At 34.3% G+C, this 72,089-nt stretch overlaps 4 protein-coding genes and 1 long non-coding RNA gene across 13 annotated transcripts; 3 read left to right on the forward strand and 2 right to left on the reverse strand.

Annotated features, from left to right (window-relative positions):
• Positions 1-3,322: 3,322 nt before the first annotated feature.
• Positions 3,323-4,971, forward strand: LOC114580598. Its single transcript, XR_003702062.1, has 2 exons — positions 3,323-3,914; positions 4,569-4,971. It is a non-coding gene; the product is annotated as an uncharacterized LOC114580598 (long non-coding RNA).
• Positions 4,972-11,470: 6,499 nt separating this feature from the next.
• Positions 11,471-15,035, forward strand: LOC110113793 (ATP synthase delta chain, chloroplastic-like). Of its 3 annotated transcripts, XR_003702063.1 has the most exons (3): positions 11,471-11,707; positions 13,451-14,234; positions 14,829-15,035. XR_003702063.1 is itself a non-coding variant. In XM_020846489.2 (2 exons), the coding sequence occupies exon 2, from the start codon at positions 13,451-13,453 to the stop codon at positions 14,111-14,113; it is 663 nt and encodes a 220-aa protein (XP_020702148.1). In that variant the 5' UTR covers positions 11,472-11,707; the 3' UTR covers positions 14,114-14,334. The 3 variants fall into 3 exon arrangements, 2 of the variants coding, with proteins under 2 accessions (XP_020702148.1, XP_028554451.1); XM_020846489.2 differs by lacking the exon at positions 14,829-15,035 and having other exon boundaries at positions 11,472-11,707; positions 13,451-14,334; XM_028698618.1 differs by lacking the exons at positions 11,471-11,707; positions 14,829-15,035 and adding an exon at positions 11,725-12,500 and having other exon boundaries at positions 13,451-14,334.
• A 3,966-nt stretch (positions 15,036-19,001) lies between these two features.
• Positions 19,002-23,717, forward strand: LOC110113784. Of its 2 annotated transcripts, none has more exons than XM_020846479.2 (9): positions 19,002-19,261; positions 19,330-19,492; positions 19,564-19,656; positions 19,877-20,004; positions 20,083-20,179; positions 21,215-21,292; positions 21,376-21,601; positions 22,447-22,670; positions 23,552-23,717. In XM_020846479.2, the coding sequence occupies exons 1-9, from the start codon at positions 19,035-19,037 to the stop codon at positions 23,558-23,560; spliced, it is 1,245 nt and encodes a 414-aa protein (XP_020702138.1). In that variant the 5' UTR covers positions 19,002-19,034; the 3' UTR covers positions 23,561-23,717. The 2 variants fall into 2 exon arrangements, with proteins under 2 accessions (XP_020702138.1, XP_020702137.1); XM_020846478.2 differs by lacking the exon at positions 23,552-23,717 and adding an exon at positions 23,097-23,317 and having other exon boundaries at positions 19,003-19,261.
• Positions 22,454-36,002, reverse strand: LOC110113786 (GEM-like protein 2). Of its 3 annotated transcripts, none has more exons than XM_020846482.2 (6): positions 35,579-36,002; positions 34,877-34,978; positions 26,866-27,140; positions 23,398-23,609; positions 23,053-23,105; positions 22,454-22,648 (listed from the first exon to the last, which is right to left on the reverse strand). In XM_020846482.2, the coding sequence occupies exons 1-4, from the start codon at positions 35,769-35,771 to the stop codon at positions 23,412-23,414; spliced, it is 768 nt and encodes a 255-aa protein (XP_020702141.1). In that variant the 5' UTR covers positions 35,772-36,002; the 3' UTR covers positions 22,454-22,648; positions 23,053-23,105; positions 23,398-23,411. The 3 variants fall into 3 exon arrangements, with proteins under 3 accessions (XP_020702141.1, XP_020702139.1, XP_020702140.1); XM_020846480.2 differs by having other exon boundaries at positions 35,576-36,002; XM_020846481.2 differs by lacking the exon at positions 23,053-23,105 and having other exon boundaries at positions 35,576-36,002.
• Positions 36,003-47,417: 11,415 nt separating this feature from the next.
• Positions 47,418-67,633, reverse strand: LOC110113783 (protein-L-isoaspartate O-methyltransferase 1-like). 4 transcript variants are annotated; one of them, XM_020846473.2, is made up of 5 exons: positions 67,448-67,633; positions 66,651-66,728; positions 65,316-65,586; positions 57,666-57,827; positions 47,418-47,844 (listed from the first exon to the last, which is right to left on the reverse strand). In XM_020846473.2, the coding sequence occupies exons 1-5, from the start codon at positions 67,619-67,621 to the stop codon at positions 47,597-47,599; spliced, it is 933 nt and encodes a 310-aa protein (XP_020702132.1). In that variant the 5' UTR covers positions 67,622-67,633; the 3' UTR covers positions 47,418-47,596. The 4 variants fall into 4 exon arrangements, with proteins under 4 accessions (XP_020702132.1, XP_028554452.1, XP_020702134.1 ...); XM_028698619.1 differs by having other exon boundaries at positions 67,404-67,520; XM_020846475.2 differs by lacking the exon at positions 66,651-66,728.
• Positions 67,634-72,089: the final 4,456 nt, after the last annotated feature.

Below are 72,089 nucleotides of genomic sequence, written 5' to 3' on the forward strand. Positions count from 1 at the left end.
TTGGTTGATTGTATAACTAGAAGTTGTATGTAAATTTTGAGGATAAAATTTTTATTAGGATGGGAGAATTGTAAAACCTGGAAAATACAAATTTTACGCATCACACACTTTTCGATGCATCGCGACGAGATTTAAGTGAAATTTTCAAAGTTTTCAGAATATGACAAAAATAATTTTATAAATTCTACACAAGATTTTGAGTATTTTGATATATATAATATATATATCTAATTTTGCTTAATTTAGAAGTTTTATTATACGTAAAATACCCTTAATAAAATTTAAGGCAAATTAAGGCTTGTAAGGGCATTTAAGTAATTTGAACTATCCCTAATTCCCTAAATCATGAAGAGGTTGAAGCCTCTTCATTTGTGGCGTGACTTTTGATCTGCCAAACTGAAGGGGAGAGGGCGGAAGTACGGGAGCCGATAGGAAGAGGCTCCGGCGGCAGATTTGGGCGGCCAAGCTTGATGAAAAATATAGAATAGACTAAGTGAAGGCTAAGGTATGTATTAGAATTACTATTTATCCTTTTTTCTCAAAGATTTTTGGACAAGAAGGATCTAGGGTTTGACAAAAACTTAATATTTCTTTAAGAAATCAATAGGAAAGGATAGGGAAGATATTTTAACTACAAAAACAATGTTTTCCCCAAATTATTATTGAGTTGGAAATTAGGGTTTTTCCCTAAAGTTTGAAATTTTGAAAGTGATTTTAAGAACATAGTTCCTAAGGGTCCTAAGACAGTTTCTAAGGGAATAAATTAGGTTTTTCTCACAAAATGATATTGTTCTAATTTTTAAAATTAATAAATCCAAAAATAAAAATTACTTAAAATTAAATTAAGTTAGGGTAAATGGTTAATTTGGATAAAATATATAATTATACTAAAATATGAATTTTTTTGAATATATACATGCTTTATGTGTTGAATTAGAGAGAGAAAGGGAAAGAGCGAACTTAGAATGGTTTAAAAAGAGAAGAAGAATTTTAATTTAAATTTATTTTGTAAATTTTTTAAGGAGAAATTATTTTCTTATAGGTGTTATTTATGGTGACCTCTAAGGAAGGATGAGTAGCAAAGAGAATAAATTTCCTAATTTCTAGTGAGTACTCATGGTTCTTTATTACAGTGATACCTTTATTTCTCTCTAGTTATATAGGTTTTGAAAGTCCGAGCATATTTATGAAATTTTTATGGTTATTTTAGATCATAATTATATTATTCTTATCCTATGATTGATCATGCGATTTATATGTTATACTTCATGGCATTATCACATTAAATTCATATGTTATACAAATGAGATGATATAATTATTATAGAATACTTGTATGTGGATGTTGAATTAATGGAGCTCACCCTCTTATGGTACTAGCTAAGGATGTTGTACTCATGCATGTTAAAATGATAAAGGTTATGAAAAAGGAAATGGTAAAGGAGTACCTTTATGGTACTAGATGGTGGCTCCTATAACGGTTGTACTATATATGAAATGAGAATTTTATGAATATTAATATGATGAATGTAAAATGAATATAAAAAATGAATATAAAGAATATATATTTATGATTTATGTGTATGTTTAATGTTATGTTTATGGAAATAAATTTTATGATATATTTTAATAAAATGTGACATCTAGCATATTACTCATTCTACCTTAAATTACTGTAGTTTAGAATCATATTTTACTTACTAAGTATTGTCTTACTGTTAGATTGTTAAAATTTTTTAAACATAATTATTTTAATCTTAATGAGTATAAGGGGTGGAAACGAGTATCGTAGGAGAGGCCCGCCTAAAGAAAGGTAACTATTTGAATCTTAATGACTTTATGTTTATGTGTTTTCAAATTAAATGTTTTTAGTGGCTCCTTTAAATGCTATGATGATAGATTTAGATATTGGATAGTTTAGTCTATCGTCTGACCTCCGTTCCCGCCTCGCCTATGCGAGCTTACAGGGCCGGATCGTGGCAATCTGTTACTTAATATAATTATTCTGTTTATCAAACAATCACTTAATAGTCTATATAATTAACAACAAGTTAAAATTAACTTTAATTTCATGTTTTATATTATAATTAAATAATTTTTCATTTTTCAAGGCAACAAAACTTTGGAGGCCACCTTCCCTTAATTTCTTATTTTATATAGCACCTTATTATGATGGGTCATCATGGGGTTCTATTCTCCAGAAGATGGCCTTCTTTTAGCTGATTCTCTTGACTCGCAATAAGTTATAGAGAGCAAGAAAGACTTCTTCCACCTCATCATTTAGCATTGAAATCTTTAGTGGCTTAGATTTTCCACATTCATCGTCGAGTGGATAAAGCATATTAATGGGCATTATTACTGATTTTTCCTCATGATCTTTATTTTTCTTCTTTCTTCCTCATTGTCAATGCAAAGCCACACAAGATCTCTTTCAAACATGTTAACACATCCAGTACAGTTATAATTCGTTGAAGTTTATCACTTTGATTCTCTACAAAAAATTTTGGACTATTTTGAGATTGTCATTATGGTTCTCAAGGTTAGTCATTATTTTTGTCATAACTTTCAACTTAAATGAACTTTGAGATAGCTCTCCCATACATGCCTCAAATGGAGTTCTAATCATCTTCATATATGTTTCACAATCAATGCGAGGGAGTGTGACGAGGAGAATGACCGGCCTACACAGTGCCATGCGTGGTAAGCTCAAAGTGTTATGACAGTTGCTAAAGGATGCAACGACATACGTGAAAAGCTCGAGTCTTGATGTTGCATAAAACTACTAAAATATTATCTGTTTGTGAAATAGATTGCGTCGATGTGTTTAGACCATCTAAAATTTCATAAAAGCATCATTCATGCCTGACTTGAACAAACAACGATGAAAACACTGGTCTAATGACATAACATTGCGTAAAAATTTTCTGAATGTCATTCATTCACAAAACGTACTTCACTGTACGTTCAGGTCATTGAATTTACCTAAGAAGGACTTCTCTTGATCTATTTAAGCTAATACGGTTGAAAATATGGGGATGTAATGCAAAGTAGTGTTTGAGAAACATAATTCACCGACGCATCAAAAATTTTAAAATAACCTAGAAATGATAGTTGTATTGCTTAGGTCGTCGCACAAGTCATAACATGAAATTTTCCCATGCATGAGGCGATGACATCAAAATTGAGGCACACATGAAATGAGAAATTACATGATGGGTCGATTTGCATTTTAATACTATGTTAATGAATTAATTAAAAAATCAAATAAATAAATAAATATACATTTTAATAAATACATATACATACTTATAGGACACTCTATCTGACGTTTAGAACTTTTATGCGTGTTCGGAATTCTAATTACCGCCTTGCATTGAATTCATGATCAAAGGACAAATTTTCTCTTACAACGATCTCGATTAAAAAAGGAGCTTTAAATTAGAGCAAATTTCTCCTAAGATCATTCATTCCATGCAAGGTGATAATTAGAATCACTAACACGCATAAAAGTTCCAAAACCACCTACCAAAAAGAAACTTTCTTGCCAAATCCTCAATCTCTCAACCAACTATGAATAACCCAAATCCCAGAATCTCACCAGGGCAAGCTCCCAATCCCGACCCCTCAACACCAGCATCAATATCAGTAGGGCCTTTACTTACTATAGATTTCCCCCAATCCTACTGAGGAAGAGCTGAGGCACACACAATATCAGCGTGGAAATTGGGAAAGAGACAACGTTATGGTCAAAGCCTTTAGAATATTCTTCTTTCTGTTTATATTTTTCTGCTTATGTGGTTTGAGAGGAACAATGGAAGATAAAATGGATGCTAAAGCTTAAGGAGTTCAGTCGCCACTATTTCTTCCAAATTAAGGTGTTACGGTCGGATATCACTGGACACGGGCTATGATGTAGTAAGTATTCTAAGTTAACCACTTTTTATAGCACATAATGTAACGGATGAAGAATGATGATTTTGAAAGATGATCCCAAACAGTTTAGATAATGAATATGATAATATTGACATTAATACTTATATGAAAATGAAAAGCAACCCAAAAGTACAAAAGAAGAGCAGTCATATACCTAAATTTTCTTTGAAAACACACTAAACTCCATCCTAAGTCTTATTTCAAATATTCTTAAGAGTTTATGCTTTCATGCTACTCCCTTCGGGAGAAAAAACTGATTGTCTATTTTCTACCAAATTAACTTTTTTTCAAAGCTTCATGGCCCATTAATGGACATTTGAGATGCGTCTAGGGCACTTTGTGGAGGACCATTGGTCCATTACGTCAGCTTTTCAGACTCTATTTGTTTTTATTAATCACTGTTGTTATCACTACCTCTCAAATTGAGAAGTTTTTCCAAATATATAGAAATGAGCATTGTTGAGAGAGTTCCTGATGATATTCTCTAGTTGGCCTTGTGTAGTAGAAAATTGATGTTACTTATGTAGCAACTATCAAAATGGCACCATTTTCCTCTCCTCCATTCAATGACAAACTCAACTACGACTATTTGCTCTTTAGCCTTGCACTTGTCTCCATCTTACTCCTCATTATCAGTGCTATTACAATGGGTTGCTGCACTTGGCTTCGACGCCAACTCTTCACAGTGTGCGACTTACTCGACCATGAGCCAAATACTTTAGAAATGCGGTGTTGGATTCCAACGTTCATATATCACAAGAATGAAGTGGGGGTTAAGGGAGAGGAAGAGGAAGCTGCACTAGAGTGCATGATTTGTCTGTCACCATTTGATGAAGGAGAGGAGATTAATTAGGCAATTGCCATCATGCAAACACTTGTTTCATGCAACTTGTTTTGACTTGTGGCTCAACTCACATAGCAACTGTCCAATTTGTTGTAGCATTTTATCACTAACTCTCAAATAAGAAGAGTATATTTTCTTATTTTATTTACATGTATTATTAAACTTGTCATAACATTCATAGAGTTTTTCTTATAATTACAATAGCACTTAAAATTGAATTATTTTCACAATTAATATTCAAAAGTTTCATTTACAATACTATTATTTGAGTCTTAAATTTTAAGAATTAGTTAAAAAGTAAAATAAATTTAAAATATATCTCTAAATAATTTACAACACATCAAATAATTTATTTTTTTATTAATTTAAATTTATTAAAATTAGACATATTCCAAATTTACTCTTTTTACCTATTATAAATAAGGTGGATTCCAACATAAATATTATTTCTACTACAAAAGTGAGAAGCTTTGAAATTTTTAAAGAATCACCCTGAGGAACATTGTTTGCATCAGAGAATCCCTAGTGCACACCATGTTACAAAAAAGATCATCCAGGGGGCATAAAAAGGAGAAAGCTAGCTGATTAGGTGTATGAAAATTATATAGCTGCATTTCCTAATCTCTTAGCTAGCTTCTGATTTTCTTCTATTGGTTGCATCAACCAACCTCTCTATACATAATTTGGCTTCACCAACTTCTTGATAATTTTGGCATAACCATCACTTCTCCCATGCCTCATGTTGCGGGTAAGAGCATTCACCGTGGTAGAGATATGGAGAATTTAACATCGTAGTTTTGTACAAAGATCCAATATGTACATATATAAGAGAGAGGAGTAAAATAATCATAAGAGACACCCAATTTTTTATATAGAAAATCCAAGAAAAGAAAAAACCATGGGGCCTAGCCTAGTTGAAATGACTTCACTAGTGCTTATCATTGATAACAAATGGGGCCCTTCCTTAGGCATAATATTAAAAATATTTATTATATAAAGCACATCAAATGGTTGAAGTTGGCATAATTCAATGGCATGAGATTTGTTCATCGTTGGCATGTTTTTTTGATCGGAAGGATCATAGTCGAGCGGCGGTAGTTGGAGGCTAGACTGTAGTTGGGCAACGGTGGTCAGATTATTATAGTCAAGTGATAGAGATCGGAGGGACCTTAATCTAAAGATGGTGGTAGAAGAGACCATAGTCGGGTGATGAAGGTCAGAGGAACTATAGTTAGGCATATGTGATTGGAGGGACCGAGGTCAACGGGATTGCATTTGAGCGATGGAGATTGGTGGGACCCTAGTTGGGTGACGTAGGTCAAAGGGATCGTAGTTGGGGAATAGAGATTTGATGAATTGTAGTCAGGAGATTGAGGATGGTGGGACTTTAGTTGAGCAACAGTGGTCAGGGGGACCATAGTTAGACAATGGTGTTTAGTAGGACTACAGTTAGGTGACTGAGATTAGAGATGTCGTATCTGGGTGATGGAGTTTGGTGGGAGCATAGTCGGGTGATGGAGGTCAGAAGGACCGTATTCAGGTGATGGTGGTAAGAGGAATTATATTTAGGAGAAGGAGGTTGGAAAGGCCATAGTTAGGCAACTATGGTCGAAGTGACTGTAGTTGGCCAATTGAGATTGGAGAAATTATAGTTGGATGATAGGGTCAGTGGAATCTTTTTTGGGTGATAGTGGTTGGAGGGACTATAATTAGGAGATTGAGGTCAAAGGGGTTGTAATTAAGTGACAATTGCTAGCTAGATTGTAGTCGAAGGGATCTTAGTTAGACAACAGTAATTGAAGGGATCATATTAGAGCAATGATGATTGGAGGAATCTTAGTTTGACAACCTCTCTTTGAGATCTATGCTTCGTTTGGGACAGTTTTTTACCACTGCTTTTAAAAAATTTTCACCAAACAACATCAAAATTGTGAAGATGACCATTACAACAATCAAGGACAAATTTTCATTTACCTTAACTGTTGAAAAAAAAAAGTAAACCCTAATTTAAAAATAGAGAGAAAAAAATAAAAAATAAGAAAGAAGAATAACATATTAAAACATGAGAATTTTAAATAAGCTAGCCCTATTATAGGGGACATATGATAAGAGGCCCTAGTGTGCTCTAGGAATCAAATAGATGAAGATATACCAAGGAACTTAGAGTTAACAAACATGAACTTAGATTGCAAGAATATTCTCCATTCCCAACCATGAAAAGCAAAATAATAAAAAGCTAGATGCAAATGCAAAAAATTGAACAAAACTTAAAATAGAAGGGGGAAATACTTATTGAAGTTATACTAGAATTCATTTAAGACATAGAAGTAGCAAACTAGATAGTACTTCTGCAGAGCTGCAATCGAGATCTATGCTTTGGGACAAAAAAGACCATAAGAGATCTTGTGACATCAATTTTAGGTCAGAAAATTACCAAAATTGCCCATTAAAAGAGCGATTTGGGTAATAATAGGTAATCACCCATTAAACGGCTATGCATAGTTTAAAATTTTTTAAAACAAAGCTTAATCAACTAATTACGTATATAATCATGCATAGTCTTAAAAATTTCCCCCTTTTAATTGGGCGACTGTTAGTTCCTCATAAGGAAGCTAGTCAGCCATTAAATGGGCGATTGTCCGCTGAGTCAGCAACCACTTGCCTAATTAAAGGGAGCTAATTTTTTACATTTATGTATATATATAATAGAAATTATTAAGAAGGTAATTTTAAAAAAAATTCTCCTAGAGATATACAATATTATCAAAATCTAAATGCTTTTTTATATAAGCTGAAAGTATAAACTATGATGACTTGTTCCTAGAATAAAATGTTAAAGAGAACTCAAATCAGTGAATTTTGCTGCATCAATTAATTTTTTTTTTTTTTTTTTTTGTCATGTGGAAGTCTGGAACTGCATCAATAAATAGCAAAGGAAAAAAATAAATTAGATTTTGTTTGAGATGACTTTCTTACTGCTTCTTAAAGCAGTTTTTTTAGAAAACTGTTTAAAAAGCAGTAAGAAAGCCGTTTCAAATGAAGCCTTAATTTGACTCACTCTCAGCTTTGGGACCTCTTATCATATAATAAAGATTATGACCGGGAAATAAGATGCATGCATGTTGATGTTTTTATGATGAATATAGCATTGGCAAGCTGAGTTATAACTATGATTTAATATGCCAGGTAAGAAAAGAAGGGGATAACTAATTTTTTCTTAATTATGTTGAAAATAAGAATATTGCAAATGTATTGAAAGAATTGTTGACCTGTAATTAAAAAGAAAAAAAATATATCAAAGTCACTCGTAATTGTCCTGCACCGAACGTTGCACGTCGTTCGCACGTCTCCCATGCCCTCCCCACGACTGGCTTGTGTCGTTAAAAGGGGGAAGAAACAAGGCCTTCAGCCTCCCTCTCTCTCAATCTCTCTATGTGCTCTTTCCGTTCTCCCGCTCGCGTCCTTCTTCAGCTTCTTCGTAGCTGATCGACCTAGCTCCGTCAATGATATTCCTTTTCCTGTGGGAAAGGAAGTTACAGCACTCAGATCGGAAGCGACCACGGGAGTTTGCAGCTAAGAAGGTAGCTTTCTCCATTTCGGGCCCTTCTTTGATGCCTTCGTCGCTGTTCGACTCCGCCCCTTTGACGACTTTCCCTTCCTGCTAGATCAGAAGTTACGACATTTTAGGCGAAAGCAACAAAGGGGGCTCACTGACTGTGAGGGAAGCTCTCCTTATCGACTACCTCCTCTGACTAAGTAGAACAGAGACCACGATGTCCCGGGACGACGGAACCATGGGATCTTGATTGGGTCCATCATCCATTCCCCCACCATCCGCTTTAAGTGCAAGATGGTGAAATTTCCAATTTTAAATATAAAACCTTCAAACTTTCAATATACAATGTGTGTGATGCTACTATATATATGTCAAATAATACATATTCCCTACATATCTGATTGACAAATAGCCTTAATCGAAAGTTCTCTCTTGTTACCAGGAGGGGTAATTAACTGTAGGGTCTTGCGCCTATAGGAAACCAGAACTCAAATCATAAAGTCTTCGCAAAATGAGTGTGAAATCTCTGGGTAGTATCCTATCTACAAACTCATCTGCCTTTCAAAAGTTTTCCCGAAACTTAATTCCGTTAAAACTCTCCCGAAGAAAAAGCAAAGGGTGGAGGTCGAGGCCAAATTTTTGGAGCTCACAAGAACATTAAAGTTGCTTTGTTGATTACACTACAAGTGCAATAGCTTTTTTTCTAAGGAATGTAGAGTAATATGATAGTGTGTTTGAAATAATAGTTAATTGATAGTGGTTGACGACGGGCAGTGACAGTTGGTGGAAGCTAGTGCGGGCAGTGGTGGGCAGTGGCCAGTGGTGACGGTGGCTGACATCACTTTACACAAGTTGTGTATCTCTAAATTGAATATTTTGAGATGAAAAAAATCCTTGAGAATTGAATTATGTGAGAACTATGCAAAAAAAAAAAAAAAAAAAAAAAGGGATTTAGGCTTCATTTTGGACAACTTTCTTACTGCTTTATAAAGTTTTTTTTTTTTTGCACAATTTTTTTAAGCTTTAAATTTTTTATTAAAAAATTGTATTAAAATTAGTAAGAAAACTGTCTCAAACGAAGCTTTAGATTTCATTTGGTACAGCTTTCTTACTACTTTATAAGTAGCTTTCTCGCACAAAATTTTTTGAAGAAGAAAACTTTGTGCTAAATAATTATTTTATAAAGCAGTAAAAAAATGACGCAACATGCTCAAAAAGTTATTTGAAGCTCAGTTCGATAAGAGCTCATTTATGATTCTTTAATTAACTAATCAAATAAGCTTGATTATTTTTATAAATACTTAATTGATACATGAACAAACTTGAATAATTTAGTGTTTGATTCATTTATGATCATGAAAAACATCATTTAAAGTTTACGAATAAATTTGTTAAGATGCTCGAGTAAGACTCGATAAACTTTAATATGTGATTATATGAGAGTAATATTCTTTTTATATCATATTCCCTTTTGTTCATGAAAACAAGATATTTATTTAGATTTATTAGTTCATATAATTCTAATTAATCTTACTTTTAAGCTCAATAGATTGCTCATTAATAAGCTCGATAAGACTTATTCATTAACTAACAAGCTAGTTGATAGTATCACTCGATAACAACCTTAATAAGGCTCAAACCAAGCTCGAATGACTATAAACTTAAATAAAATCAAGATTGAATACTACTACAAATATTTGGATTGAGTTCGCGCGAGCTTGATCCCGAGCAAGATTTTGGCAAATGAGTTCAAGCTCAAGTAAGCTCGACTCTATTTCCTTACAAACCTAATCAAAATAAGGGCAATCAACCTATTTTTTCAAAGGAGCATCAAAGGCTTGCCACAAGTGTTATAAATATAGGAAGTCTCTCCTCAAATCAAATATGTACTAATGGGGACAATTAATCCATTTTTAAGAGAAGGATTAGAACCTAAACATAGGGATTATAAATATCAATTACCTCTCATCAGGTCTAATTAATTTAAATGATGGTAGTACCTATTTTTCAAAGAAAGACTAAAGCGTTGATAGATGATTATCCAAAATGTGTGGAGGATTTTCTACAATTCCTTAAGAAATTTAATATTGTTTTTCAAAAAATTTAAATAGATAATGATCCAAAATCATAGAATAAGAGAGATTTTTAAATTAAAATTTTATTTTAAGGAAATAGTCACAAAGTGCATGCTTTATAATGTGGGTATCAATTCGGGTCAACGAGTCGGGTTCGGGTCCAACCCGAGTTGACCCGGGCATAAACAGGTTGACTCGAACCCGACCCGTTTAGCTAAACGGGTCAGGATATACAACCCGGACCCGACCCGTGCGGGTTACCGGGCTGACCTGACCCGACCCGCGAACCCTAACTGGACTTAATGGGATTTAAAAAAATTAAGTTACACGGCATCGGTTGGATGTACTATTTTTCTTATACGTATGTGTATTATAACCCCATTGATTGGATTATTTTTTTGGTTAGTTTATGGAAAATATAGGCGTATATCTTAATATGTATTATTTTTTTCAAAGAAGTTTTATAATAAAAATAAATTTTATTAAAATTTAATTACACAAAATTGATTATTTGTATGTTTAAAAAATTTAACGGAGTTCAAATAATTTCATAGCCATCGTTTAGAACAATTTTACATCATTATTTTTTCTTTAATTTCAAAAAAAAATTTATAAACTGGTTAACCGGGTCGACCCGCGAGTTATCGAGTCAACCTGAACCCAACCTGTTTAACAAACGGGTTGACCCGAACTTTAAATTAAAATTTTATTTAAGGAAATAGTCACATGTATGCTTTATAATTTTTACTTTTTCACCATTTCAAATATCTCACTATATTTAGCATTTTTATAGAATTATTTAAATTGAATTAGATTTCATAATTTTTTACTTTTCATAAAATTTCACTTAACGCCATAATTTAAAATTCTATTATATATAATAATATATTGACTGCGAGTAAAAAAATAATTTTTTTCTAGCACATAATAATATAAAGTAATTGTCTCCATTAAAAATTTATTATAATTAATTTGTGGCGCGTGACCCTCGACGTTTCCTTCCAGCAAAGTGGATAGGGAGGGTGGGGGAGCGAGTTCAGTTGAGATGGGTATTTTGCGGCCATGAGAGCCCTCTGCAGATCCTCTCGAAACTTAGTCATTTATTAGCGTTATCTGTTAGTCTTATCCTCTTTTATCAGTTCTCTCAATATATATGTGGCTTTCCCATCTCTGCAATTTCTAAGCGCTCTCAAGGCCCTGCCTCATTCTATCCATATCTCTCTCTCTTCCCAGCCTCCTGTGCTCTGCAGGACTCCAGGAGTTCAGCTGCTGAAGAGCAATCTGTTTCTGTAATTTGCAGGTGATCTCTCTCTCTCGTTTATTTCTGGTTATGTTTCAAGCTCACTTTTTTTCAATTTTTGAAACGTAAAGAGACAAACTGAGATAGAGAGAGAGTGTGTAAGTAACATTTAATGGTAATTTGATTGTTGAAGATTCAAATTGTTTCTGCCTTCAATATTATATGCAAAATAGACAAGAAGTTTTTCAGAACGGCAAATTAATGTTTTTTAAATCCCTTTTGTTTGGTATTTAACGTTCTATTAGGGCAAAACTTTTCTTGTAATGGGAAGTTTTTAAAGAAATGGTCTTTGAATCTATGTTTAAACTAAGTTTATGCTTTTTAATTTAGTTGTCGCATACATAGAATTTATTTGTGATAAATTTTTGTAGTTGGTAGGAAATTTTTTATGAGTGATAGCTTAGTTGATAAAGATTTTGGAAGTTGTTGTCTAAGATCGAATCCTTGCTGCATCAAATTTATTGTAAAGATTTACTCTCACATAAAGCTAAACTTCAATAGAAATGGCCACCTGATTGTATCAGTAGTTAGGGATTTCGCTCGCTTTTGAAAGGATGTAAGATCTAAGTCATCTGATCATTAATATTTCGCTCAATTTTTATTTTTTGGGAAATTAGAGGCGGCGCCCGAACACACACAACACATATGCGAGACTCGAACTCAGGACCTCTTAGTTGGGAGATAAACTCCCAACCAACAAACCAATGAGAGCTACGCGTTCGCTCAATATTCTAAAGAAGACTCTTGTAGATTTCTTTTTTTGTTGGATGCTATTTCGAGATTTTCCTTTTGTGTGAGTAATTTATTATAAAACTGTTGTGCTTCTTACATCATTGTAAGCTTCAAGCTGAAACAATCCACATTTCAAGTATTTGGTGGTTGTTAAGTTTACATCATTACCTACAACATAATTAAATGTCCAAATGGTAGTGCTGTTGTGGAGGAGAAAGTCAGAGATGAGTGTTTGAGTTTGATTTTTAATTAGCTGCTTATTTTGTAGGTGTGGACTTTGAAGGAGAAAGGGAGAAATGGAGCAAAGAAAAGATTTTTGTCATATTGGGCTTAGTTGTGAAAATAACATGAAAAAATTAGTTTTAAATTGTCAATTTGATGACATTATGAACTTTTTTTTTTTCTCTTTTGATACAAAATTATAGTGCAAAGTACTCAGATTTACAGCCCCCTTTAGTCCATTGGGTGGGGGCTTACGCTCTAATTTAGGCTTTGTTTGGAACGGTTTTTTTACTGCTTCTTAAAACAGCTTTTTAGTACAAAAGTTGAAATTTTTGTACTTGAAAGATACTTTAAGAAGTAGCAAAAAAGTCATCCCAAAAGAAGCTTTAGGCTTTCAAACAAGAGGTCATGAGTTTGAGATCTTGCATATGCTTATGTGTTGATTTACTAAGTCTTAAAAAAAAGAGACGGTAGCTCATCAATTTGCCTGATTTTCCTTACTACTTATCTTCTAAGCAATTAATTGATTCCATTAAAATTTAGAACTTCTATCCTCTAGCTTTGCTTCACTGAACATGAATTAAAATTCAGAAATTTCTTCAGAAAGCTGCAACTTAGCTTCTTCTACATTTCCAATTTTTGATATAGTGGTTGCCTATTTATTCTCTTAAACTGAATCACTTGCATTAGCTAAAACAAACACTTATCAAAAGTTTGTTTCATATATTGAAACTAACATAGAAGTATTGCTTATTCTTCTTACTAACTGAAACTTGAACTAAATTCCAGATGAGCATCCTAAACAATTGTGCAACCTGCGGTGGGCAGCCCTGCTTCCCTCTAAAAGGAACAGGAATTCAGGAATCAAATCAAAATTATCCAAAATCTCTTCCATTGCATGGAACCCATGCGAAGAAACCATTACAGCCAAATTCTACAATAAATAGAACTTCACCAACCATGACAATCAATGGAGAAGCTGCTTCTTTACCAGAGGAATTCATTAGTAAATTTCCAGATGCAAGTTTTATGAGCAAGAAACAAGGAATTGAAGAGCTTTCTCAGCTTCTCACTAAGAATGACTACAGTAAACATTCTATGGAGTTTGAGCCCTTTTTCATGGGACCTTTCATGGAGTTTGAGAACGAAAAAATCAGCTCAACAGCCATGAAAGAAGATAAGAAAGCTGTGCTAGCTGTATCTGTTTCTTCTGCTTTGAAGCTTGATGAAAGGCAAGTTAGTTTAATTGCTCGTAAAGTGAAGAGGCTTACTGGTTTTACAAATTTGAAGTTGGAGAATACTATAGATCCCACACTTATTGCTGGATTTGTGATCAGCTATGGTGATGATGGATCCAATATTATTGACCTCAGTGTGAAGGGTCAGCTGGCTAATTTGGCTTCCCAGGTTGAATCTTTGGATAAATGGATTCCTAGCCATGATGAGAGATGAGTTTTGCTTGTTGTATGCTTTGTTTGAGTTGTAAGTTTTGGCCCCAAGAAGCTCTGAGTATTTTTTCTTCTTTAGAGGAGAAAGGAAGATGAAGTATCAAGACCTCCATGTTTTATACAAAGTAAGAAGATGAATTCATTGCATGGCTTGACATAAACTGTTCATGTTCATCATGATTATTTCTCTTCTTCTTTTATTTCATATCTACATTTCTAAGATAATTTTTTATTTTTATTTATAAGTTTTTGAGTTTCTAATTTCCTTATTAAAGTGTATTATTTGTTAGGGTTTGAGGTTTTATCTTTCTAGGTGTTTATGAAAGTATGATTAAGAGCATATTTATGTGCATTCTAGATTTTTAGGGATTAGGGTTCCTAATTCTTATGGCTTAGAAATTTTTTTTAACATTAAATTATTTTTAAAGATAAAATATACTATCCTTCAATTTTGATGAATACTAAAGTATTTTGATTAAATGTTTCATATCAAATTGGTTGATAATTATGAGGTTTAATATTAATTCTTAAACATTTAACTTCTTGTTTGATTGGATATCATAAATAGAGTATATTATTGATCTTAGGAGGCATTTTGACATCAAGTAGAATGTTAATATTGGGAAGCATTCATAGACTATTTAGTTTGTTGAAAAACGAATGCAATGTATTTGAATTAGCTTTGCAGTTTTTTTTTTTTTACTTGAAAATAAATGCAGTGTAAAACACAATGATAGTCATGACTGACAGAGGCGGTGGCGACAATGATGGGAGGCGGGTAGCAAGTGGTTGCTGGCAACAAGAGGGGCTGGTGGCAGAGGCGATCAGAGCAGCGATGGCAAATAATTTGCAATGTATTTAAAATTCGACCAAATCTAATGATTTTAAAATACACCAAACTTGAACTAGAAGCTGAATTCCAAATACTTCAAAAATTTTAAATACATTGCAAATACTGCTTTGTAAAACATCTTTTTAAAGTAGAAAAAAAACAGTGCCCAAAAGCTATACCAAACGAAATTTAACTTAGTTTTTTTTTTTTTAGTCATGTTTTAATTAAGGGTGAATACTAATTAAATTTTGTGTAATCGGAAGAATCAATGATCTAAAATTGACATAAAACTTGAATAATTGAATTGCTCTATTATTTGTTAGGGGGATTAACATGAATACCACTTTATATGATCTTATTTACATATCTAATACTCAAAATTTTAATATTACATACATACCACCCTATATTATTTTAATATTCAATATGTCACTCATATCTCATTTCTACCATTCATATATTTTATTTCTACCACTCATATTGGATATAAAAGTGAACTATGGGTAGTATATATATGTAATATTAAAATTTTAGGTGTTAGATATGTAAAAAGATTAATATATGATGGTATGTTTGTAAATCTCCCTATTTTGTAATACTAATTGCTAGCAAGCTCTAGGGGGAGAACTACAATAGGTGTAAATAGAAGAAAAACTTATGCAAACAAATATAAATATATAAATAGATGAAGCGCTGATAATAGAAAGTTTATAGAACTATATAGATAAATGATTTTTATGTTGTTCGGTCAATCTCAAGACCAATGTCTATGCTTAGCCAACATTAGATTATGATTCCACTATCATTATGCAATAATTATAAAATTTTTAACAAGATGGGGAACCTTTGCATCAATAAGCTCTCATTTTGGGTGAGTATAGCTCAATGTTGGATTCGTTTGGAACAGCTTTCTTACTGCTTTTTAAAGCAATTTTTTAGTAAAAAATAAAAGTTTTGTACTAAAAGCCATTGTAAGCAGTAAGAAAGTTGTCCCAAACGAAACTGTTGTCTCCTATATTGAGCAAAAAAGCTTTTCTAGAGCCAATATTTTCTTAGACTTGGTTTAGGACAATTTTCTTACTATTTTCTAAAGCGGTTTTCAAGTACCATATAGTATATTAAATCCTTAGAAAACAACAATTTTCCACTTAAAATGTGAAATACCAATGACAAAATAACCAATTTTCGATGAATTTTTTCATTAGAAAAAGGCCTTTTCCCCATCAAATGTAGGCTCTTCAAAATTCTATGAAAGAGTAGTTAAAATAGTTTTATGTTGGATCCCCCTTCTTATATGAACATGTACTTTAAAATAGATGTTGAAAGCTTCAAATGTTTCAATTTACTTGCTTTTTAATCATGTAGGGCAAGCAAAAATATTTTGATTGTATAATATTTGATTATAGCACAAAAATATATTTTGGGTGTGCTCTTAGTTGTGGCATGATGGTAAATGATGTTTATGGCCCCACCATGGCCCACATGCAAATCACACTACTATGCATTTAAGAGAATATTTGATTTGAAATCAAATAACCCTTGGTATTTAATTTGAAAAGTTCGAAGTTGTTTGGATGAGAATAAAAAGAATGCATGAGATTTTTTTTTTTTACTCGAAATAAAATGAATGCAATGTAAAGTTAAATGATGGTGTTGGTTGATGACGACAACCCTAAACAGTTGCATCGATGACACGTGACAATGGTGGTTGTTGGCATGTAGCGATGGTGGAGGTTGGTGGTAGGTTGACAGTGGTGTTTGATAACACGTAGCCAAAGTCAATGACAGTGAGGAGGGCAGTGGCCACCAGTTATGGTTTGTGGTGGCGACAACAAATGCGATTGTGGGCGCCTGGTGGCAACAACGTGTTCAGTTTGCGCTGGAAAAGGAATTCAATCAAAATTAGGCGAGGTTACAATTCATTAAAACTAAATTAGGGAGTGAAAAAGGATTCACTAAATTTTTAAACATTATTTCTTTTTCATTAAATTAAGCACCCAAATTGTTAAAATTCCTTGCATTTGAAATACTTTTCATTTCTTTTTCAACAAACCAAACAGCTTCTTAGTGCATTTGAAAATCATTAGATTTTACTAATTTTCAAATACATCGTAAGTTTTCTATCGTTATTGTCATGGTCGCTCTTCACCCATTGCCTGTCGCCCACCACCACCACAATCACCAACCACCACTACTCGTTGTCACCACCAGCCACCGACCACAATCATACTACAATTATTTTACTTCTAGTCAAATAAAAAAAAACTATATTTATTTTACATTCATCTAAATAAATCAAAATATTATAAATATATTATATTCATTTTACACTATATTCTTTTAATAGTATCAAACAACCCCAAAATTGCAAGCAATTTGCTTTTAAAGTCAAAACTAACTTTAAAAGAAGGCACCCCTTCAAAAGGACAATTGGTGAACAAGGATTGGCATCACATGCAGAACCCCGTAATGTCTTAGAGTGTGCAACTCAAAATTAATTTTTAACTTATAAGGAGAGTAATATTGATATTTTACCTCCCCTAAAAAACTTTTTTGTCCTAACCTGCCCAATTTTCTTCTTGCACAGCCCAATTCATAAATGCAAGAGCCACAACTCTCTGCCCAGTTTCTTCCTGCAGAGTCCGTGCGTGAATGCGAAAGTTCTTCTTCTCGCTACTCTTCAATCGAACCTCCACTTCCTTCTACTCCTCTTACTCATCTTCTTCCTCTTTCAGCTCGAACGACCAATCGCATCTCTAGCTCCTATGACAAAACCAACGAGACAAACTTTTAGCAAAAATGTCAGGACACCGAACTGAGAAATAGGTACGGATATCCAATAAAAATTTGACATATGAACTGCACTTTGACAGTACTTTTTAACTGCGCTTTGACTATGCTTTTACTGCGATTTGCCTGTACTTTACTTGTACTTTACCTGCACTTTTGCCACGCTTGATTTAAAATTCTGCGGACACATGTACATTCCACATGTCAATATTTTATTGGTCCGGTGTCCGGGCCTAATAATTTTCCCAAGCTTTGGATTTTATCAATGTTAGTTTCTTCTCCTAAAAAAGTAAAAATCCTTATAACTGATAAAAAAAATGCTGAGATACTACATTAACTTGATGTTTTAGTTCAATATAAGCAATCATGTCGATTTTATATTTTAAAACATTTCCTGAAAATGCCTACTTCGATAAATGCATTGCAGCATAAGTTCTCCATTGATAATATCACGCAGGTTGCTCTCTTGTACGAGAAATTATTACGTGCGGTTATCCGATGCAGTCTGGAGATAAATCAGAATACGTCATGTCATTATTTTGGTGTGTATTGTAGCTATATACCGGATGACGTGACGCATCCTGATTCTCCTACAGGAAGAGAGAATATTATGTGCGGAGTAAGGAAAAGAAAAATCAACTCGGTCTAGCAAGAGAGATTTTGTTAATTTAATTTTTTATATAATAATTTTGTCCACCCTAAAAAATAAGACTAGTTTCACCCCTGATTGGAGTCACCGCTCATTGGCACTCCAATTAGGTTCCAATTAGGCTCCACGAAGCTCGGTTATAATAAATAAAAATTAAAAAATAAATAAAATAAAAAATAAATAAAATTAGGCTCTAGGAAGGGCAAATTATTAGGTCCAGTCACCGGACCTATTTCTAGGTCCGAAGATCCAATAGAAACTTGCCACGTGGACTGCGCTTTAGATGCCCTTTGACTGCTCTCTACCTGCGCTTTATCTGCACTTTAGACTGAGCTTTTTTGACTCAAAGCCCACGCGAAAAATTTTTAGTGGATGTCCGGACCCAGAAATAGGTCTGGTGACCGGACCTAATAATTTGCCTCTATGAAGAGAGATTATTATATGAGAATCAGAAAATTGCCTGATTTTTATGAGTGTGCATATTTTAATGTGTGCACTCATAAAAATCAGAGCTCATCAAATAATAATATGATCGCCAATTATAATATGTATAGTCATTTATACCCTCACAAAAGGCCACAGAACCTCCAATCAATCATTAAATTCAAAATCTTTTAAGATAACCCAAAGCCCTGCAAATCGCCATCAATACTGATGCTATCAGCTTCCACAGAGGCAGTAATGAGCTCCAGCACAGCGAGCAAAGCCCTGGAGAAAGCCTTGGGGCTGGTCGTCGGTCTGGGGTTTCTCTCCCTCTTCCTTTGGATCTTTTCAGACCTCCGATCCAAGCTCTTCCACCGCCACCTCTCTACACCTAATCTTGCGGTCTTCTCCACCGCTTTCGCCTCCCGGAACCTCCCCCTTCTCCATCGCACTTACCGGTAACAAATTGATTATCGCAGCTACTGAACTGTGTTCGGATCTTTTCAACTAACTTGTCGAATTAAAGGAATCGAGCTTCGTCGACGAGAGAACAGAGAAGCAGTTTGGTCGGTGATGATCACGCCAATACCATCAATGGTAGCGGTGGCTGGCAGTTGGTGAAAGAGGAATTTACTTTTCAGGAATGCACCGCTCCTTTTAACAGTTGCCATGCTTCCACCATCGTCGAGGTGAGTCGCTCCTGTTCAATTTCTCATCATTTGATGATCTGAAGCTAGTCTCTCATGTGATGTCTTTATAGATCGAACGGGGTAAGTTGCTTGTGGCTTACTTTGGGGGTAGTGCAGAAGGAGCTCCAGATGTCAAGATTTGGCTGCAGAATTACAGCGACAGCGTGAGTGTTTTCTTTCCTCCCTTCGTCTTCAAAGCGTAAGTTGTAATAGCCTAAACCCTAAACCATTTAGATATAATGGACTTATAGTTTTGTCTTGCCAATAGAACTTCTTAGAGGCTGTTTGGTAGCATCCAGGATTTTAAGATGTCAACTTCTTCGTTCTACTTGAGGAATCTTATATTAATCTTCTATGATCCCTAAATTGGAATTGCATCTTCAGGATGGATGCTGGTATCCTCCATCAGTTGCAGACGAACAAGCAGAGGTACCTTTGTGGAATCCTGTGCTGTTTCAGCTTCCTTCTCGTGAGCTGCTATTGTTCTACAAGATTGGCCAGGAAGTTCAGAAGTCAGGATTCTTCACTGTTTTGTTTTTAGCTTCTGCTCTCCAGTTTTCTATGTCTCTCACCATGTGCTGAAACTGCAGATGGAGTGGAAGCATGAAGAGATCGCTTGATGGTGGGATAACTTGGTCAGAAAGAGAGCAGCTTCCTCCTGGAATAATTGGCCCATCAAAGAACAAGGTAAGTGGAATGAATGACAGGACTTTGCATTTGCTGGAGCAAAGGATACTCTTCGGTGGGAGCTATTATTCTATGCGGACACCGGACGGCATCCAATTACGCTTATTTACCGAGCAATACGGGAATGGTATCGAGCTCAGTACCGAGTTTGGTACATTTTTTAGGTGACGTGGTGCATTTTTATTAGTCTCCGGATGCCATCCGAACTCCGCACAGAATAATAAATCCTTCGGTGGAGAGATTATTATGTGCAGAATCCAGACCACAACTATGTCCGCATTCTGTGAGTGTGCACAATAAAAGTGTAGTAAAGTATAATTACTATGCACATTACCCTTTTACTCCGCACACTCACAAAATCTGTACGTAGCTCCGATCCAGATTCCGCACGTAATAATCTCTCCTCTTATGTGTCCGTTTCATTGGTTTGATATGTTTTATTTGCAGATTAGCTAAATCAATTAATCTCAATTTTAAAATTCCAAAAATCGAACCAAATGAATATTTTTTCTAACTAAATTTAGCAGAATCGGATTTTAAATTGGTCAGTTTGATCTGAATAGTAGATATCAAGAAGATTACTGAGTAATCTTTGTTAAAATTTAATTAGTATTCACACTAAGAAATTACCTTAGGATGACAAAACTATCAGACTAATAGGTCAAAATGGACAATTATCTTAATGGTTAAAGACTTGTAAGGTCATTAGATCAAAGAAGATAATATCTCAATCGCTAAGAACTTAGACGATTACGCTTAACATGAATAAATCTAGCTAAATTGGGATATTTTTATTTTCATCAAATAGACTTTCTTGCTGGAAGACGGCCGGTTGCTCTACGGATTTTCTTTTTAGGGTTTAGGATGACAAACTATAAGAATGTTGGGTCAAAACGGACAATTATCTCAATCATTAAGACTTGTAAGGTTATTAGATCAAAAAGGATAATATCTCGATGGTTGAGAATTCAGAATGATTACGCTTAACATGAATAAATCCAGCTAAATTGGGATATTTTTATTTGCATCAAATAGCCCTTCTTGCTCGACGACGGCCGATTGCTCTGCGGATCCTCTGTGGAGAGCTGGAACTCTTGGGGAGCTTGGATGGAGGTATTGTGCACTTGCTAACACTTATAACTAACATTGCCACACTTATTTACTGGCAATTTGAAACTTAGTTCTTTATTGTTCAGATTACAGCAGATAGTGGCCATTCCTGGAAGAAATATGGCCCTATATATATTGAGAATGAAACACTGAGTGTTATTCAACCAGTACCATACAAGACTGCAAGTGGCGCTTTAAGAGTACTGCTGAGGTCCTTCGAAAATATTTCCAAAGTTTATATGTCAGAATCAGTTGATGGAGGCTTTACTTGGAGCTTGGCTGCACCTACTCAACTTCCAAATCCAAATTCAGGTTAGTTTCAAAAGAAATCCATTTGTATGAACAATAATGCATTATAGTACTCGCATTAAGGCTTCATTTGAGACAGCTTTCTTACTGCTTTCAAAAATAATTTTTTAGTACAAAATTTTATTAAAATAAAAAAATTTGTACTTAAAAAACTGCTTCAGAGAGCAGTTACAAAGCTGTCCCAAATGAAGCAGCTTTCTTATTGTTTTGTAAAGCAATTTTTAACATAAAAACTTTTTGAATTAAAATTTTTTTACTAGGAAATTACTTTGAACAATAATAAGAAAACTGTCCCAAACAAAAAAAACTATTCAAATCTCTTACAACTAGTCCAACATAGAATTGGTCGAAGAAAATGTTCAACCAGAATCCAATCAAATGTTCAACTATGATGATGTAAATATTATTAAACTTAATTAAAATAATTTAAATTATATAATTTTTCTAATAGTAATGATAAGTGATAATATATACCATAAAATATAACAAATACATGAAACACATACAAAAAAATTATATTTCAACATCTCATCATTGCAGCTTGTGCTCGAACCGATTCAATTGCTCATAATTCAAGGTTTGAACTGTTTGATCGACATTTTTTTATAGGATTAAGATATTGTTTGGAACATTTTTCTTACTGCTTCTTAAAACAGTTTTTAGTCAAATTATTTTACGACCTAAAATTGATTCTCTATAAATCCGATTTGTAATCGGATCCAACTGATTCGAGGACTGATTCACAGTCCAACTAATTCAACCATATGATTTTCACAATCATCTTGTTAAAGACTTTTTTTGCAGTACTAAAAATGCATGTATAACATGGAAGCTACCATTTACTTCAGGTATTGATGGAGTGAAACTAAGAGATGGTCGCTTGATACTAGCTTACAATACCATATCTAGAGCAGTACTCAAAGTAGCATGCTCTGAGGATGATGGTGATACATGGTATGATGTAATTACACTTGAGGAAACTGAAGGGATGGAATTCTCTTATCCTGCTGTGATCCAGACCATGGATGAGCTCGTCCACATCACCTACACCTACAACAGGACACAAATTAAGGTATTAATCAGGCACCGCAATCAAGACTAAGGCTTCATGTGAGACAATTTTTTTCTTGCTTTCTAAAACAGCTTTGTAGTATACATTTTTTTTAACTTGAAACTTTCGTACTAGAAATCCGTTTTAGAAAGCAGTACGAAAGTTGTCCCAAATGAAACTTAAGACTCCATTTGGGACGGTTTTTTTCCTTCTCCTTAAATCAGCTTTTTAATATAAAAATTAATTTTTTATACTAAAAAGCTGCTTTAAGAAACAGCAAAAAATTCAACCCAAACGAAACCTAAAGAAGCTTTTTAGTACAAAAATTAAAAAATTTGTTCTAAAAAGCTGATTTAAGAAACAGTAAGAAAACATTCCCAAATGAAACCTAAATTTAGCTTACCTTTTCTTCTTTAATAACACAATTTTGTTGTGATGTGTGCACAGCATGTTGTCCTACAACCCAGCATACCATAAGGTTACAAGCAAGAAATCTTCTGCCACTCAATCACAAGATAGAGAGGCAAAATTGCAAATTATATAAATAGGACATGATTCTATTGTCAATTATGTAATGTTCATTGTAATTGTTTGGGACATTCTTTTTATTGCTTCTTAAAACAGTTTTATAGTACAAAAATTTTAATTTTTATACTAAAAAGTTGCTTTAAGAAGCAGTAAGAAAGCCATCCCAAACAAAGCCTTATATTCTTCCTAGTCTATTTATTTAGAAAGGAGTATATTCCACCTTTAGAGAAGCATTTATATCTGGTGATTGTATTTCCTGTGGGCAAGCTGCAAGGCATCTTTCAGGTTCTTGAGAGCTTTCTCGTAAGATACAAAGCCCATGAACCAAAATTCATGGCTGTCTGAGGTGACAATCTGAATGTATTTCTCTGCAGGATTTTTAGGGTTGGAAGAAGGAATAACATCACTGAGCTGATCTAATTGTACCACAACCTGCAAAAGAATGCCTTATAGTCAATTGAAGATTTCAGGTAACATAAATATGTACTGAAAATAAAGAAACAAATAGTATTTTTATTATTGATTCATGTTTCCAATAAATTCACTGCATTGATAGTGGCATAGATAGCTGATGCCTAAAACAAACACTTTCTACTATTGAGATTAAATCTCCAAATAGTCCTCAGATTATTTGAATGTGGCTAATTTAATTCCAGAATGTCATATTTACTTAATTTTATTCCAACTATATACAAATGTTATAAAATGATCTCTCATGAAAAAATTATGATACAAAATTAATCACAGTTTAAACCGTCGACCATACAATATGAATGTTATTAAAATATTCCAGCACTTCAAAATGTCTATTTGAATCTCCTTTAATGAAAAATTTCTTCAAGATGTATCATTTATATTAATTTGTGCAAGTCATTTCCAAAATTTAATTTTGAACACACATTCAAACTTATTTAAAAAGCATAAGCACTTATAATATTAATAATCTTAAAATCAATAATAATTTTTAAAGTTAAATTTTTATCTCTAATTCTATTAATGTCTATAATATTATCTTTGAAACTTCTATCTATAATTACACTTAACATTATTTCTAGTAGGCCTCATTTCTAAATACCACAATTTAAATCTTAAGCTATAAATCTCCTTAGTCTTTTCTCCAACTCATTTAGTTTGTTGAATAAATAAAATATTAATTTTATTAATTTGCTAGTAAGAAAACTTATATTTCAAGTTTCTATCATAATTCTAATTTCATGGATTAGCTTATCTATCCACATCTGTCTATAATGTGAGAACATTTGCTGATTTAACACTGCACTAGTAGCCCTTGCAGATTTTTCGCTATATTCACGCATTACAGTTTGTTGTTTTCAAGGAACACCCTAACATTAACACAATATATTAAAAGATTTATGTCATAATTATCCCATAAATTTTATGCTAATTGTCAAATACCTAATACAAACTTCCACTTTTCTCATCTAGAGATTAGGACATAACAATGACAGTGTTCAACATAGGATGAAATAAACAACAAAAACACACAAAATATATAAAAGTCCATAAGTTCTCAATTTTTATTTTGAGAGAGAATCATCTCTCTTAAATGTAAAAAATAACAAACACATTTCTTTCATTTTAAAAGATAATTTAATAGTAGTCAAAATTTGATGTTTCATAAAATTTCAACAACAATGAAATTTACATTGCAAAATAGAAATTTGATATATATTGCAATTGATAAAATCTTAATTAGGCCTATAAATCAGATACCAACCAATTAAAAAAGAAAAGATAGAAATCACCAAAAGAAGAATTAGGTCTGACGCTCTGATATAGGGAGGCTTGTCAACACCCATGAAGAAGTCGAAAAAGATAAATCTAATTAATACATGTATGTACACATGATTAAAGATAATTGAAACTATGTTGTGACACATTTGATGCTTAAAAGACCAAAAAAAAAAATTTCTCAAATTCTCCAAATTTTGGACTTAAAATCCTCCACAAATTGGACGTAAAATTGTAAGTTTTCAATTTAGTTGTAGCTCTAGTGAGAAGATACGAAATGAGCATATACGTGAAAAGATTGAAGTAGCTCTAGTGGAAGATAGGATTAGAGAGAGTCGCTTTCGATGGTTTAGTCGTATAAAACTGAGGCCTTCCAATGACCCCGTTAGGAGAGTACAAATTTTAGATTTGGCTTATGTTAAGAAAAGTAGAGGTAGACCTAAAAAACTTGGTTAGAAAATATTAGAAATGACCTTTCTTTATTAGGTTTAAATGAGAATTTGAACCGTAACAGAACACAATGGAGAAAAATGATTCATGTATATTTTAAGAGTGGGATAAAGGCTTCATGTTGTTGTTTGTTGTCATCGTCATCTTGTCGGAGCCATCATCATACACGTGTTTTACGAAAAGAAAAGAAAAGTAAAAACAAAGAAATAAAACAACATCAATGCATATCATATGTATTCCCAATGAATAAAAACTTTCAAATTTACATCATGAGGACATTCATAAGCACTAATGTTCCATGGCTTAACATTATTGTGTTATAGGGAAGAGTTCACTTTGACACAACCATTAGTAAAATTACCATTAGTTATACATGACAGAGTGAACTTGGGTAAAGGTTAGCAAAAATATCATCTGCAACTGACATGCTATAACTTTGGTATAACATGAATCTGAACCATGAGATGGTTTGCTTATCTACAATATGATTCATCAATATGCCAAAATATTCATCCTTAAATACTAAACGCCCCAAAAGTAAGGCAGGGGGGATCCTCTTATTCACATCTTCAACTAAAGAAAGCTCTGTTGAGCTACTTAAGCGCCTTTCTCTTGCCCTTGAGTTTATTGGAAAATTTAATCTTCGTTTGGGACAATTTTCTTAGTGCTTCTTTTAGCAGCTTTGTAGTAAAAAAAATTTAATTTTTGTGCTAAAAAGCTGCTTTAAGAAGCAATAAAAAAGCTGTCCCAAACAAAACCTTAGCATCAAAATCTCTGCCCATGACAATTCCTCAAGGCAGGCTCATGTTTTTTGTTGTGTTTGCAAGAAATGAGCTTGCACTAAGTATGATGTTTTTCAAAAACTTGATCAGATCATATAATCATTTTTAGCACTTAACACAACAATACTTATTCTCAACTAAACCTCATCTTGCTCTTCAAGATTTTATTGAAAAAAAAAATGTTAATCCAACTATTGCATTATTCACTATAACATTCCAAATCTTAATTAGTATTCATCGATAAATCTAAGACTTTGCCTTCAACATCTTTGTTCGAGCGACGGTAAACTTACATGCTACAATATCTCCCTAGACCCTTATTAATCCATGCCTTTTTGTCTAACACATGTCCTTTTAAGCTTCGTTTGGGACGGCTTTTTTATTGGTTTTTAAACCAGCTTTCTTATTCAAAAATTTTGATTTTGAACTAAAAAGTTGTTTGAAGAAGCAGTAAGAAAGTCATCCCAAACGAAGCCTTAGTTTCTCAACTTATTTGAAATTGATAAATTTAGTTGCATGCTTATACTGGTGCAGATGCTTTCCTTCAGCTGTGCACTGCTACCTAAGCCTTGACTATGCTAATTAAGACTAACACATTTTGGAACCAAATCCCATTAACAGAGTATGAAACTCTAGCAAGTAATACATATGAAGACATAATGCATAATAAACGTATATATCAGAAAAGAAATCAGAAGCTGTACCTTGTAATATACCCACTCCTGTTGACCTAAAGGTGTGTAGTGGCAAAGAGGGTTGTCGCTACAAAACGCCAGCCTTAGTGAAGAAAGGTATAGGGTCCCTATTACAGGACCAGTGGACGTGGAAAGATAACAAGCAAATGCTTTTCTAAGTTCCTCCCCTGTATAAATACCAAAGTTCTGCTGAAAAATTTTGTCGTTGCCCCCTTCTGCAAAGACCTTTGTTCTTTGAGCAATCCTTGCCATTGCTGCATCAGTGATACTAGGACCTGTTTTGACTATGTAATGAAAAAGCAAAATTGAAAATGAGAAAACTTCATATACTCCTACTTTAAGATAGTAAGGTGTAGGAGTGTCAATTTCGGGTCACGGGTCAGATTCGGGTCGAACCCGAAACTGACCCGGCACTATTACAATAGCTCATGCCAAATTACAGATTTACTGCTTTCACAGCTAAATGACATCACATACGAAAGATAGAATTTAGAAGTATAGCCTCTACAATAGCCCTTCATGAATTGTTAGCCAAGGAAATAAACAATACACGTCCAACTAGTATATACAAAAATATAAAAAACTGAAATTTTATTGCTATAATTAATTTTTAATTATTTTTACATAACCTATTTATAGCCCAAAAAAAAATAAAAATAAGAATATTTCAGAATCCTCATAGATCTAGTTAAAAAATAAGAAGTTTTGATTCTTCCAATATACAAACAGTAGGAATTAATTTTAGCTTTCATAATTTTCATGTGAATTTATTGCTAAAAAATTTCTAAGTCTTTTTTTTTTTAAATAGAATCAAAATTAATTATTTGTACTCTTTTATTCATCTCCTATAGCTCTAACTTTTATAATGAAATTAATTAGATTTGGGACGAGCTGGGCAGCTCAATGGTTGAGCGAAAAAATTCCTCCTGCCGGCTCACATGTTTGATCCCTAACGGTCCCCAAAAGAAATAATTAGATTTTGATATTATAATCAAAATTTTATCATTATAAATTAAAAATTTTAGTATTTATTTTAAAATCAATAAATGTAATATAAGTTAAAAGAACTTTTTTGCGAAATAGAATTAGAGATCGATGAATAAATAATATTTTAATCACATATATTGAGAAAAAAATATTTGATTGTATTGATAATAAAATAACAATTCAACTCTTTTAGAATATGAAGAGTATGTATTATAAATTGTAAATGTTTTTATCATTTTTTAAACATTTCTAAAATAAAAAAAAAATATTTTAAAGTTGTCAATGCCAGTCTCAAGCATAAATAAAAAAAATTGAGGGAATATCTAAAAAATTAATTTGTGCCCCTACTAGAAAAAAAATTTCTTGCTTCGCCAATGTCCATCAAGCAAGGTGTGTGATATGAAGTAGCGAGAAGGGAATGAAAAGGTAATAATTCATAGTACGGGCCGTAAGTTTACAAAATAAAATCAACTAGATACATTAAAGTTTGAAACACTACAAGAACTTCATAGAATTTTCAATTCATAAGTATTTATCACAATGAGAAAGAAGTTAATACGTTAAAAATGTGGGATAGTCTCGAAAAACATATATGTGCATCGAAAAGACGTGAAACTGCATTATACAAATGCATAAAAAATTGTGCATGCCATTTAAAATAAATTTATTATTCATATATGCTCCGACCATCACAATAAACTCTTGAATCTCATATTTGAGAATGTTGTGGGGGATAAATATTAACTCAAAATTTAAGTCAAATCCTCCTTAAAAGAATAGCCAAATATACGATGGTGTGTTTGCTTATTAACATAAGTTTAAATTAGGCATTCAAAGGCTCTTTAAGAAAAACTCATCATAAGAATGCACACTCTCAACTTAATGTCGTTATAATAATTCACAAAGTTCATATTCAACCCAATCCTATGTTGGGGGGCAAACGGAGTTGACAAGATTCAGCAAATAAAAAGATAATTATTGAAAATTCCCAATTATGTTTGTGCTGAAGAATATCTCAACCGAATGGTTAACCCCAAAATCAAATTTCAACCCACAAAGTACAAATAATTTAAAATGACTTCAATGTTTTCTCGATAATGGCCATGTTAAAAGTGAATCTCAACCAAAGGAAACTATTAATTTAAATACCACCAAACCCCAACAAATACAAATATTTTTCATGTGACGTCAATGTTACCCCAATAATGGTCGTGTTAAAATAAGATCTCAATTGGAGGGGTCTTAAAACCTATGAAATTTTAAAATTCAAAGTCTATTTAAATTCAAATATTTAAAGGATAATTAATCACTCATAACTTAAAGCAAAAATCATTCATCATTCACAACAGCTTGGTGAGGGTGATAAATTCAAGAATAACTTTAGCAAACAGCGGATATCCAATCAAGAATATCAATAAGATTCATTTTTAAATAATCTTTTGCTAGTAAGGACGTAACACATATTATCTAATCGATGGTTTGGCCCTAATGATTATATAGACAAATGGATATGACCAAGGCCCTCTGACCAAATGACTTTACCGCAAATATGCACCATTATATTATGATCACAGTCAGAGCATTTATACTCCTCAATGACTAGCACCCTTAAATAATGAACCATATGATACACTTGATAAGGCACAAAGCCCTCTATTAACTAAGGTTGACTTGAATTTGTCCTTTAGCAAAAATTAACCCTAATTCTATAAGGTACCTTTAGAGAAAGCAAGTCATGGTTGCCGACAAGGATCCTTCAATTAGGTCGGATCAACTATCTTTTCTGACTAATTAATTAGAGACCATGACGAACTAGAATGACAAAACAATGGGATCTTAATCAAGCTTGTCATCATTCCTCCCACCATCCACTTTAAGTGCAAGATGGTAAATTTTCAACCCAATATCTAAAATTGTTGCTACTACATGATAGGTATTAAGTGTCTATCTAACGACTAGCCAAATTGAAAGTACACTCTCGTCACCAAGAGTAATTAATAATAAGAGTTTGTGCCTATAAGAAACTTGAACTCAAAATTTAAAAGCCCTTGCAAATGAAGACGAAATATCTTGGTAGTTCATAAAGGGTTGCAACTGTGAGAAACATGAACCCAAATTTTGAAGTTCTTGTAAATGATGGTGAAATCTATGGGTAGTGTCTTATCTCTAACTAATTTTCCCTCTGAAAGTTTATCCTAGAACTTAACCCATAAAAACTCTCCTCGAATCATGTGGATAGGCAGGCTAAGGAGCCAACTTTTTGGAGCCTACAAAATTTATGATTTGTAAGGGCACATGTAAGTTTAAGAAATTCAGCAATTTTTTCATCAATTTGTTCAATTCATATCACAATCTTTTGTTTAGCCAACCTTCTTTTAATTATTTTATTGGACAAATAAGCGAAATACAAAGATCTTATCATTCAGCTTCCCTCATAAACCAACTGTGTTTTCTTATATCTTTCTATTTATTTTCTCATTAAGTTTGAGCTAATTTTTAACTTGATCATATGATAATGAAATTATTAATTGGTCAAGGTCTGTTATGATGTCTCATATAGTGTTTTATTCGCATCTTTATTGTAATCAACTTTTAACTCATTCGTAAAAAGAAAAAATAATTCGAGGAATTTTATTGGCAGGGCTTTTATTCTATTGGCCTATCACAGCAAATATAAGCCACTAAAGTCACATATATGAAATTAGCTTTTGAGTTTAGCACAGTAGGTCAACTGTAAGTCCCTAACAGAAACAACGACTTTAACAACAATATTTTCTTCACAATAATTTTTCTAACAGTAGCTTCTTACCTGACCATTCAAACAATAGCAATAAGACCAAAGTCCTAATTATTTCGATGCAAGTAATAATATAGTAATTCCAACCTTCATGGTAGATAATTCATTAAATAAATTTACTCAATATGTACTGTTTGAGTTTCAAAAATATTTCTAATTTAGAATTTCCAGGATCATATTCGCAGGGCAAAGCTAAACAAGAATTTTTCCAGGTTATCAATGGAGAAGAATCATAATTTAAAATATACAGGATCGCTTAAAGAAACATTTTATGTGTAGTTCTCACCATATGCATTGGCGTACCAAATTATATGATGGTGATTTAAATTTCTTCAAGTCATTTTATGCATTGGCAATCAATATGGGTGGCTCAGTACACCATAATAAATTCATTTAATTTCTTTGAGTTTCATTGTGAAGTAGATGATGATTAAACTTATATGATAGCTATTTAGATTAATTGAAAATAATTATTAATTAAGTGCAAGTCCCTACATCATGATTTATTTATTGAATTAACAATAAAACAATGAAAGTCTTGAACAAGTTGCATTAAAAAAATGAAGAAATTGCAATAATAAATCATTAAAAAAGAAAAATCTAACCACAAAGCTAATTTAGGTTCTACTATTTAGTTTTTTTTAAATGAAATATAACTTGCCACATGATTAACAAAAGATGACTAAAATGGTAAATATAAGGTACGTGTTTGATATGACAACTTGCTAAATTTTAGGAGAGGTAAATGATAATTACCATGCATCATTAGCAATCTTCAAGAAAAAATAATAATTCAAAATTAGATATTATTTATCGTTACAATAATTCACAAAGTTGATATTCAACACAATCCTCTGTTGGGGGGTGCCCAACAGAGTTGACAAAATTCAAAAAATAAAAATATAAATTATTCAAAATTCCCAATTATGTTCATGCTGGAAAAATATCTCATCCAGAGCGTTAACTCTCAAAATCAAATTTTCAAGCCACCAAATACAAATACTTTAAAATGACTTCAATGTTTTCTCAATGATCAATGGTCATGCTAAAAGTGAATCTCAACCGAAGGAAACTATTAATTTAAACGCCACCAAACCCCAATAAATACAAATATTTTTCATGAGACGTTAATGTTAACCAAATAATGGTCGTGTTAAAATAAGATCTCAACCGTAGGGGTCTTTAAAACCTATGAAAATTTTAAAATTCAAAGTCTATTTAAACTCAAATATTTAAAGGGTAATTAATCACACATAACTTAAAGGAAAAATCATTCACCATTCACACCAGCTTGGTGAGGGTGACAAATTCAAAAATAACTTAAGCTCACAAAGAGCGGATGTCCAATCGAGAATATCATTAAGATTCATTTTTAAACAAACAATTGCTAGTAAATACGTAACACAAGTTATCTAATCGATGATTTGGCACTAATAACTATACAGACAAACGGTTATGACCGAGGCCCTCTGACCAAATGATTTTGCCGCAAATAAGCACCATTTATATTATTATCATAGTTGGAGCATGTATTAAAAACAATATTTGGAGCATGTATGCTCCTTAATGAATAGCTCCCTTAAATAATGAATCATAGAATACACTTGTTAAGGCACAGAGCCCTCTGTTAACTAAGGTTGACTTGAATTTGTCCCTTATACAAACACCCTTGAATTTTTCCCTTAGACAAACACTAACCCTAATTCTATAAGGTATCTTTAGATAAAATAACTCATGATTACCGACAAGGATCCTTCAATCACGTTAGTTCAACTATCTTTTCTGACTAATTAAATTAGAGACCATGACGAACCAGAATGACAAAATAATGGGATCTTAATCAAGCTTGTCATCATTCCTCCCAAAATCCACTTTAAGTGCAAGGTGGTAAATTTTAAACCAAATTAGAACTGTTGCTATTACATGGCAGGTACTAAGTGTTTATCTAACGACTAGCCTATTTGAAAGTACGCTCTCGTCACCAAGAGTGCCTATGAGAAACTTGAACTCAAATTTTAAAGTCCTCGCAAATGAAGAAAAAATATCTAGGTATCTGGGTAGTCCATAGAGAGTTGCAACTATGAGAAACTTGAACTCATATCTTAAAGTTCTCGCAAATGATGGTGAAATCAATGGGTAGTGTCTTATTTCTAACCAATTAGCCTTCTGAAAGTTTATCCTAGAACTTAACCCATAAAAACTCCCCTCGAATCATGCAAATAGGCAGGCCAAGGCGACAAATTTTCGGAGCCCACAAAATTTATGATTTGTAAGGGAATATGTTAGTTTAACAAATTCAGTAATTTTTTCATCAATTTGTTCATTTCATATCACAATCTTTTGTTTAAAAAACCTTTTTTTTAATTATTTTATTGGACAATTAAGCGAAATACAAAGAACTTATCATTCAGCTTCCCTTATAAACCAACTGTGTTTTCTTATATCTTTCTATTTATTTTCTCATTAAGTTTGAGCTAATTTTTATCTTGATCATATGATAATGAAATTATTAATTGGTCAAGGTCTGTTATGATGTCTCATATAGTGTTTTATTCGCATCTTTATTGTAATCAACTTATAGCTCATTCGTAAAAAGATAAAATAATACGAGGAATTTTATTGGCAGGGCTTTTATTCTATTGGCCTATCACAGCAAATATAAGGCACTAAAGTCACACATATGAAATTAGCTTTTGTGTTTAGCACAGTAGCTCAACTGTAAATCCCTCAACAGAAACAACGACTTTAACAGCAATATTTTCTTCACAATAATTTTCTAACAGTAGTTTCTTACCTGACCATTCAAACAAAAGCAATCGGACCAAAGTCCTAATTATTTCAATGCAGGTGTTAATTTAGTAATTCCAACCTCCGTAGTAGATAATTCATTATAATTTTACTCAATATGTACTGTTTGAGTTTCAAAAATATGTTAGACTGGTCCAGTGGACTGGTCCAGCCGGTCCACGCGGGACCGGCCCAGACGCGAAACAACGGAGAAAACTCCGCCTGTTGCGGACGCCATGCAAGCCGCAGGTCCACATGAGTCATTTTAGGAAGGATTTTTTAGGGATTTGGGAGGGATTTTTGAATGTAGGGATTGTTTAGGGATTTCCTTTTGATTTTTATGCATTATATACTTTGTTTTCCTAAGGTTATGGCATCTTGAATTTGGCTGAAATTTGAGATCTCTTTGATTTCTTTTGGGCTCTAACGGCGTCTAGAGATTGGGAGAGAACAATTCTCCTCTCGAATAGAGGATCAATTGTATCTCGCTATTTTTCGCTTCCATTTCATCAAATATTACAAATTTTCTACTCTTTTCCTGTTCTTGTGTGGATTTTGGTAAGAAAGCTCGCTGTTTTCCAAAGATTGTTAGGAAATACTTGAGATCTTCAAGTGTTTCCTATCAAAATATTTCTAATTTAGAATTTCCAGAATCATATTCGCAGGGCAAAGCTAAACAAGAATTTTTCCAGGTTATCAATGGAGAAGAATCATAATTTAAAATATACAGGATCGCTTAAAGAAACATTTTATGTGTAGTTCTCACCATATGCATTGGCGTACCAAATTATATGATGGTGATTTAAATTTCTTCAAGTCATTTTATGCATTGGCAATCAATATGGGTGGCTCAGTACACCATAATAAATTCATTTAATTTCTTTGAGTTTCATTGTGAAGTAGATGGTGATTAAACTTATATGATAGCTATTTAGATTAATTGAAAATAATTATTAATTAAGTGCAAGTCCCTACATCATGATTTATTTATTGAATTAACAATAAAACAATGAAAGTCTTGAACAAGTTGCATTAAAAAAATGAAGAAATTGCAATAATAAATCATTAAAAAAGAAAAATCTAACCACAAAGCTAATTTAGGTTCTACTATTTAGTTTTTTTTAAATGAAATATAACTTGCCACATGATTAACAAAAGATGACTAAAATGGTAAATATAAGGTACGTGTTTGATATGACAACTTGCTAAATTTTAGGAGAGGTAAATGATAATTACCATGCATCATTAGCAATCTTCAAGAAAAAATAATAATTCAAAATTAGATATTATTTAATCACATTCATTTAACTATTTTAGATTGACATTCTTACTTCTTTTCTTCATGCATATCACATAGGTCACTAATTGTGGAAAACATATTCTAAATTGCAACGCAAAAGATTTCGTTTAAATGATCAAATTTAGTTCGTAACAGGAAGTGAAACATACGGTGGTTCCAGACATTGCAAGCAAGAACCCCGGCCTTTCTGGTGCTTTGTTCTAGCTTCTTTCCGCACCGGTCCAACACTTTGAAAATGTTCTCTTTTGTTCCTATGGAAAACAAGGAAAAACCAAGAAATACCTTAAGAGGATGAAGTACAAAAGATGTCTGAAGAAAAAAATACAATTGGCTAATCATGGGCTTTGAGAATATTTTTTTATCTACTTCTTAAATCCAATCAAATCTTAGCGCTGAAATAAAAAATTCAGTTCAATTGGGTTTTGATAAATCCTTATTTTGAACTAGCTTTTATCAAAACCTGCCAAAACCAGAATTCGATAGCTTCTCAATTAAAATCCATATAAGCAGACACACCAAACAGCCCTCAAGATTGTTAAACATATTAGATGCCTAATCGTTTCTAAGAGTCGCGCTTTTACTGTCTGAGAATAAGCTAATTCTGATTTGAACACTTAATACATCCCAATCCAATTATTTCAAACCAATTTCCCCCTGATTAAGATTAACTGGATTACTGGGATCATGGGATTAAACTCTCCTAGTCTCTCATCAACTAAAAATTACTAATCTCTTAAACCTCAACCTAATCTCAAACCAACCAAGCCTTCAAAAATTACTCCGAACAACTCAGGCAAAAGAAAACCTGTCATCCAAATATCAAATGATTGCATATATCAACAACTTACTACCGTCACTGGATCCAGCAACAGGGTAGACATGCACATAAGGGTTGTTGGGGACAGCATGCGCTGTGTCTGAGTACATGTCGTAGCTAGGGTTGTAGGCAGCGGCAGAAGAAGCCTGACTGCGGTTGACGGGAGCCCAAGCGGCGGCCTTCTGGTTAGGCGCCGGATGGGCGAGGGGCACCATCGGAGTGCCCATCACCCATGTCCGACCTGCAAATCGCCGTCCTTGGAGTACGGAGGAAGAGGGTATCTGTTCGGCGGTAGCATTGGATGCTTGGTATCAATTAGCAAGAGGGATTTGTAACAGGGAAAGAAATGCCCGGTCCCTTTCGCTTATTTCTTCTCTGAAAAATGGGCGGAGGATTCGAAGCCGATTGAGATGGGAATGGTGAGGAGACAGCGTCGAATGTTCCCAAGCGTCACTAACGAGAGAGAACCGTTATTGCTGGCTGTCACCTGTAAGATTTTTATAAATATCATTAATTTGATTAATGGTTAATTATGCATAAATAATTTAAATTTATTTATAATAATAGTAACAACAATAATAACAATTCTTTATCTCACCATGTGGGTTGGCTAAATCAATCTTTTTTCTACATTATATCTTATTAAGAGATGTTTGATTGGCTAAAAAAAGGAATGTAGATCTGGCGATGGTGGTGGCCAGCGGCGGCCAAATGTGAATGGCTACAGCGGTGGCCAATGGCAGGTGGAGGATGTGTGATCTGGGGGGGGCTAGTTGCCGGTAATGGGTGGAAGCACAAATGTGCAGATCCCCATTATATTGAGCGGGGGGGGGGGCAAATGCCCACCCTCAAAAAAAAAATTTTAATTTTAGAAGGGATATTTTGGAATATTTTTAGTATTTTAGGCATTTTTCCCCCTCTCAAAAAAAAAATTTATCATAATTTTATGAATCATAAGCGTCTTTGCCCATCCCCCACAAAAAAAAAAAATATTTTGGCCCATCCTAAAAGAAGAAGCTGGATCTGCCCCTGGAAGCACACTACATTTATTTTAAATTACTTTGCATTCATTTTTCATCCAACAAAACATCAATATTTTCAAAACCCCTGGATTTTGAATACCTTACACATATTTTACTTCAAACCAAACAGCCCCTAAGAGTTAAATTTTCATTTAAATATAAAAAAATGTATATTATTTTTAATAGCTTATAATCAAGTCTTTTAGATCTATTTATACCTTTCCTAACATAGGTCAGTTCTATATATACTTACTCTTCTAACAAGATCATAGGAAGGCTATCGTTTTATGTGACCAAATCATCTGAGGCCAGTCTCGCTAATCTTATCTACCACTAGAGCTACTCTAACATTTTCACATATATACTCATTTCACATTATATTTCTAAATTTATAGCCACTTATCCACCTAAGCATCATCTTCTCTACAATACTTAACTTACTCTTATACTTCTCCTTTAATGGAGAACATTCTACGACATAAAGTATTGCAAGATTCACCATCTTAGAAAATTTTCCCTTAAATTTTTAGGGGTTCTTTTCTATGGCACAATAGGATTGATGCATTCCTACATTTCAACCATCCAACTTGAATTATGCTAACAATATTCCCATCTATTTCAATATCGCTTTGAACAATATATCTGAGATATCTAAATTGTAATATTTTTAATGCCTTGATAACCAAATGTCACAACCTCGTCAATAAATCTATTACTACTAAAATCACACTCCATGCATTTGAATTTAAATCTACTCAAACTAAAACTTTTAGACTCTAAGGTTGACCTCCATAATTCAAGTTTTTCATTAACTCCCTCTCTAATCTTTTCAACAAGAAGATTATCATTAGTAAAAAGCATACACACTGGTACATCCTCTTACATATGCCTAATTAGATGAATCATGACTAAAGTAACAAGATATTTACTAAAAGCTAATTCTTAATATAATCCAACTGAAAAATAAAAAAACTTACTCAAACAACCTTGTGTTTGAACACAAGTAACAGCTCTTATATGTCCATCCTTAATGATTTGAATATGTATTATTAACTTCTTTTTTTAAGAACTCTCCAAAGCATTTCTCTAGGAACTTTATTGTATACTTTCTCTAAAGCAATAAGTATATGTATATCCCTCATATTGTGAGGCCCCGGGATCTAATTGAATAATTAAATCCTTAAACCTAATTTTTCTTAGCCACAACACAGGATAAATTAGAGCTAAGTACAATATCAATAGTCTAAAACACCATTCAATTTTTTTTCCTCAAAAATTATATACAATAATCCAACTCTTTCAAAGTCTATACATCAAAAATAAGTAATTGAATTACAAAATACCTTAGAAGTACTAGACCTACTGATCCTACCTTTATGAACTCTACTTTATGGGGCCCTTTCCTTTTCCATAAGGTTAGCAAAAAGCTCAGTAGACTTCTTCCACTTTCTCATCACATATATTAATTTTCATTTTACTATAAATAATAAATTATTCAAATGGTAAGTTAAATATCATAGTATAATCTTGGCGCTAACAGTTGTAACATATGTAAAATTTAACATATTTGTGTTTTAGAAAAATTAATGTAAAAAATTACCACTTAACTTTGTACATAATATTTACCTTAGTACTTTTCATAAAAATACCTTCATAGGGCTCTCAAAATATGCTTATTATCAAAGGCATCATCTGTTCTTTTACAGATAGATCACTTCATAGAGATATCGAGCATATCAGAATATGTTTATTATCAGAATGTTTCTTTCACTCGAATTCTTTTGAATTATTAAAATATGTAATGTATGAATATAATGTGCACATGTTTCTATGTATGATTGTAACTCCACTTGCACTTGTAACTCCCTTTATACCTCTCACACCAGCACAAGGCAAGTGACGTTAGAACTTAACAGAAACCTCACTCATCCACACAGGACATATGTGATCAGTACATAATAGGACATATGCCTCCCACATTCATATAGGATAGATGGGATCATAACATAATAGATATGGCCCTTATATCAATTCAAAAAGTGCACTTGTAAAACATTTAAGAAATCAAAACTTATCCAATGTAATGCCATGAATTGTGCAATTTGAATGTAATAGAAGATAATTATAACTTTAAAAATGAATATGATGAAACATAAACTATTAGAATTACCAACATCATGTAGCATTGTATGTGTAAAGGCCTACTCACTGAACATTTTGCTTTCTAGTTACAAGTCTAGAGGAACATTTAGAACAATATTTTAGGACTTTCATATAACTAAAATGAATGCTTTAAATGTCCCATTTATTCAATATACACAAAATGTCTCTCCACATTTTCTCTTCCTTCTGGTTCTTCTCTCTTCCTACTCCTACAAAGTAATGGGCTAAGGGGTGAGGGTTAAGGTGAATTAGAAATGGATTTAATTATTATATATATATATATATATATATATATATAAGGATATGTGTGTAATAATAAAAAACATTAATATATAAAGTTAGCTAGAAAATTTTTTATGGCAAATGCTCATTAGTTGTCTTGTCGATGGTCCCCTATCGACAACTAACTACAATTGTTATCTTACCCTTATTAGCTATATTACACTCACCTTGTATCAAACCAACACTTAGAGAGATACCAATTATAACAAAGATCATAATTAGAAATCATGGCATTTAAAAAAAAATAGTGGGACATTGAAAAAATGGTAGTAAAATAATAAAAATATGAAATATTGGGTTCATTGGCCTAGAACTATTGTTGTGGTAATACTAATAATGACATAAACATGATAATCTTTGATTCAATTCATTTAGGGAAGAGAGAGAAGCTCTGTTTATTGTGGGAAAAGATGAATTTTGAATTCCTCCGGCGCGCGGGTTTTTTGCTTGGATTCGATGACATTGGAGAGTCGCCGGCAACCTTCAGCTGGTGTCTCTTTCAACGTTCGGCCTCCATCTGTTCCATCCTGGAATGGATCTTGATTGACACCAGTTTCATCTCCTCCGGCCTTTGGGGATTCGAATGTTGATAGAGATGCTAAAATCAAATTCAGAATGGATAGACCCCTGGTGATTAAAGAGGGAGGCTTACCGAAGGAGAAAGTTCAACTTGAAGATGTCGGTAAGGGCAAGAAGATTTTATTTAAAAGTTATGGAAAAAATCAGTCTTTGGTTGAAGAGGTCGGGATCTCAAAAGGTTTTGTTAAATCTGAACTGTGCAATTCGTCGTTTTATGTGGTGAAAGAGGATTCTAGTGGTAACTGCTCATTGAAAGTAAGGGAGAATGAAGCTATCATTGAAGATGGGTATGAGAAGGAGAAACTCAAGATCTGTCATGTTCCTAGTTTGCAGAACATGGAAGCTGAGATAGAAGTTAATAAAGCATATGTTATTCCAGGGCAGGATTATTCCTGCTTTAAGCAGATAACTTCAGAACTGAACAATGTCAGGAATTGTGAATCAGGTGAACTTGGGAATTGCAAATTATCTGCTAACTGCTTGGAGGGCACTAAACAACAGTCTGGGAATGAATTGAAGAATGCATGGAGTAAGAAAACTAACATCAGAGCAATTGATATAGATCTAGGTGAAGGATTCATTGAAAATGGATCAACAGTTAAACTGCACACAGGAAATGAGTTGGAGAACTCAAAAAAACTTCAAAAATCCTTGGTAATTAAAATCTTCGGTAACAACATTCCTTTCCATATCATTAGCATGGAGTTAAGGAGGCAGTGGGGAGTTTTTGGGAAGTTTCACTTGACCTTACTTGGTATGGGTTGGGTTCTCTATGCATTTGAGAATCCAGATGTGATGGACAAGGTTTTCACCACTAGTCTGTGGTATGTGAATGGGAGTATAGTGGGAATGGATAGATGGTCTCCATCATTCTCTCTTACTTCCTTCAAAGGTTTGACTGCTCCTATATGGATTCGTATGTTGAATCTTCCATTACAAAGCTGGGATGAGATCAACGTATACAGGATTGCTTCCATGGTAGGCACTCCTTATTTGATGGATGGAAATATGTTTCAATGGGGTAGAAGAGAATTTGCAAGAGTTTGTGTCCGTGTAAAGCTTGATGAAAAATTACCCTTGGGAGTTTGGGTAAATTTTTTCAATGCATTGATTATGAAAGACTTCCTACATTCTGCTTTACTTGTGGGAAGTTAGGACACTTGAAAGAAAATTGCCCTGAAAAGGGAGTAGCTTCCATTCAGTCTCAAGCTATCAGTGAAAATCATAGGGAAAATGTTGGAAATGTTAAATTAGAAACTGATAAAAGGAATTCTCATGGAGATGCTGATGATGCTAAAGAAGGTTATGGACCATGGGTCCATGTGAACTATGGGAGGAAGAATTTAAAGAAGTCAGATTTCAAACTCTTGGAAAAACAAATCAATAAGAGGAATACTGTTAAGAATTTTGAATATCAGTTACTCGTTGCTGCTAGAAGGAATACTAAACTGTTGAAGGATAAAATAGATGATATTGGAAATCCTGAGACAGTTGTTGTGATGGAAGGAAATATTGCTGAAGTTGAAATGCCTGGAAAAGCTGGAAGGTGTCTTTAATCTCTAAAAGGAACCCTGGTAGATGTGGATCAGTCCAGTAAAGAAGAAAAGAAGATTGAATCAAATGTAAATTCCATCAATTTGGAAGAGCATTCCAAGAATCCCCCAGGTGTGACTTCGTCTGTTGATCTGAATAATGGTATGTGCCTCAAGCAGAATGGTATCTGCTTTACTGATAACAAGTATGAATTTTTAAATAATTTGATCGAGGAAGGTGAGTTGGTAATTGAATCTTTTGGGAAGATCAATGAGCAGAAGAAAGAAGGTGAGATAATATCAAATTATGTTGAAATTATGAATTCTGAATGGAATAATAAGGAAGATGGAAATACTGGTTCTAAAAAGAAAGGTGCTAAGCAGTTAAAGAGGTTGGGACCAATTAGACCAGAATCTAGAATAGAAGAGTAGAAGGAGATTCAAGGGAAAATATGGGGAAACCTTTCCCTCTCACCCAAAAATGACTTTGATAGTTATTTGGAATTGTAGATGAGCCAAGAAAAAGAAGGCTTCTCTATATCTCAAGGAGGTGGTGAAAGACTATGAGGTATTGTTTGTGGGTCTTTTGGAATCTAAGTTGACTAGTATTGATAGCAGTGATGTCAACCATTGATTGGTTCTGGTTGGGATCACTTTCATGTCCCTTCGGAAGGGTTGTCTGGAGGGATTGTGGTAAGTTGGAGAAGTAGTTTGGCATCTTTCACTGTTCTAGAATTCTCTTCCCAATATATCATTGGAGATTTGGAAGTGGCTAACAAAAGCAAATGGAGAATAGCTACTATTTACGGCAACAAAAATGTTTACAGAAGAAGATATCTTTGGAAAAGGTTGGAAGCTTATGTTAATGTTGATTTTCCTATAGTAATAGGTGGTGACTTCAACTGTCTACTTACCAAGGAAGACAAAAGGGGTGGTAGAAGATTCACCTTTTCTTTGGGTCCTAAAGAGATGAAGACCTTTCTCACTTGCAATGACCTCTATGAGGTAAATTATGTTGGCCCAAAATTTACTTGGTGTAACAACCAATCGGGCAATGACCGGATCCTAGAAAGGCTAGACATATGCTTTGTGAACTCTTGGGCCATTAATTATTCTCATGGTTTAGTTGTCAAACATCTTCCTAGAATAGCTTCAAATCACTGTCCCATTATGTTGAATATTTTCATAATTCATAATTCAGCTAAAAGAACTACTAAATTTGAAGAAATTTGGTCTTCATATCAGGCTTCGACAGCTCTGGTGAGAAAGGCTTGGGACATGAAAACTAGAGGGAACTCATCTCAAATTCTCAATCAAAAAATGAAAAGGGCCTTGAAGTCTCTATTTTTTTGGAGTAGAGGAAAGTTGAAAGACTTGAATCAACAAAAAGAAATGTTAAAGCAAGACATTTTACAATTACAGCTAAAAGAAGCAGAGGTTGGATTTCTATCAAGTGAAGACATTTGGTGTTTAAAGACCAAAATTAATGAGTTGAGTTCAACATTACTTCACCTCAACACTTGGTGGAGACAGCGTTCAAAAGTGAAATGGATGGTTGAAGGTGTTTTTAATTCCATATTTTTTCAATCATTTGCTAGTGCTAGAAGGAACTCCAATTTTATCTATAGCATAAAAGATGAACATGGAGTCATTATGGAGGACCAACATTAGATTGAGAATGTTTTGCTAAGATTCTTCAACAGAAAATGGGGAGAAAAAACCTGCTCTCTGGACGGGTGGCCAAAACCGAGAAGAATTCTGGATGAGGAGAACAAAGACTTCTTGAACAAAAGCTTCTCAGTTAAAGAAGTGGATAAAGTGATAAAAGAATTTGTGGGATTCATTGCACTGGGGAATGATGGCATATCATACTCCTTTTTCAAAAGCTATTGGTCTATTATCCAAGAGGACGTTTGGAATGCTTTGAACCAGTTTTTCACATCAGCTGATATGTGTGAGAGTTGGAAAGAAACTATCATTGTGTTGATTCCTAAAGTAAGTAATCCTTCAACTCCATCCAATTATAGACCTATAAGTTTGTGCAAAACGATTTACAAGATAGTGGCCAAAGTTTTGTTGAATAGAATGTCTTGCATAATCCCAAAATTAATCTCTAATGAGCAAGTGGCTTTCTTAAAAGGAAGATCAATTTCATATAATATTCTTATAGCTCAAGAAATTTATCATAAATTTAGAACTTCTAAATCTTCTAATGGGTTAGTTTCATTCAAAATTGACTAAGAGGAAGCATATGACTCCATGGGTTAGCCGGATCTAAACAAATCTTTGGAGTGCTTGGGATTTCCTGTTTTTTTCTCTAAACTAATCATGGATTGTGTTACAAATCCCTAATTTTCACTGATGATTAACGGGAATCAAACTGATTGGTTAAAGGCTAAGTGTGGATTTCGGCAGGGATGCCCATTGTCACCGTTCCTATTTATTATTTGCTCTCAATTATTGTCTAATGCTCTCTTGGAAGATGACTCAATTGGCGTAAAGGTTAGTACAAATGGCCCAAAGATCTCCCATTTGCTTTATGCGGATGACATAGTAATTTTCTCGGATGCAAAGGTTAAAAGTGTCAAGAAGATCAAAGGCATTTTGAAGGAATTTTGCAGAAGGACTGGTCAGAAAATTAATGAAAGCAAATCAATTATTTTATTTGGTAAAATGGTTAGAAGAAGGAAAAGGAAGGCTATTTCACATATCATGGGATTCAAATCAGTCAAAGAATTTTTCTATCTTGGAGTTAAGGTGGCTTTGAGAAAACTAAAGAAGATGGATTTCCAGTTTGTTATTGACAAAGTGTTAAAAATGTTAAATACTTGGGGCACCAAGTTCATCTCTTTGGAGGGGAAGATCACACTTGTCAAGTCGGTATTGCTCTCATACCCATCTTTCCATTCTAGTCATTCTTTGATTCCAATTAGTACTTTGAATGAGATTGATAAGCTATGTAGAAATTTTATTTGGAGGAAGATGAATGGAGCTCTAGGACTCATTATATTAGTTGGAATAATATGTGTAAACATTTGGAAAATGGTGGCCGTGGGTTGCATTCTTGTTCTACCAAAATGGGACCTTTAAGAGCAAAACTTGCATGGAAATATGTTCAAGATAAAGACTCTATGCTGCATAAATGTCTATATCCGAGATATCGCAAAATCTGGGATCAATCTGCTAGAAGAAAACCTTGTTCGCTGGCTCGAAAATTAATCAAGGATGGAGGTAGGTGTCTTAAAAAGATAGTAAGATGGAAGATAGAAAATGGGGAGTCAATTGATATCTTTAATGATATGTGGACCATGGACAAGAGCCTTAACATGTGGCCAACATTTGTGGGGAACAGAGATTGCAATGTGGAAACCATAAAGGATTTTATTTCGGAAGGAAGATGAAATGTTGTTGAGATGAAGAAATATTTTGGAGGTGAGCTAATGGAGAGGTTTTGTAAAGTTCAATTTTTTTCAAATTATCAAGAAGACAAGATGGAGCTCATTCAAGGAATATCGGGAAAGTCAATTTCAGCAATGGCTGGTTCGGTGGCAAAACAGAATTTTGAAGAATACAAGTATTGGAGGTGTTTGAAGAAAGCAAAGTTGAATGCAAGGGTGGAAACATTCTGGTGGAGGTTATTAAATAACTCTTTACCAACTTTAAGTTTCTTATCGTACAGAAGATTGCAACCAAACAGCTGGTGTCCAAGGGGATGCAATGAAGTAGAAGATACAAAGCATTTGACGGTGAGTTGTAAGAAACTGAATGAGGTTATTCTGCTTCTAAATCAATGGGGTTTATGATATTAATTGCTTCCTGCTTTGAAGATCGTTGGAATTGGATGAGGAGTATAAATCCTTTTATGTTAAACCTATTCTGCAACATTGTTTATTTTACCTAGAAAGGGGGGAATGAGCTAATCCATGGAAAAACTGAAAGATCTGCAGTTTTTATAGCTTCCGAATCTGTAAATTATGCAGCTATTCACAAAGCTTTCGAATGGAACACTTCAGGACGATTGGATACAATCAGCTCTTGTTGTTGGATAAAGCTTGGCATCCTCCTCCACCCGATTGGATCAAAGAGAATGTTGATGCAGCATTGTTATCTTCCTACAAAGGTGGGGTTGGTGGAGTATTCAGAGATTACAAAGGGAGGTTTCTTTTTGCTTTTGGTAAAACATGTGAACATTGGGATAGTGCTTATTTGGAGCTTCTTGCTATGAAGACTATTAAAGAGATGATAAAAGATTGGATGGGGAATATAAAGGCATCATGATTGAAGGAGACAATGCAAATGTTATCAAGTTCATTCAAAATTCATAAAAAAAAAAAAAGATGGGAATGAGATGGAAGAATTTTCTTTTATTAAAGATTTTAGTTATGTAATTTTTAATTGTATAGATAGGAGTGGTAACAAGTTAGCAGACTTATGTGCTAATTATGTCATTTTAGGTTCTTTTTGTTGGGATGATTTAGGACTCAATAAGGTTCCTCCTTCATTTATGGAAATTTTGAAGGAGGAATCGGTAGGTAACAATTTGTAGTTGGTTTTCTTGTTTTTTAGCTTTTATGCAATTATTGCTTAATCAAAAAAATAAAATAAAATAAACATGATAATCTACTTAGTATTTTTTCTTGGATACTAATTCCATGTGAGACTATGACTTCGGACCTATAAACTAGTATTTTCTTAAGTGCAACACTAGTGTTATCACACTCAACATAAATTTATTCTAATCTAATTTTAAAGAGATTGAGCAAAAGAACTGCTTACAGTCAACATATTAAGGCTTCATTTGAGACGGCTCTCCTTCTGCTTCTTAAGGCAGCTTTCTAAATTATATACTAAAAAAATTGCTTTAAGAAGCAGTAAGAAAACCATCACAAATCAAGCCTAAATCTATATAGTGGATAAAACCATAGAATTTATTTTTTTTTTATTGGACCAAGACACAAGCAATGATCCTAGAAATTAAAATTTTTCGAAGCTGCTCTTTCAATCAACTTCGCATTTATCATAATCAACATCAAAACTTGAAATTAGGTCGTAAAATATTTAATTATGTAATGCCATAAATTTAACCTAGAATACCTCAAATATCAAAATATATGTTTAACTATTGCTAAATGAGACCCTTTTAGATTAGCTTTGAAAATGAATGCAAATGCATACAATGAATATAATATTAGGTTTGAGACCTATTATGCAAGCGGTCATTACTTATGAATGAGTCATATATTGAAGTTTCAGTCCACCACAAGTTCTATATTCATTCATTTTGCATTTGACTCTTGTTATCTTGCAAATTATATTTTTTTTTCAGAATATTGAGTTCGGTTCCCTACAGTTATGATTACAAGTTTGATTCTTTTTTTCGAATATATATATATATATATACACACGTTTTTACTATTTATTAATACAGCTTTTAAGTATAGAAATTTTAGTTAATAAAAAAATTTTTAACTAAAAATTTATTTTAAAAAACAATAAAAAAACTACCCCAAGCAAAGTTCAGAATTGCAAACTTCTGAATTTTCATATTTTAGTCCTTTCAACTTCCAAAATGTAGTGATGAAGAGTTAAAACCTTTTTTTCTATTTTTTATAAAAATTGTAATTTAAAAAAAAATTAAAACTAAAAAACTACTTTAGAAAGTAATAAAAAAACTATCCAAACAACACCTAAATTTTCACATTTTAGTCCTTTCAATTTCCAAAATGTAGTGATGAGCTCAATTTATATTTTTTAAAGCAGTAGAAAAGTCGTCTCAAATAAAACCGAACTCATATACTTTCCTCAAAGCTTGCTTCCCTTAGAGCAATCAATAAGGAGCTTCCTCAAATTGAATTGAGCATTGATTAGTATGACCTAATAAACTAAATTAATAATATGCATTTATATTGTGGCTTTAGAGTAACCCATGGTTAAAGCACTATGAAACTCCTAACTATAAAGTTACATGACCATAGAGAATTTTGAGAGAAAGCATCCCATATTTGAATATTATAAAATAGAAAGCTATCCCAAACAAAACCTAAGGCTTCCTTTGGGACGGCTTTCTTACTGCTTCTTAAAATAATTTTTTAGTACAAAATTTTCTTACTGCTTCTTAAAACAACTTTTTAGTACAAAAATTAAAATTTTGTACTAAAAAGCTGCTTTAAAAAACACTAATAAAGTCGTCCCAAACAGAACCTAAATCAATTTCAAATACAAAATGACATAACATTAAATGATTGAACATTAAAACATTGACAAATTCATCAGCATCATAGGAACCAGATCAGTGATGCATACTTGTTGTTCTTCAAAAAGCATTTTATAAAACACCTTAAAATGTACAATAATATTTGCATTCCATCGTCAATCTTTTATTTATAAACCCCACAAGTAAGAAACTATGGTTCTTCAATAGAAATATTATAAAGAACAAAAAAAGATAGCAGCATTAAAAGAACCTGGAAATATTCAGCCACGCAGCTGGGCATCTTTGCTGGTAAGAGGAACGTATCGCACAGAGGTTTCAGTTCGGATACTGAGAGATCCATCAAGCTTTTTATCAATAACTTTGAGGTCTTGTAAGATGGTGCCGACTGGAATAACCATTCGGCCGCCGGGTTTTAGTTGCTCGATTAGTGCGTTAGGAATTTCTGGAGCGGCTGCTCCGACGTGTATGGCATCATATGGTGCTAGCTCTGCCCAGCCAAGCCTTCCATCTGCAGCCAGGCCGTTTGATTAGTTCAAGAATTTAGTTTGGGTGGAGAATTCAACATTTAGATTTATGTAAAGTTGTGGAGCTTAGGGCATCTCCAACCGAAAATCTCATTTTTCACTCTAAAATGCCGTGAAACTAAAAAATGTTGTGATTCATCTCCAATTGAACTCCATTTTGCCCCCTTTTGCCAAGGTAACGGCCATTCTTTTCTTTCGCGCGTTTCTTCAGCAAGTTCGGTAGAGACAAAAAAATAACATAGATGAACAATGCAACGCCAATATTGGTGTCTCACTGGTCACCCGCAACCAAATAGCGAAAGTTTTACTGTTCGGCTGGAGCTCGCGAGCGATGTCATTCAAATGTTTGGAGTTCAGCTGGAGATGACATTAGTTTGTCACCCAAAGAATAGATTACACATATTTAGGTTTCATTTGGGACGGCTTTCTTAATGCTTTATAAAGTAGTTTTCTAATACAAAAATTAATTTTTTTATGCTAGAAAGCTGCTTTAAAAAGTAGAAAGAAAGTCATCCCAAATAAAGCCTTAGTTGTAGTCAACAATAAGATTGTCATAAAGGTTGAAATGTGGACGGACACAGAAAGATATTATTTTATCATGGGCGTTTCAAATATTTTTTTTATTAAATGATAATTTGACTCTTAATAGGACATAAAGGAGAAAAAAGATTTATGTAGCCAACACATATAATGAGATAAAGACTTGATGATGTAGGGTGTTTTGAATGTTTTAAAATTAGGATTTGTGATTATCCACAATTAATGGTAAAATCTGCAAAATGACAGTAGGATGTATCCATCAATTAAGTTAATTTGTATAAAATTCGTGTGTATTTTTAAGAGTTAAAATTCTTTTATATTTCCTTTTTTTTTTCATTCTGTGTTTCGCCTATTTTCCAACAGTATAAACTTTCATAGAAACTGTCCATGTAAGCAGGGTTTGTAAGCAAGGGAGAGAGAATGTCTTTTGTTTTCCCTTTCACTCCTTTCTCGCCCCTAAACGAAAATTGCCCGTGACAAATGTTTATAACTTCTAAGCTCTAAAGATCATGTTATTTGCATTCTTAATTTTGATCTTACAGTTTCTCTTGGCTCTGATAATGAGACGGAAAACGGAACTATTTTAATATACTCTAACCTTCCAAACGAAACGGCAAATATAACTATTTTAATTTATGTCCCCCTAAACAAAATTTCTAGCTCCGCCATTATTTGTAAGAGTGGCTCTCGGTATTTTAAAAGCAGTATTTTTTCCCTGTAGTTGCTTTCTAGAATGCAAATGATGCCATTTTCTCTTGAGCTTGTATAAAACTATTACATACTTGGTGACTGGAGTTGAGTAAGCTTTGCTAGAACTGATTTTCCTCTTATTTGTGATAAACATGATGTCATTATAACTGTTGGAGTCCGGAGCAGTTTCACATTGGTATGAGATATGCATTATGCAAGAATAGTAACTACAATATTACTTCATTTCTATTTGCTTTCAATATATCCTTCACACTATGGTCCCAGATAAACTGAAATGCTACAGGTAAATAAGTAAATGTCTGTAATCAATTTGAATGGAAATATTAGGTAATTTGTAAATATAAAAGCAAGAAGACAAGCAGTCGAGACCCCAAGCAAGACCATGCTTATGCGGCGGTGATTTTGTAAAATGCGTGAATTACTTTACTACAGTTTAGGGTATTCATATGGTGTAAAAAGATTTATGATCTTATGTGCAACTGTGCAAGACCCGCAGATCATAAAAGTATGAAAGCTTTCTGCTCTCAAAAAAATTAGAAGCACTCAATTTTAACGTAGAGATCCCGGCAAATTAAAAAATCACTCCACCTGAATGAGAGATGATGATATCTACTCACATATATCTTCAAACGTAGGATCCTTGTCAGCAGTCATGGATTGCTTCGTCCAAAAGTACCTTATAGACCTAGGGTGGAAGTTTGTCTAAGGGAACAAATTTGAATCCACTTAGCTAACAGAGAGATTTGTGCCCTATCGATTATATCATACTGATTCATATCTCAAAGATTTAATGCCATAGGAGAACATGCAGACTTTGACCATAACCGTAATTTAGTGATGCAATTTGGCGACAAAACCACTTGGTTCAGAGGGTCCTAGTCGAAACCATTTACTTGTGATATCATTTGGCAACAAAAACACCGATTAGAGGACACGTGTTACGTCCTTACTGACAAGAGACAGTTTGAGAATGAATTCTAGTGATATTCTCGACCAGACTTCTGCTAGCTCATTATGAGCTGAGATAATTTTCAGATTTGTCCACCTCAACAATTTATTGTGGAGGGTGAATGGGTTTTACTTTAAGCATTTGATGATTTATTTCATTTTAAATATCTTGATTTTGGGTGATTTCTAGAATTTTGGATTTTTATAGAGGTATTTTGAATGTTTATGGTCTCCTCCGGTTAAGATTTTCTATCAACACGGCTATCATCGAGGTATTCATGAGCGATTTCATTTTATTAGTTGAACCTTGTCAACTCTATCAACTTGCTGACAGATGATCGTGTTTGTCATCGATTTTATTCCTTTATTAGTGAATTTTCTTTGTAGAGGGTCTTGAAGGCCTAATATAAACATATAAAATAAATATCTTAGTTGATACAGCGACCGTACATTTGCTTAATAGTTCAAACCATTTCAACTTCTATCTATTCTCATAGAAGGATCGGGCTCGAACATTGGTTCATTTTTTGACACGCACAACATCCTCAGACGTTGCGTGTGTGCACGCATCACGCTCGTCATGGCCCATACAGGTATATAGTTTTACATGCATTTTTGCATAACGTATTAGTGTAGTTATATGCATGTGGTGCCATAGGTATAGACGCATATTTGTGTGTCTACGTGTATGAATGCGTCAACACTTTTTTGATGCATAAGTGGGGTATTTTAAAATAAGTTGACATGTTCATATGTAGGTTCATGTTGATTGCAGAGAGATTGCACCATCTATTGCATAACTCTCATGCTTTGCTCATAAACATGTCATTATATTCTTCACGGTATCTTTGAGAGTATTAGTAGGGTAGTTGTCAGTGTTATTGTTTGCAATTGAATGTGTGTTCATCTGCAAATTAACGTTGATTGTAAGGTGAGTTGCATTCATCGTCAATTTCTTCATGCATGTTGACTGGCAAGCTGCCACGTTCATTGCATACTGGCTTCACATTCATAGGAGGCTGCTGTGTGGATCTACAAGCTATCTAACATTGATTGGAAGGATGTTGTAGCATTTATTATGTGTTAATGCGAGCTATCGGATGGGTTACATTCATCATCAATCCCTCCTTGCATATTGATTATTGTAGTTCACAGGGAACTGTTGCGTACATTTGCAAGCTGGCTGATATTGAACATAAGAAAACTACTATAGCCACAGCTCGCTCATTGTCATTATTGCTTGCTCGTATCTGTAGGATGATTGTCGTGCCTGTTTGCAGTGATATTAGCTGCATGCTGCACTGTGTGCGTTTGCAAAGGGGTTTTGTTGTTTGCAGGTGATGCATTGTATGCACTACAGTTGCTTTGTTGTTACCCACAGGTGAGCTGCGTTGAATGCAGATCTTCTAGCACGATCCATAAAAATATGTATTTGTCGTATTTCTCCTGCATCTTGCTTATAAATAACATGCAACACGCACAACGGGTCTCCTACGGCGGCTTGCAGACGTTTGCATCCATTACAGATCTGCTACCATTGTTTGTAGATGAGGCGTTGTACACTTCATGAGTTTGTGTTCTCCACTTGCTAGCAAACCATATTGATTGCAAGTTAGTTCATAAATCGTCATATAACGGATCCTCCACCATTTCCTGTGGGCACTCACACTCATTACAATCCCATTGAATTGTGGGCTCCGAAAATTCGACCTCGGCCTCCACTCTCTTTTCTTATTCGGCGAGGGAGTTTTAACGAACTTAGTTCCAAGATAAATTTTGGAAGGCAGATGGGTTTGTAGATAAGACACTACCCAGAGATTTCGCCCTCATTTTGATAGGACTTTATGATCTGAGTTCTGGTTTCCTATAGGCGCAAGCCCCTATAGTTAATTACCCCTCCCGATCACGAGAGAAATTATGGATCCAATAGGTTTAAACTGGTATGCATTTCGTTTCATTCCTTTTTTGGTATTATGTGGAGGTTAACATGAATATGCTTGTGGGAGGATCACCATACTAACAACTCATCTAGTATTATCATTTATAGGCTTTCATTATCCTTCACAAGCGACCTATTATGCAAGCGGTCATTACTTATGAATGAGCCATATATTGAAGTTTCAGTCAACTACAAGTTGTATATTCATTCGTTTTGCATTTGACTATTGTTATCTTGCAAATTAGAATTTTATTTCGAATATTGAGTTCGGTTCCCTGGAGTTTTGATTACAAGTTTGATTTCTATTTAGTGGCTTAAGTTCCATTCATTATTAGTTCAATTGCAAGTTCAATTCTATTAAGTCATGTTCCCTGTGATTGTTCAAGTTCTGTGCTTCATCATTCTAAATTTCGGCAGCCTATCAACGTCTCCCCCTTTTAGGAGAAATTACAGAAGTTGTGGGCCTTCCCTACCATGCTACGAGAGCACGTAGGATAGATGTTGGGTGACATCGTGGTCGTAGTCTTCAACCCCACCATGCTACGAGAGTGCGTAGCAGCCTTTGAGATACCTGTTTGAAATGCTTGCAATTTTTCCCTGCAGGCACTGTAAGCTCATGCACTGGTACTTGAAATTGTCCTCGCCTTGCTATGGGAGCGCCTAAAGGCCTACCCGCCTCGCCGTAAGTGTCGCATTGGGTTCCCTCCCACCATGCTACGAGAGCATGCATGGTGGTCCCCCAGCACGCCACGAGTACTAAAAGTGGGATTTGAGGACCATTTATACCTTCACCAAGGATGCTGATGGCGGTGTCGGTGTCAACGTCAAGAGAATCGAGGCAATGAAGACAAATTTTTCTTTCTTCGTTTCCTTTTCCTCTTTTTTTTTTAAACTTCTTCCATTTTTTAAAATAGCAATAATAATAAAAGTACTAATATTAATAACTAATAATATTACTTAATATTATAGGGTTGTGGATCGGCTTGCTGCAAGAGGAATGGAGCAATTCCTGGGCCTGGTTGCGTGAGATGGGAGGGCAGAACGAGTATAAGGGCCTAATCGGAAGCCGGAGGTTTCGAATGGAGCAGGGAAAGAGAAGCTAAGGTTCTGCTTACAGGAGGTCGAACGAGTAGGTGGAAGTGGGTATGGAGGTCGAAGCAAGGGGTCTAGATGTCAGGAGGGGACTTGGGAGTTCGATCGCCTAGAGCTATACGTGATGAGTCGGCAATCAGGCAGAGAGATCGAGTTAGGGAGATGTGGTTGAGGCCGATTGGAGTTGTAAAGTTCGGCTATGGGTCAATTGGGATCGACGGGGCTATAGTAATCAGGATGCCTGTGATTCAATAGGTGGAGATCTCGGTTGTGTGGCTTGGATCGAGTTGTGAGGTGGCTTTGAAGTTTGAGGAAGCGTCAAGAGTGTAAACGGAAGAGGGTTGGGGGCTCCCGTGTGTTCGAGCGCAAAAGTAAAGAAGCAGAAGGCTTCGTTTATCATGATTTTAACAACAACAACAACATGTAAGATCAAGGTGAGCAGGAGATCGTGTATGCCTGAGGGAATAGCTACGGCGCCGTTTGTTTGAGATGGCCAATGTAGCAGACTGCGGAAATCAGCAGGATTTGGGAGGTTTTTTTTCTGATGTGGAGGTCAACATAGATGCCCTCATTTTTGCGCAAAAAGAGAAAGGCATCACTCACCTTGAGCATTCTCCTTCCCAATATCTTATTTTCTCTTATATGTCCTCACCATAGGGCAAACAATAGAAACAATGCACTCATCTTTAACTTAAGTCTCTGACTGAACCTCTACTTCTTTATAGGCCTCAATACACAAGCAAATCATGTTTCAAAAAAAGAAAAAATACACAAGAAAATCGATTAGAATACAATGTTAGTGCAAACAAGTTGGGAGCTTCGTTTGGCGTCGTCCTCTTAAAGAGGGTATGCACGGCATGGACACATGTCCGACACGGCATGGACACATGTCCGCTTAAAGTGGGTATACAGTGTCAGGCATGCGTCGGACACGGACACACGTGTCCGGTTATTAAGTGATAAAATCGTCCGTTCTATTTAACATTTTCCATGAACGAGAAGCCCTATTTTTCCGATCCACGAAAGAAATCTTCTAGGGCGGACCAGGAGAGCTCGCAGACGACGCCAAACAGAGCCCGCTGCCTTCGCCTCCCGTTCCTTCGTCATTTCTGCTTGGTCGAGGCCAAGCAAAGCTCGTCTTTCCCATTCCTTCATTCTTGTGTGATTTCTACGATCATCCAAGACAAAGTTCGCAATCAAGGCCAAACAGAGCACCTTCTGCACGCAAGAGAGCCAAGACCTGTAAGTGGATTTCGCCATTTCTTCTCTTCATTATTGAAAAACCTAATGTACATGCTCGGTACCGCTAGGTATCGCTAGGTACATGCTCGGTAGAGCTCAGTACATGCTCGGTACCGCTCAGTACATGCTCAGTACCGCTCAGTACATGCTCGATACCGCTCAGTATATTCTCGGTACCGCTAGGTACATGCTCGGTACCACTTAGTATCATCTTCCCATACAAATAACTTATGAACTTTAAAAACAAGCAGGTCGAATTCCGCCAGGGGGAAGCGCCCCCTTGGACCCCCGGCAGACCGGTATATTGTTGTATTCATGTTGTCTTATTATTGGGATATTTTGATTTCAGTTCATATCAATTTAATTTAATGTATTCATATGTATGATTGGTTTGTTAGCAAAATGAGCTCTACTGCTGGCGAAAGTGGATTAGGTGAAGGTTCAAAAGAGCCATCTGTAGAAACTAATAAGCCGTTATGGATTCATGTTACAAAGTTAGAAAAAATATTTGAAGGAGGGAATGTGTCATTCAAATGCAATTATTGTGGTGGCACCTACAAAGGATATTATTCTACGGTGAAGGCATATGTACTTAAAATTTCTGGCCATGGAATAAAAATGTGTCCTAAGATTACTACGTCGCAATTGATTGAATTGAATAGACAAGTTGATGAAGCTGGATCTAGGATCCAAAGGACACTCCCTAAAGAGATACCTTTGCCATCTACTCATGGCTCATCCCACACTTCTTCCTCATCTGTGAGAGTTGATCAAGCTTTATCATTTAGAAGTGAAGGATATGAAACAAAGAAAAGAAAAGGAGTAGCCAATAATCCTCTAGAGAAGGCTTTTAATTTGTAGCAGCGAGAGGAATTGGATGGTGAAATAGCAAGGATGTTTTTTTCAGCGGGACTTTCTTTCAACCTTGCAAGGAATCCTCATTATAAAAATGCATTCATTTTTGCATGTAACAACAACCTCACAGGATATGTTCCACCTATCTACAATGCATTAAGATCGAAATTATTGGAAAGAGAAAGAGCACATATTGAGACATTGCTTGAACCAACAAAAAGAGTGTGGAAAGAAAAAGGTGTTAGTTTGGTGTGTGATGGTTGGACACATTCTCATAGAAGACCCCTTATTAATTTCATGGCCGTTACAGAGAATAACCCAATGTTCATTAAAGTAGTGAATTGTGAAGGAGAATACAAGGATAAACATTTTATTGTCAATTTGATTAAAGAGGTGATAATCATGATTGGGCCTTCAAATGTTGTGCAGGTTATTACAGATAATGCAACGGTGTGTAGAGCTACAGGATTATTGGTGAAGCAAACTTATCCCCATATATTTTGGACATCCTGTGCTGTGCACACTTTAAATCTTGCTCTAAAAAATATTTATGCAACAAAAAAATAGAGGCTAATGAAACCATCTATGCTGAATGTCATTGGATAACAGTGGTTGTAGATGATACTGTTCTGATCAAAAATTTTATTATGAACCATTCGATGAGACTTTCAATGTTTAATGATTTCTCCCACTTGAAAATGTTAGCGATTGCTGAAACTAGTTTTGCCTCTGTAATAATCATGTTGAGAATATTCAAACAAATTAAAAATGCTCTTCAATCTATGGTGATTAGTGAGAAGTGATCTTGCTATCGAGAAGATGATGTTGGGAAGGCAAGATATGTTAAAGAAACGGTCTTAGATGATTAATGGTGGGATAAAGTATATTACATTTTGGCTTTCACTGATCTAATTTATGATATGTTGAGAGAGGATGACACAAATAAATCATGCCTACATTTGATTTATAAGATGTGGAATTCTATGTTAGCAAAAATGAAAGAAATTACATACAGACATGAAAGAAAATCACATGATAAAGACTCAAGTTTTTTTATCATTGTCTATACCCTAAACCCCACGTAGTGGGATAAAGGCTTGATGTTGTTGTTGTTGTTGTTGTCTATACCATTCTTGAAGATAGGTGGAGCAAAAACAACAAACCTTTGAATTGTTTGGCTCATTCATTAAATCCAAAATATATTTATATTCATCTTTTAAATTAATTTAAATTTGTTGGTAAATGATAGATAATTTTATATGCTTTGTATTATTTGAAGATATTCAAATAAAGAATGGCTTCAAGAAGACCCTCAACATGTCTCACCACAAAAAGATTTAGAAGTTTCAAATATAAAAAAGATATGCCTGAAAAGATATTTCCCAAATGAGGAGAAGAGAAGAAAAATTAAAAACTTGCAAAGTTCTTTGGATATTTAGAGGATTTTGGTGATCAAGAATCTTTGGTTGATAGATGGAGGATGGATCCAAAAATGTAGTGATTGATTCATGGAGCTTCAGCACCGCTTCTTCAAATAATAGCAATAAAACTTCTTGGTAAAGTATCATCTTCTTTCTGTTGTGAGAGAAATTGGAGCACATACTCATTTATTCAATCAATGAAGATGAATAAAATAACTCCACAACGTGCTGAAGATTTAATTTATGTGCATATAAATCTTCATCTTCTATCAAGGAAAATCCCACTTTATATGACAGATGATAACAAGATGTGGGATGTTGCTGGAGATGAGTTCGAGTGCCTTGATGATATGGGATTATTGGAGGTTGCAAATCTTTCTCTAGATGAACCAGAGTTGGAAACAATGATATTCAATGATGATGATATTGAAGGCCAAAGACCAATATTTGAATCTAATTCTATCATTCCCTCTATTGAGTAGTTGGACCTTCATGTTGTAATAAATGATTTTTTGCTTATATTTTTGTGGTTGTACTAGACATTTTGTACTAAACATCTTTATGTTATAAGTTAAACAAGTTATCATGAAATTGATTTATTATTTCTTGTTATTTTTACTATAATGTCATCTTAATTTCTATATATTATATTAAAAAATTATTATGTCATGTCCACGCCACACCCGTGTTCTATATTTTTAAAAATTGTCGTGTCAGTGTCGTGTCGTGTCCGTGTCGGTGCATCATAGCTAATGACTGATATCATATGACATGCAGTTCATTCAACCATTGTGCAGAACAATTCATGTTATAACTTGAACTCTTGTAAACAAAAATCAATATAATATATTTTGCAACAGTATTAACTATTTCAGAATGAGAAGAGGAAAGATACTTTTGAATGCAGGAAAGAATAAGGAAGAATTCTAATAAGTAAAGTAATGGGACATCTTCATAGTTCATGCAATATCCATGAAACAACAAAAAATGCAGTGTAAGTTTATTATTATTATGACGGAAGCTGTAAAAAAAAATTGATACAAAACGATGAGATTACCAGTAACGTGCACCCATAGTGATCCTTCGAATAATGAAGATGCTGAACTTTTTTTTATGTTCTCAATTGAAAAAGAAGCCAACTCAGGAATATGTTCAACACCTACTGCACAACCTTGAGATCCAACCATGATTGCAAAGCAAGCTGTTAAGTACCCAGTTCCTGTACATGAAATAAGAAAAAAAAAAACTTCTTTTTTAAGGCTAATTGAATAATCTAACAATTACAATTAAACATTGCAATATTTATAAAATTTCATGTGAAAGAACAAACATTTCAAAAATAATAGAGAATTCATTTGGTAATGTGTTGCTAATGAGTTGCTTTTCAAAAAGCAGTTGATTTTCTGTAAGGAATGCCTGAACCAGTATTGCACTCCACAGCTCCACGATCATGGAGAACACAGTAGGGGAGCAGCTTCTCCGTGTAAGTAAGAGTACAGATAATTTCTCTTTATATAGCACAGAGATACAAAGCTATTAGGTCCAAAAAGCAAGAAAAAGGCATGAACATTCAAGCTATGGATTTATATGTATGTGAGAGTTGCTGGAGAGGAAAAATGTATGTTATGTTATTATTGATTGAATACTAGTACGTATATATAAGCAAACAGGAGGAATATTAAAAAGAAGATAATAACTTGAAGAACATTCTCAATTATATGAATATAACACAGTAATAAAAATATTTTTTTTCTAATCTAACACTTTCCTACAATACCACTTTCCAATCTAGAGCTTTCTAAATAATTTCCAATATAATAATCGCCCCTAAAACTTAGGCCTATATATGAATAAGTTCTAAATTATCACAAAAATTAGAAAAACCAACAGTTTTTAGAGATTTAGTAAAGATATCAACTAATTGTTCTTCACTGGAGACATGAGAAATTATAATTTTTTTTATTGAATTGCATCTCTTATGAAGTGACAATCTATTTCAATAGGTTTGATTCCTTCATGGAAGATACAATTGCTTGAAATATAGATACTTGTACAATTATCACAACAAAGGATAAATAGGTTGGGTATAGGAAAGCCAAATTCTTCTACTATGATTTTAATCCACATTATTTTACAAGTAAAATGTGTTATGACCATATATTCAACTTCAACATTGGATCTAGCTACAATAGTCAACTTCTTACTTTTTTAGAATTTGAGATCTCCTCCTACAAAGACACAAAATCCCAAAGTAGCCTTTGGATCTTCAATGAAACTAATATAGTTGATATCAAAAGCTTAAATGATTATCTTTCTGATAACTAGACTTTCTTCAAGATTTCTTTATATATCATAAAATTCTTTGGACAACATCCTATTATTTTTTCTTTGGGTTTTATATTTACAGATTATACACAATTATAAGTGATATATAAAGTTGAGTGATAGATAGATAAACTTGTCAACCAAACGTTGATCAAGAAGCATCTTGAAAGCTTTCATCACCATCGAATGATAGCAAAGTTTCCATAGGAGAGTAAATTGGCATAAACCCAAAAAGATTGCTTTATCAGGAATGCTTTTAGATTATTTCCTTTGGGAATGACAAACACATTCCTTGCTATATGCAAATTTGATACCAAAACATTATTTGGAATGTCTTAGTGATAGATATTTTTTAAGATAAATATTTTACCTTACTAATGCCAAAAAAATCACAATATGTCATTAGCATGCATAGTAAAAAACACTATAACAAAGGAAGAGGGTAGAATAAATATAAAGTGATTAATAGCAACTACTTTTTAGTCCAATACTAGCAAAAACCTTGCAAATTTGTCAAACTCCGAATCATTTTGATAGCTTGAGGGAAGCCATCTAAAAATGTTGACCAGAAAAAAGTGGGGTACATGATCATGGAAAATTTTTCCAAATTTAGCAAATGAAATTAGAGAGACTTCAAGGAAAATGATGTGTGAAAAAGCAATAGAACCTGATGATATTCCAATAGATGTGTGAAAATGCGTAGGAGATCAAGGAATTACTTGGCTTATTAAACCTTTTAATATTATTTTTAAGATTAAAAAATGAAAGATGAGTAGAGGAGTGTGTTGGTTCCTGTTTTTAAGAATAAAGGAGATGCACAAGAGTATGTGAGTTATAGAAAAATTAAGTTGATTTGTCATACATTAAAATTATAGGAGACATAGATTATGTCATGATACTAATGTTTCTCAAAATCAGTTTGGATTCATGTAGGTTAGGTCAAATATGGAAGCTATAAATTTGTTGAGAGGTTTGATGGAGATGTATAGAGAGTAAGGAGAATCTACATATGGTATTTATTGATTTAGAGAAAGTATATGATAAAGTTCCAAGAGATGCTCAGGAAATTTCTAGAAAAAAAGGAGTTAATAATGCTTATATTCAAGTCATTAAGGATATGTATTCAGAAGCTCCTACTTGTGTTCAAACACAAGGCGGTTCGACTAAGTATTTTCCTATTTCAGTTGGATTGCATTAGATCAGGAGTTGATCGAGCAACTACATCAAGCCAAGCAACTTTCCAAGCGCAGCTACAATAGACTAAGTAATTTTCCAGGCTTGATTTGATGCCCATCTAGCAGCATTTGGGATAGAAAAGAGGATGCCTGGATTCCTTGAAAATGATACAGGGATTGCATGAAGGACAAATATGCCATTTGGACTTTGCAATGCACCAACTTTCATGTCTGATGGATGAGGTCTTGCACACTTTCCTAAGTAAAATCACATTTGTTTATCTAGATGACCTTTTAAAATAAGTAAAAACCTAAGAAAATCATTTGCAGCATCTTGAATATATTTTGAGGCTTTTGGTAGATGTCAAGCTTATACTTAATCTCTAGAAGAGTTTGTATCCTCAAATCTGTCTATCTTAACTTCATCAAGCCATGCACAAGTTCAAAATTAAGGAGCTGCAAATGTGGTTTTCAGTGAGTGAGGAAGTTCATCCATTACTTCTCAATGTTGGTCGCACCTTTGCATGCCCTTAGAAATTCTAGTCGCCACATTTAGTGGAGTGAAAAGGAAAAAAATTACCTTCTTTCTGATGAAGAAGATCACTAAGGTGCTAATACTTGGTCTTCCCTACCTGCAATGACCATTTGAGCTGGACATGGATGCATCAACAATGCAATTAGTGTCATCCTCATTGAGGATGGGTGACCACTCAGAGATGTTGTAGGTTGCCTACATAAACTATTTCACCTATAACAACAACATGTTTACCTTGCATTAGATAATGAAGCATTGGAGGCACTACTTGTTGAGAAATAAGACCATTCTATTCAGCAACCAATATATTACTTGTAAATTCAATCCAAGCTGCATTAAGCCAGGCAGATAAAGTGGATGTCCTACACACAACAGTTCAATATAATGATTAAGTACGAGAAGGAAGCACACAATAGGATGGATGATATGTTGTCCCTACCAATCACTAGTCTACCACAATCTTGTTTGTAACTATGCAGGTGTTATGAATGCACCAAGAAGAGTACAGTACATATATGCAACAAATCCAAACTTTTGAGTGGTGTGAGAAGCCCATTGGAAAGCAAAATGAAGGAGTCCCATAGCCACTAGATGTAAATGTTGGGCCATCAATTTTAGCAATTAATAGTGCTAAATAGCAAGCATGCAATTATGCGGAAGATTTACCATACCTTGGAGACTAACCGTGCATGACTAGAGGCATAGATTATGTAACTTCGATACAAGAGGAACATATTTTCAAAGTAGGAGGAATTTTGGTGTGGAGAATACTCTCCAAAATCTAAAGCGCTACATCTTTCAGTCAAAAATTCACCTAGACGGGCAAAGCCTTCAAACCAAAAGAAATCTTTATAGACGACATTGTCAATACTTATTCGACCATGAGAGATTATTTCAATGGACTTCTAGGGAGGACCACAAAAGACACGAGGATTTAAATATGTATAAGTCACAGTTAACCATTTTAGCCTTTCATCCACAAATAGATGTACAAATAGAGGAGATGAATCGAACAATGGTATGTACATTAAGAAGACACAGTTTGAAGCATCTGAAGAATTAGTGTGAAGGTCTTCCAAACAAGTAATCTGCCTTTAATCAGGTAGGCCATGGTCCAACATCAAAGTCGCATTTTAAGGAGTTCTTAGGGTACCTATAATAGAGCTCTTTTGATCTAGAGTTTTCAATTGGCACCAAGTAGAATGATAAAGATGAAGGGTGCTTCAATGAGCACAATGATTCATGGATGGAATTCCAACGATCCAATAGGAGGTAGAAGAAAATTTGAAGAAATCATAAGAAAAGAAAGTGCCTCGCCATGAAAAACATAGGATCAAATGCACTTTCCAAGAAATTTATATGCTCTGGTTGCACTTGGGGAAGGACAAATTATGAGGTGAAAGATCAAGATCATTCATTAAGGTACATTTGATAACTTGCAGAAGGCATTATGTTTAGACACACCTTTTAACGATTTAATATATTTTTAATGCAAAGAATTTGAAGTTATTTGAATTAACACTGCTAGATGACAAAGAATAATATATAAGGCAGTTCCTAAAATCATGAATCTCAATATCAACCTTGATGACCCATTGCAAAAGGATGGCATTGTGGATGTGAAGACCACTTCAGCATCAGGTGAGTTGAGGGAGACCATCACGATTGCCAAAAAAAGGCAAACTCTAACGCAAGTAAAAGTAAGTAGCTGACAATTCCCTTATTTAATATTACTTGTATCATAAAAAAATTGTGTTTGATCAATGAAAATTCAAATTTTAGACTTCCCTCATCCCCTATTTATACCAGCCCATCTCTCTCTTTTCTCATTCAATGGCTCCAAGGCCAAAATGCATAAGGTTTTCCCTATTTACTCTTGGTTTTAGCAAGGGCCAAAGGCCTAAGCAACCACGGGTAACTAAAATTTACTTTGGAGGGTCCTGATTATCCAAAATCTATCTCAAAATAGTAAATTCTTATAAGGAAAACATGATGCCATTTATATGAAAGGAGTTACATTAGCAAGAAAAGAAGTGGAGGACAAGAATCGCTTACAGACTTGTCAGCGATTCTTATCTACTCTTATGTATAAGGCTTTTGGATCACTTCATCAACGTTTGGTTATTTAACTCCATGAATTTTGGATCACTATTCTCCAAGACCTTATATTAAATATAAGCTATAGTGCTACTCACATCATCACTTAAATATAATTATTGATCAAACTATCCCATACTTCTCAATGACAAATGGCACATCATTGCACAAAGTTTCCCGTGGAGCCATGGTGCATAGCACACTACGCGGCGCACGCCATTTTAAACATAGCGCAATATGTTAATATTAATGCTATCAAGTTGAAATAGGGGTGTAACCAAGTCAAGCCGACTCGCGAGCCGGCTCGGACTCGACTCATTAACATGCTCGACGAGTCGAGCTTATCGAGCTCGAACACAATTTCGAGCTCGACAGCTTATCGAGCTCGAACAGACCTCCGCTCGACTCGTGAGCTCGTCGAGCAGCTGACAAAGATGAGCCTTTGTTGCTAGCATGTAAACAAAATATCGGGCCCGGGCGGGTGGGAAAACGAAATCTCGAGCTCGCGTGTTGCTCCAAGACGAAGCTCGCAATGACAGTGGACGACAACGGAGCTCGGGACGACGATAGAGCTGGCATGCTGCTATCCTACTTGGGACGGAGCTCAATGAGCCGTTCGACGTGAGAAAAGTCAAGGTCGAGCTCGAGCTCAGTAATTTGCAGTCGAGCTCGACACGAACCCCCCTAGCTCGAACTCGACTCGACTCGTTTGCACCCCTAAGTTGAGATCATTTGAATGGTTTCCTTGGGTGCACGGATTTTGTTTAGGTTAAATGGTTGTTTAGATGCAGGGTTTAGCCTAAATCCTTCCAAATGGAAAAAAATGTAACTTTATATCCTACATAAACTTAACAAATTCCTTCTCCATTTTACCTTAAATTCTTGATTTAATAAATCATGTACATAGGTGAATTTGCGGGATTTAGCTGAATAAGTGCACGAAAGATGAGAAATATCATTATATTTGCAGCGAACTCCTATCGTGATTGTTGGTCCAATAGGAACATCATCGTCTTCGAAGGAGGCATAAAAGCTTCCTTGAGCAATTCTTTCAAAACCTTCACACAAAGCTGAAGCAATAATGAAGAAATAGCGACAAGGAAAAGCAAACCCTAAAAATGAAGAAATAGCGACAAGGAAAAGCAAACCCTAAATGATCCTACGGCTCTAAGACAAGCAAATAGAAAGACCAGGATCATTATGGCTTTTCAATTCTATGTTTCAACACTACTAGTAATTAATTAATCGCATTAATGGGCTTTCTGATGGATCATTATGTGCTTTTCTTGCATCTATTTTCATAACTCCATAACAAATTGCATTGCATATCTAAGTTTGCTGACTATAACTATGCAAAGAGTTTCACATGCTTGAACTTCCAATCATTTCATGAGGCAAGCGACTGGTTTTATTTTGGATCTTTCAAATACTTAAGTTTCATGAACTAAGCAGATGGCTTAATTAGATCTTACACAGGCTTGAGTTTAAAATTATTTCCCTGCATGTTTTTATAATTTCATCTCTAGTTGCTTGAGCTTCCAATGCCGAATGCTATATCATTGTTTCACGGATTTGGGTTTTCTCTATTTTTCAATGTTTAAACACTAGTATTAATTAATTATTTGTGTTAGATTGTGTGTATCTTGGTCAATCCTTACATCTCTATATTGCATCTGCTTTGCTATAGATAATGTTGCATCAAAATCATAACTCCATAACAAACTGCATTCTATATCCACTTTAATTCTTCATTCCATATTTGACTACGAACACCTGGACTTTGATACATTTCCTACATAAAATAAGCATAAGGTATCATTGATTTTACAGGGTACTGATCCAACATGACAATTTTGTAACAACATATATCTTAAATCTCCCATGTCTAGGATAAGTGATGGTAAATGGAAATTTCTCAAAGGATAAAATTCAGGCTACAATACAAATATCAAAATCTATTTCAAAATGAATTGGAAAATAACTTTAGAGATATGAATGCGAATATCAAAATATATTTATAGACCATAATCCTCAACCAGGCCATCATTGTTCTTGCTTTAACAAAATAGTATTTTACCATTGTCCATCAATTTTTTAGGAGAAAATAAAATAATTTGAAAAAATATGTTATCAAAGCTTTAAACTTCAAGCTTCAAATTCGTGAAGACGAGTTAATTATTTAAAAGAAATAAATACTTAATAGAAAGACTCAAAAGCAAGTTTTCCACAAATGAAAAAGATACATGCATATAAACTCAATGTCAAAAGGAGACGTGAAACAATTAGAACAAAGTCCAACCCAAATTTAATAGAGAAAACAAAAAAAGACATCTAGTTCCAAGAAAATAACTTAATGAATTGTAGAGAACCACATCTATTAAATTGGATAAACTAATTTCATAAGGACACATGGTAGTTTTTTTTAATATGTTATTTATGAAATATCAAAATATGCAAGTAAAATACTGCATATCCTTATGATGACCACAAAGATGCATTAATCTCCAGCACTCTACATGCATGAAAAAAATACATAGAGAACAACAATCAAAGGAGGGTTCCATCAGATCAGTACCAGAACCAACATCTAAGGCTCGCATGCCAGGCTGCAAATGCTCCTTCAACAGCTCTAGACAAGTTGCATGCATGTGAGGAGCAGATATAGTTGCATTGTAACCAATTTGCATAGGGCTATCAACATAAGCTGGAGTATCACTTTGTACAAATAGTCCTCTATCAATTTTTTCCATCACTTCTGACACTTTCTTTGACTTGATTATACCATAGCGCTGCAAACTCTCTACCATTCTTTTGTTCTTGTCAACCGATCCACTGGTCCAGAAATTCTAACAGTAATCAGAGAAACGCATCATGTTAGCAATTCTTTAATAACATCCTAAAGTAAGAAAAAATAAATAGGATAATTGATTTTCTGTTCACCAGACTTTTTTCATGATTACTATAAATTGCATCCGGCCGAAAGGTACTTAAAAAAATTTTATAACGGGATCTCTTCTCGCATGCAAACTTCACCTATCATCTCACTAAAACTAAAATCTGAAACATCTTGATAATTAACTAGGTTTATTGCAAATCTTACTAGAAGTGCCAAAAGAAGTGATAATTTGAAGGGCAAATTACATACATAACATCCAAATCTAACTATACACAAAACTAACACCCTCATATCTACAATTTTCAAATTTTTATGCAAATATCAAAATTCATCACTTTTGTCAAACTCCTAATAGCTTGACTATAGTATGTGCAAATGCATGGGCTTGATAGTTCAAAAAAAATGACCTAAATGTTAGTTTTGTAAATAGGCAATATTTGACATAAGTGTTAATTTTGTAAATAGTTAATATTTCAAAGTTATGTATGTAACTCCTCTAAATTTGAATTTAAGATTGCCACATCAAAAGAGAGCTAAAATAAAAATAACGCCAACCATCCTTGTACAAGCATAGGGCTGCAAACGAACCGAATCGAGCCGAGCTTTGGCGGCATGTTCGAGTTCGGGCTTGTTTGTCAGAATCGAGCTCAAGCTCGGCTCGAAGCTCGTCGAGCATCTTGGACACCTGTTCGAGCTCAAGCTCATTTAAAAAATGCACGTCTGAACTCGGTTCGAGTTCTTATTCGAGCTCGTTTGTCAAGCTGCTTGTCAAGCAGCTCGTTAAATCAATCAAACAACTCGCTTTACATCCGAAATTAGTAGACTAAATAGTATTTATTTTTAAAACTCTAATCGAGCTTCTTAGTTGAGCTCTAATCAAGCTTCTAAGCGAGCTTGTTCACGGCTTCTAAGCGAGACTGTTCGTGAACATAAATGAACCGCACAACGCGCTGTTCAAGCTTGTTCATTTAGCTATTGAGTATTTATCAAGTGTATTCAAACTCGTTTGTTTACCTTATCAAACAAACATGAACGAGCCCTTATCGAGCCGAGCCATGAGCAGCTCGTCAAACGCTTGGTTCGTTTGCAGCCCTATACAAGCAGTACTAATAATTAGTGGGTCTTATACATCAAAAATAAGACCGACTACAAAGTAGGTAGGCAATCTTCAGCTAAACAAACAAACAATCATCATATATCGGCACAAAACCCAAGAACATCGTACAAATCTATTCAATCGGAGAAGATCATTATCATCATTAGCCATCCTAACTATTTGGACTCAGATTTATTAATCCTCATTTTCCATCGTTCCTGCAAGTGTTGCCTGAGTTATCAAAAGGGAACAACGCTTCTTTAATCCAACCAAACACTTCATTGTAAATTTAAAAAATCACAGCCCATGCCGATTTTGCAACAATTTTCGAACATGTTTTCGGATTCAATACAACATATAGAATCTTAAATAAAATCATTTGATCACCAAAGAACAAAATCAGTATGCAGAACATAAATCTTCTCCTCCACTTCCGTCCAAAAAATTCCTTACAACCCATTTCTTCCAACCAGAAGCGGATGACATCGAGACGATGCACGCCTATACAAAAGGGAAAAAAATCCAACAACAATACAACAAAGTCTCCTACCAATCTTCCACACTCCTAGCAGACAAGTAAACCTCCGGTTCGCAACCAGCAGAATGGATCATAAGCGAGATGATCAAAGAACGTACGAAGTAAACTGAACCCTAAAACATAATCACAGTACCTAAAACGGCGCGGGAATGACGAGAAACTTAACAAGCGGAGTACCTCCATTGTGGTGAGGGGACGGACGTCGGAGAGGAGGCTGAGGAGCTTGACGGATGAGGGGGCACAGTGGTAGCTGGAGGAAGAATAGAACAACTTAGCTACGGTGAAGGCCTTCTTTCGCACTGGATTCCACAGCGGAATGCGGAAGCGTGAGCCCAACGCAACGCAATGCATCACTCTTTTCTCGCGCTGGTTCTGACTGTAAATAGTAAAGATTGTCATTTTCAAAGAAAAAGAAGCGAAACTTTTTTTTTTTTTTTTTTTGAGGGCAGCAGCCGTATATTTCAATGAAAAAGTTATAAATAAAGGTATAATAAAAAGATTAGACATCATACAAAAAAGAAGAGGTCTAACCAAAAATTTATACCTCCTAAAAGAAAACTAAAACAAAGATTTTACAATGATAATAGTCTACTGGCAAAATTTAGCATGAGCATCAAAAATGGACTCATACTGCTAATCAAAACAAACCAACATAATTCCAGCGTGGCCAAGGAGATATCTCCTGGTTGCCCGTGAGGCCCTCCAAGGAGATGATTAACATCTACATCATTGTCCTGCATCGAAAAAACCTGCCATTTAAGTCCAAGGTTGCCAAAAAGGCCATCCAGGGACGAATAGAACTTAAGCAGCCAACAGTTCAACAATAAATCAAACTCGATGGCATGAAGTTGGTTTTTTGTAATACAAACAGAAGTACCATTCTTGGCCCCAATTAAACCCGAGCAACACAAAATGGCAGCAAAAAGAAACCATACGCTCTTTGAGCATCACAATCCATCCAAAATAAAGAAGATCCAACTAGCAGTATCTAAACAACCAAAAATCCCCCAGCCAAAATGAACCACCATTAAGAGGACCAAGGAATTCTGAGATTTTCATCATGTTTCCAATTGGACACTTTCTCCTCCACCGCGACTTTGATTAAAGCACAAACAGTAGAAACACTTCTAAATTTAAAATTAAATCTTCTTTCATTTCTTTCCCTTCAAATATAATAAGTAGCGCAACATACTATAAGGAGAATAGATTCTTTTTGGTTCTTTAATAAGTAGCTCCTTTCTCCCAAAAATTGGAGAACTTGAATAAGTCTAGGTCTCAAAAGAAAATCTCCCAAAATCGGAATCAGTTTTTTTAAAACAGAGAAAGCATAATCATATATACTCAAACAGAATGTGAAATTGATTTCAACATTTAAAAAGCATAAAGAGCAATTAGCCTGAACCAAAATGTTCCTTTTAATTAGCTTCTCAGCTGTTTTGAGCCCACTTTTCATTGCAATCCAAGTGTAAACCGAATATTTTAAAGCATGATGCTTATGCCAGACAAAATTGGTCCAATCAGGAACTGCCTCCTCCTGGAAATAAAATTTGATATAAGATGAGAAACAATGCTTCTTCTTATCTTTCCAAGCTAAAGTAAAATTAGAATCAAAATTAATTGGAAGATGCCCCAATAAAGGAAATAATACATCCTTAACATAGCTCGGAAAAATCCAATCTCCCTCTACCATAAAATCAGAGAGCTTGGCATTATGATGAATATAACATTCCATATTACAGTTTGGAAGATGAGACAAAAGAGTCCTACCCCCAATCCATGGGTCCCACAGCATAGCAATTTTGCTATTATAAGTGATGTCAAAATGAATTGAATGAGAGATTTGTAAGGCCACCTTCCGAAATTCATTCCAGATAGAGGAGGTTTTATGCTTCTCTAAGGTCCAAGGAGTATCGTATTTAATATTAAGATACTTAAAGAGGATAGACTTAGAATTATAGAATATGAAAACCAAATAGCAATATTTTGCAAATTGAAGGGCCTGAAGATTCGGAATGCCCAACCCCCCAAACATTTTAGGTTTACATATCATCTTCCAAGCAATAAGATGCAATTTCTTAACCTCTATGCCTCCAAAATAAAGAAATCTTAAACACATCTTGTTTAAACACTTAATACAAGACTTAGGTATGATAGCTCCCCAAATCCAGTAGGCTATAGTGTTCCAGATCATATATTTTAAGAATTGGAGGCGACCCGCTAGAGAAAGCAGCCTAGCATTCCACCTAGCCAAATTTTCTGAAATGGTATGCATAAGAGGTTGAAAATCAGCAATATTGTGTTTCTTGGCATAGATGGGGATACCAAGATATGTCATCTTAGCACAAATAGCATGCATATTAAGTGTCACACCAATATCCATAGGGGGGATATATAGTTTGAGATTATCAGCTTACTTTTTTCATGATTTACCATTAAACCAAAGACTTTCTCAAAGGAATCTAAAACAGCCATGAGGACCTCGCAGTTGTGCTTCATAGCTTCTCCAAAAATGAGGAGATCCTCAGCATAAAGAAGGTGTGAAATTTGCATATCCTTTGTATGAATCCCATTAAATTTATCCTGAGCAGCAGGGTTATCAATCATACAAGTAAATGCATCCATCACAATACATAAAAGATAAGGGTTAAGTGGACATCCCTGTCTTAGACCTAAAGTGGAGTGAAAGTAACCCTCAAGAGCTCCATCAATACAAATGGAGAAGTGAACATCCGATATACAGGCTTTAACCCAATGAATGAAAAGAGAGGGAAAACCTTTTTGGCAAATTCTTGCCAAAAGAAATTCTCTAGAAACATAGTAAAAAGCCTTTCGAATATCCAACTTAGCACACAACAGTTTTATCTTAGTAGACTTTTTGAATTCCAAAAATAATTCATTAGCAAGAAGGATACTATCCGTGGCAATACGATCTTTAATGAAACTGGCTTGATTTTTCATAATGATAATAGGCATAATATATTTAATTCTCAATGCCAAAATTTTAGATATTATCTTATAAAAGACATTACAAAGAGCAATTGATCTAAAATCCAAAACATTAGATGCATGAGCCAATTTTGGAATAAGAGCAATTGCAGTGGCCTTAGCTTTGTGAGGAATATATCCTTTGGAGAAGAATGATTTCACTGCTTTACAGACCAAAGGAACAGTGATAAGTCAACTAGATTTATAAAACTCGAAATTGAAACCGTCAGGGCCGGGAGTGGAGTTGGAGTTCCCATTAAAAATTGTTGTCTTGATTTCATCATCAAAAACCATCATAGTTAGCTTATCAGATAAATGAGAAGGAATAACCGTACCTTTAGGAATAGAGTAGAGATCACATAAGGAAGTAGGCGGTGGAGCATTAAAAGCTTTTCAAAGTGTTGGGTAATTGAAGAAATCAAGACCTTACTTATAATAGGATCATCATTAGAAACCAAAGGAGAAACGCAGTGATTTCTTCTCTTTCTAATGTTTGCATAGAGAAATTTTAAGTCATCTTCCCCATGAGAAAGCCACTTCAGTTTTGTTGACCTCGATTTTGCCCAGACCTGGGCCTAAAGAGTTGACTTGGTCAAATTGACCAAGCCAGACCCTATGGCCCTCCCCACTGGGTTCAGTGAGTCGAGTCGAGCCTGTTGAGCCCGAGCTTGGACCCTGAGTCAACCCGGTTGACCAAGTCAACCAGGGTTGACCAATTTGACCCATTAGAGCGGTGCTCCTTCGGAGGTCCACAAGTTTAGCCTTTTGTAGGAACCCAATTAGTCCAGGAAAAGGAGTAGTTTGATAATTGGGCATTTATGTTTTTGAGCCTATGATTCAAGGCAGAGTTTTGAGGATTTGAATTCAGAATGTTCAAGCAAAGAGCTTGTTGATCCTTAAGCATGACAATATTGGAAGAGAGGTGACAAGAACCATTCCAATCTTTCTCTTTAATGATTTCTTTAAGTGCTTTAAGCTTGTAATACAACCCAAGGATGGGATTCCCTTGGAATGGCTGAGCAAAAATGTTTAGAAGTTCAGACCAGTAATTTTCTTGCTTTGTCCAAAAGTTCTTGAAAAAAAATCTATGATTCACCCTTGTAAGCTGACCTAAAGAAAGTATGATAGGGGAATCTGAACATGAGGGAGGGAGCACTTCATAGTAGGATTTAGGGAAAGAATCAAGCCACTTATCATTAATCAGCATTCTATCCAACTTCAAATGAATGGGATCATTAGCTCTTTGGTTAAACCAGGTGAACTTTAGGCTAGTAGAAGCCAAGTCCAATAAGCCCATATCAAAAATTAAGGATTTGAAATCCCATAAATGAGAGGAAAGAAGAGGGGATCCTCCAGATTTTTCAGATGCGTGCAAGCAACAGTTGAAATCATCAAGTACAATCCAAGGAGTGTTGATGTTGGCCCCAACCTCTCTAAAGCTATCCCAAAGCTTAATTTATCCACTTGCAAATTAGAAGCCTAAATAATCGACATAACACAAACCAAATCAAATCTCTTATGCAATTATCCGGAAATCAACTCAGTAGAAATATAGGATGGTTTAAATTGAACCAAATTTGGATTCCATTTAATCCAAATTCTACCAAAATTGGATAAATTAAAATTGTGACAGCTTTCTTCATAATAAAAAATCTGGTGATTGAAACGAAACAAAGGATCCGAGAAAATGTTCTCATGTATCCTGTTATCCAAGACACATATTAAATCAAGTTTGTGATGACGAACTAACTCTTTACATGCCCTAACCTTATCCGGGCTATTGGAACCTCTCACATTCCAAGCCGCAATACGATGTAGGATCATTGGGACTTTG

This window comes from Dendrobium catenatum, unplaced genomic scaffold, assembly GCF_001605985.2.
Source record: "Dendrobium catenatum unplaced genomic scaffold, ASM160598v2 fragScaff_scaffold_1117, whole genome shotgun sequence".
Classification (NCBI taxonomy): domain Eukaryota; kingdom Viridiplantae; phylum Streptophyta; class Magnoliopsida; order Asparagales; family Orchidaceae; genus Dendrobium; species Dendrobium catenatum.

Bases quoted from the DNA above. Each gene is read 5' to 3' on its own strand.
- LOC110113793 (XM_020846489.2), top strand. From the start codon at position 13,451: ATGAGCATCCTAAACAATTGTGCAACCTGCGGTGGGCAGCCCTGCTTC.
- LOC110113784 (XM_020846478.2), top strand. From the start codon at position 19,035: ATGCTATCAGCTTCCACAGAGGCAGTAATGAGCTCCAGCACAGCGAGC. The intron at 19,657-19,876 runs GTGAGTGTTTTC...TTGCATCTTCAG, and splicing joins TGCAGAATTACAGCGACAGC to GATGGATGCTGGTATCCTCC. The intron at 21,293-21,375 runs GTATTGTGCACT...TTTATTGTTCAG, and splicing joins CTTGGGGAGCTTGGATGGAG to ATTACAGCAGATAGTGGCCA.
- LOC110113786 (XM_020846481.2), bottom strand. From the start codon at position 35,771: ATGGGCACTCCGATGGTGCCCCTCGCCCATCCGGCGCCTAACCAGAAG. The intron at 27,141-34,876 runs GTATGTTTCACT...TTCATTACATAG, and splicing joins TTGCAATGTCTGGAACCACC to TCAAAACAGGTCCTAGTATC. The intron at 23,610-26,865 runs GTACAGCTTCTG...ATTCTTTTGCAG, and splicing joins AGGAGTGGGTATATTACAAG to GTTGTGGTACAATTAGATCA.
- LOC110113783 (XM_020846473.2), bottom strand. From the start codon at position 67,621: ATGCATTGCGTTGCGTTGGGCTCACGCTTCCGCATTCCGCTGTGGAAT. The intron at 65,587-66,650 runs GTAAACAAACGA...GATTACTGTTAG, and splicing joins GTTCATGTTTGTTTGATAAG to AATTTCTGGACCAGTGGATC. The intron at 47,845-57,665 runs GTAATCTCATCG...GCCTGGCTGCAG, and splicing joins ACTATGGGTGCACGTTACTG to ATGGAAGGCTTGGCTGGGCA.